This window comes from Urocitellus parryii, chromosome 12, assembly GCF_045843805.1.
Source record: "Urocitellus parryii isolate mUroPar1 chromosome 12, mUroPar1.hap1, whole genome shotgun sequence".
NCBI classification, from domain to species: domain Eukaryota; kingdom Metazoa; phylum Chordata; class Mammalia; order Rodentia; family Sciuridae; genus Urocitellus; species Urocitellus parryii.
In genome coordinates, this window is record NC_135542.1 from 61,337,855 (window position 1) to 61,405,663 (window position 67,809).

At 36.3% G+C, this 67,809-nt stretch overlaps 1 protein-coding gene across 3 annotated transcripts; it reads left to right on the plus strand.

Moving 5' to 3' along the window:
• Positions 1-5,140: 5,140 nt before the first annotated feature.
• Positions 5,141-42,695, plus strand: Hnrnpll (heterogeneous nuclear ribonucleoprotein L like). Of its 3 annotated transcripts, none has more exons than XR_013342252.1 (15): positions 5,141-5,661; positions 15,387-15,505; positions 20,374-20,611; positions 22,895-22,980; positions 24,263-24,359; positions 24,446-24,518; positions 28,626-28,697; positions 32,882-33,099; positions 35,682-35,803; positions 36,487-36,688; positions 37,472-37,529; positions 37,618-37,716; positions 37,838-37,854; positions 38,473-38,551; positions 40,947-41,010. XR_013342252.1 is itself a non-coding variant. In XM_077791724.1 (15 exons), the coding sequence occupies exons 1-14, from the start codon at positions 5,467-5,469 to the stop codon at positions 38,479-38,481; spliced, it is 1,605 nt and encodes a 534-aa protein (XP_077647850.1). In that variant the 5' UTR covers positions 5,141-5,466; the 3' UTR covers positions 38,482-38,522; positions 40,947-41,013. The 3 variants fall into 3 exon arrangements, 2 of the variants coding, with proteins under 2 accessions (XP_077647850.1, XP_077647849.1); XM_077791724.1 differs by having other exon boundaries at positions 38,473-38,522; positions 40,947-41,013; XM_077791723.1 differs by lacking the exons at positions 37,838-37,854; positions 38,473-38,551 and having other exon boundaries at positions 40,947-42,695.
• The last annotated feature ends 25,114 nt before the right edge of the window (positions 42,696-67,809 follow it).

Below are 67,809 nucleotides of genomic sequence, written 5' to 3' on the forward strand. Positions count from 1 at the left end.
CTATTTCTTCTGATAGGCATGTGAAAGGGTGTTTTTGTTCTGTAACACTGGTATCAGAGATCCCAGTGTTCTTACCAGCTTTGTGAATACAAGGAAGCAAGGATGGTACATCCATGTTGGCTGTGCAGTTGGTACAATGTGATTCTGGAGCTGGCCTTGGAAGTGGCAGCTTCTGGACCATGGTGGCTTCCAGGCTATGGCTATGGCGTTATAGTGCTGCAGCTGTTGGCTTCTCAATGAGGAAGAGTTCAGCTCTTCTGGTTCTAGTTCTGAGGCATGGTTTTGAGAGTTACTCCATCAACATTTTCAATTCTTAACTTTAAGTGCTTTAATTCTTGCTTAAACCAACTGGGGTGGTTCTTTGCAACCGAATTTCTACTGATATTGTCTATTCTGTTTTCAGAACTACTCATATATTCATTGATATTTTAGCAAATATTTATTGATTGAAGGCCTTCTATTAAGAGGTGTTGAGGTACATTTTTTCCCAGAGGCATAAAACAATAATTGTAGTTCACACAAATTATAGATTATTTAAAAATAGATACATGCAAATAGGGCAGAAAAACTGAGTTCCAATTCCAATATCATCATCACAGATAGTTTATATGATTTTACTAGTTATAGTGAAAAGTAGAAGAGAATTTATGAGACAAAAATATTAGTCCCTTTAAGCTTTATCTGCCAAATGGAGATAGTAAAACCTGCCCTGTCTACTGTCTACCCTATATGATATCTGTGAGAATCAAGCAAGATAATACATGTGACACTGTTTTGTACATAGAAAAGACTACACAATTCTGAATTATTTATAATTAGTAATAATAGTAACTGTATCCCACAAAGTTTTTGACACCAAGTGGTTATGATAGCATCTTTATTTTTAAATTTATGTGTAATTTTATGGTAGCATCTTTCAAGAAAACAATTTTTGTTTGCCTAATTCCTCAGTTCAGTGTAAATACTGTTTTTCTTAGAATGCTGTGGTTAAAGTTAAGTCAAAGAGTAACCTACTTGCCTTTGTAAAGGAATTTTGATAATATCCACAGTAGGAAATCGTTTGTTAAAATATTTCTATCATATTTATTACAATGGGTTGACTAAAATTTTAAATCATATACATTTAAAGTACACAAAAGGAGACATATCTGTTTAGTTATTTGAAAAATGGAATTATATTTTTAAAATAATGTCATTTAAATTAAGGTGAGGAGTAAATCAAATTGTCTTCTCAATGAGGAAGAGTTCAGCTCTGCTGGTTCTAGTTCTGAGACATGGTTTTGAGAGTTACTCCATCAACATTTTCAATTCTTCTTTAAGTGCTTTAATTCTTGCTTAAACCAACTGGGGTGGTTCTTTGCAACTAAGACACCTGCAGAGACATAATTTGCTAAGTTTACATCCTTTATTTCTTTTGGAGCCAGATAAAAAGAAAGTTAATTTAGATCAACAAACATCTTGTCAGTGCCTAGTGTGTACCAAGCAATGTTCTAGGTGCTGAAGATACAAAGATGAAGGAGCTACACCATTCCCTGTGCTATAGTCCAGTTTAACCCTGTCCAATGTGGCCACCACTTATATATGTGGCTCTTGATCATTAGTGTGATCCAGACACCGAACTGGAAATTTTATTTAAATTTCATTGTTTTATATAATCACAAATGACTGGTGACCACTATATTGTACAGCATAGGTCAAGGTCAAACCAATAGCTGACTTGTGGCTAGTAAAGAGAAGCTGCACAAGTAATGTGCTTTTGTCCAGTTTTTAAGTAAAAATGGCCTATTGATTTTCTGGTTTTAGGGGTGAGGATGAAGAAAGTTTTGCACTGGTTTGGGATATAAACAGGAACAAGGGAAACGATTATACAATTTTGTAAAATATGATCTGTTTCATTTAAATGTCCCCTGACATTCAGAATGCAAAGACATTGCCCAGATAGGAAAGGGTCCAAAGCTGAGATCGACATAACCTAGGTTATGTGCTACATTTAGCATCTTTTGTCTTTTATTTTATAGTAGTCTCAGGATCAAAGACTAGGAAAGAAGAGTAAGTTTTAAATCAATTTATTTTTTAAAATCAAAAGTACTATCAATTCACATGAGTCAGGGAGAGAAGTGAAAACAATTTAAATATCACTTCTAAGACTAAGACTAACAGATAAGAATTTATCTTATCTGTTAAGAAATGTTATCTGTTACTATCTGTACTGCTAAGAACAATCTATTTTATTTTTTTTTAGATATTTTCCAACTTTAAAAAATAGGCCAAATGTTGTGAAGGTTGGGGCCCCAAAACAAGATGTATATGCAGCTCTCAAAGGTTATGCAGTTGTGGTTACACTTGACTACACTGCTGAGTTAATAGTGCTCAAGGCACTTCCTGCCGGGTGCATCCTCCCGGAACTGTGGTTTTTCACCATAACTAACCAAAGGTGGGTTGAATAGAAGGGGCAACAGAGCCACAGTACTCTTTGAGAAATGGACCACTGTGCTCTTTCTTGGTGATTTCTGTTGAACAATGAAAGTGGTATCATCAGAAATAATGCACTCTGGATTTCACAAAAATTCATAGAAATAATTGGTTTGTTTCTGAATAGCTGAATTTCATGTTAAACATGTGGCCTTAATCATAGCACACCTCTGTGGCTCCGATCCTTTAGAAATGTGGCTCACAGTAAGGTGTAAAGGTTTTATTTGACTTTTACAGAAATTAAGCCAGGAAAAGTGTTGTACATTCAGTAAAATAGTAGCAATATTGGGAATATAGCTCAGTTGGTAGAGTGCTTGCCTTGTATGCACAAAGCCCTGAGTTCAATCCCCAGCAGCCCTCCCCCCATAGTAGCAATATTAGAAATTGAGTTTTGGTATGAAAACCTCCAATTTGCATCTCAAATAATATATCCATCAGAAAATGGTGACACCTTCACTTAATTTCTGGGTCTTTTCTACAGAAATTAAATTTAAAAATACTAAACCAGTATATTATAGTTTTAATATCCTATAGAAGTGAATTGAATTTCCTTATACAAATAAAAATGGTAAAAACTATAATCTAGTCACCACTTTCCAGAATTAGAACTGTCGGTAGAAATTAGTGAATGAGTTAGTATCAGGATAAATGACTATAAGTTAGGACAATATGCCCATGGTAGCAACAAGCACAATAATTAAATCATCATTCTTTTGATGAAGAGTATTGGTTCTGCAATCAGATCCTGTAGGTTCCAATCCTGGTTCTCTAGTTTACTAACTGCAGCTCTAAAGAGGTTTCTTAACCTTTCCTGGGCTGTTTTCTTTAATTGTATAAAGGACAGAGTAACAATAATGTTTCTGGTAGAAGGTTTGTGTCAGAATTTATAGACATGACCTTGTCAGTGGTTAGGCCATTTTAAGTGGTTGCTGCTATTATTTGGTGCTGGGGATTGAATCCAGGGCCTCAACCATGCTAAGCACACCTTCCACCACTAAGCTATACCCCTAGTCTTCTTTTTTGAGCAAAATAAAAATATCTTCTGAACAGATACCTTACCCCCATATCTAGGGAATTTCCTTGATAAGCACTCATCTTTCTCTACTGGTCTTTGATGCTGAGACCACGTTACCAGCCCTTATTTATTTGTTTGTTTGTTTATTTATAAGTCTCACTAAATTGCTTAGGGCCTCGCTAAATTGCGGAGGCTGGTTTCGAACTTGGGATCCTCCTGCCTCAGCCTCTGGAGTTGCTGGGATTACAATGTGTGCCACCATCCCGAACAAACAGATTTTAAATAGAACTGTATCCTTTGTTGGTATTTACTTTCCAAACCATTGCAGCACTTTTGCCCACAATATTTCCTTATCTGTGGCCAGCTCTGCAGCTCCCTCTTTAATACTTCTGTTTACTCCCACTTTATCTTAAACAGTAAATTTGTAATTGTTTTTTAGTTCTATTTTGTCAATATATACCAGTAGCCTCACACAAATTTGATTATAACTGTGTAATGCTGTGGAAAAGCTTGGAATTACATTCTTAAATGATCAGCAATGTAAATTATAAAGTACAAAACAGTGTGTGTTAAAGTACTCTCAGCAGTAAGTAGCTTTTTTTTTTTTTTTTTTTTTTTAAGTATCTGAAAGAATTAGGCTGGAGAAGGAAAGAATCCACACTAATAGGAAAAGAAGGCCACCTTTAGGAATGAGGGACAGCAGAACACAAGAGAAATTACGTTTCTTTAATTTTGCCAGTTTCTCTCCTGAAAGATATTTTAGGCCTTCATTTTGAGGCCGTCCACAGAGGAAGAGAACTGCGGACCAACAGAAAAAAATTGATAGGGTTTCCTTATCTTTCGAAAATCATAAATAGAACATCCAGAAAAGAATCAGGATGAGCACGGCACTTTGTAGGGGAAGTTGAAAACATTTAAATGGGCAAGGACTGAGACATTGTCATTAAAGGTTCAGATTGCAAATAACCCATCCAACTGACAGGCGCCTGGGAGGAGCATCTTCCACAGACACCTCGCTGATGACTGACGCTCAGTAAATGTCTACAGCTCTTCTCGAATAATCTATTAGCCGCACTGAGAGTCCACGCACTTTATCAGTTTTTGCACACGACCTAGGGTAAGGCTAAACTCTTGCTTTCAAACCCTCTTCTCTCCTCATTCCCTTAAGTTTTAGGGCTGCTGTGTAGGGTATGTGTGCAGGATTTTAGAGGTTTTCCTCATCCTCCTTTAAAAAAAAGAATAAAAGCATTTAAATTAGCGGGAGGGTGGTTAACAACCGCAGCCAGGCCCCACCGCACGCCTCGTCGCCACTCTGGATTCACTGGTCGCCTCCCCTGGAGCAAGAGTGTAACAACGCCAACGGCCGCGGGGCCTCAACGGTTTCAGGGAGGCGCGCGGCGGGCGTTGCGCTGCCAGGACCCAGGCTGGCGGAGAATTCTGGAGGATCTGGGAGCTTGGCACTGCCCGGCCGCGGACGGCTTTTGACGAACAGGTCTTCCAGCCAATTGGAAGCCAGGTCGACTATCTCTCCTGCCAATAAGGAGCTGGACCCGGTTGGGGGGCGCTTCCCGCGGGCTGCGGCTGAATTCGATCCTGCGCGGCGGCAGTGAGGGCGGGGCGGAGGCTCGGCTTGGACGGCGGGGAGCGGATTAGGGGAGGAGGGAAGACCGGAAGCCACGGTCGCGTCCCCAGCCTTAGATTCGCTCCCCGGGGCTGGGAGCGGAGACCGAGTAGAGGGGAGAGGCTGAATGTTGGCTCGGTAATAAAGGGGAGCGGCCGCTCCGGAGCCTCCTCCCGGGGCTCCCCCCTCAGCCCGCCTGCCCGAGCTCTCGGCCACCGGGCTTTAGGGCGCGCGCCCCCCGCGGACGGCCCGGCAGCTGAAGAGGCGCTGCCCGCGGCGGGGACTGGCCGGCGGTATCTGAGGCCCGCACCCCAGCGCCACCCCCACCGCTTTCCCGCTGGTTCCTCCGGCCGCCGCCATGTCCTCCTCCTCCTCCTCCCCCAGGGAGACGTACGAGGAGGACCGGGAGTACGAGAGCCAGGCCAAGCGCCTCAAGACCGAGGAGGGGGAGATCGACTACTCGGCCGAGGAAGGAGAGAACCGCCGCGAAGCGACGCCCCGGGGCGGGGGCGATGGCGGCGGCGGCGGCGGTGGCCGGAGCTTCTCGCAGCCGGTAACAAAGCGCGGCGCCGCGTACTGCTTGCCCGGCGGCTCCCGAGGAATCAGGGCTGGGCGGCTGGGCTCCGGCCGGGCCTCGCTCGCGCGGCGTTTTCCTTTTCTGCTGCGCGGACGCGGCGGACCGGCGCCGGGCCCTCTTGGGACTCGTGTTATTGCCTTTACCGGTTTCCCGCATCCCGAGCTCGGGCCGGCCGGGAGTCACCTGCCCGGCTCTGAACTCCTGGAGGGTCGCCGGGTGGGGGACGTCGCTTCCGCTGCGGGGGGCTTTGGAGCGTGACTTGCTCTTTGTTGGTTGAAACTCTGGCGTGGGCCGCCTCTGGGACCTCTGCTCCCTGGGGCGCCTCTGGCCGCTGCAGCATCTCCGCGCCGGGCACCTTCACTGTAGGGCTCTCATCACATCGGTCCTGAGGAGAGAGCTACTAAGTGACAAATTACGCCTTCATGCTTAAAGCTTACTTCCCCTGAAGGTTTCATTAAAACATTTTTTACCTTTGCAGGCCTGGCGTGCATACTTAGCTACCCAGTTTTGTGATGATGGCTCAGTATAGCTCGATTACAAAAATGTGTTGGCAGGTGTTAGTCCAACCTTGCTTTAAAGTAAAGCCAATCTGTTAAGTAATTTTAAGTTTTTCATTAGTATTTACTTCAAATTTGCCCCGCAAAAGGAGGAACTGAACTCCAGTCTATTAAGCACTTTTCCTAGAGTCTTGTCTTTGATGGGGGAAATGTTGGCTAGAAGCAGAAGGAAGTGGGCAAACCATTTTATTATCTACAGCAAGTATTCAGCTTTAGCTGGATGGAGACTTTATTAAGGAAACAAAACCGAAGCAAACATTTCTGCCCTTTTTTGGTGCACTTATAGTGTGTTAATGACTTAGATGTTCTTCGAACATTTAGTATGTTTCAATTGTGACTAATTCCAAACTTTAAATGGAACTTACAAAGTTGTCCATTAAACTGATTTTAGTACACTAAAGTGATTTTATCCTTACCCTTTGTAAGACGAAAGTTGGAAGTCTTTTAAAGCTTTTTTCCTTGGAGCTTGTGTACAAAAAATTCTGGTCAGCAGTCTCCAGTGTTCTCAAACACGTAAATGTGACAGATATTATTGCACACTTTTTAAAATTGAACTTTTTCTTCCTCTGAGAACGTTTCCTTAGCTTTTTTCTTTCTTTTTTCTTCTTTTTTTTTTTTTTTTTTGATTTTGCACCTAGCTATTTGAAATATTCAGAGTATAACTTTGTAGTGTGAAAAAAGGAAATTCTTCTCAGGAAGTTTTCGTTCAAAATCAACTCGTGTGTAAGTTGGAAATAGGAATGTTGTAACGGATATTTAGGTATATTTAATCACTATATCTCTTTTCCAAAAGTCCTGGTTGGGTTCTTGTGCAGCGCCATAAAATGTCTTTAAGTGTCTTGGAATACACTTAAGTCAGTTTATAAAAATTTGTTTTTGAAAACATAAACCGTTAAGGGAATAATATTAAATTGAGTGGAGCAGTGGAAATAGCACTGAGCTAGGACTTGAGGAGGGTCAGGACTCTTAGCCTACAATTTATGTGACCTTGAAGAAGTTAATTACTGCTCTGGGTTTTCTTAGTCTGAAACTAAAAGTTGAACTACATGCCTTCCTCACCTGAAGCCTTAGTTAAATAATGAACTTAATGTAGGTTTTAAATTACCCAGGCAGAAACTAACATATGTAGACTGAGTTATAAATTCTAGCTTTTGTTAATCGCACTGCTGTTAAATTTCTTAGGAAAGGTTGAGTTGCTTTCGTTTTACTTTAGAACTAATTCTGTACTGTGGAATATAATGAGGCTTATTTCTCCTGTTTTTAAACATTGTTTTCCCCTGTGAGGTTTTTTTTTTTTTTTTTTTTTTTTTTTTTAACACCATTCTAGCTATGGAAACTTATAAAGTAGGCATTCCTTGGATAGAAGTTCACTAGCTAGTGCTTCATCTTGCAAAAATATGGTAATTCATCTAATTGAAGAGAGTTTGGCCCAACCTTGGTGGTCCTTCAGCCTATGGAAGAAATACCTTGGTCCAACTGTTAAAGTAAATGCAGATTAGATATGTTGATGGACAATCTTTTCAACTCTAGTTGGAAGTTTGTAAAATACAAAGACTTTTGAAGGATTTACATTGTTTGGCTGTTCATAATTCAGTTTCTGTGAGTGTTTAAATAGTATGTTAACAAAATTTAAAGAGGAAAGTAAATATTTAAGAAAGACTTGAAGATGAATTGATCTTTGTAAATTGATATTGGAAGGTGTATAAGAGTATTTTATTTTTTTTATTTATTTTTTTTTTTAAAGAGAGAGTGAGAGAGAGAGAGAATTTTTAATATTTATACTTTAGTTCAACATCTTTGTTGGTATGTGGTGCTGGGGATCGAACCCCGGGCAGCACGCATGCCAGGTGAGCGCGCTACCGCTTGAGCCACATCCCCAGCCCAAGAGTAAGTATTTTAAGTACAAGAAATAAAACACCTTTCAAATTTGAATCTTTGGTACTTACTTTTTATACAGCAAAAACTCCCAAGGTTTTAAATTCACAAGCTTGATTATGGAGGTTCATGCCATTTATTGCAGTTATTTTAATCTTGTGGAGTAAATAGTGTTCTTAAATTTAGCAGACATGAATTTCAAGATCATATTATTGAACACTCTTTTGGTATCCTCTTAATTTTATAAAATTAAAGCATTAATAATATTTGCTTAATGCTTGACCTCCAAATGTTAGGGCTTCCCATGGAAAAGCCAATTGAATAAATTGGGATGGTGTTAATTTATTTTGGAGACTGTTTTTCAGTCATTCAGTTCTGCTGATTAACCGGCAGAGATTGAGTGATTTGTTTGTTGATGAGGTAAAAATTTAAGTTTCTCAACTTTTAATAAACAGGCTTGCAAGTAAAATGCCAAGATAAAATGATAACTCCTAGGATTTCTAAATAAAAGATTATACATTACATAAAGAATCCAGTTTGAATTCATGATATACTACAACACTTGCATAATGTATATTACAGAAATGATAGGACTATTATGATGGCTGGCTCATTGGACGAATATGGAATGGAAGACAGGATAAGATCATTTAGTTGGATTAACTGCCATAGAAGTTTTGAAAATAGCAAACATGGCAAGTTATGTTCTCTTTTGGGGGACTGGGATACTTAAGAACGTGTACCCCCTGAAGGTAATTGCTATAACTTGAAGGTGTGTAGCAATAGTGTCCATTATTTCCTCTAGTTGCTATAGTAGAGTGAGGGTTTTTAGGGCTAGTTTTGGGAAAGAGTTGAAATGTAGGTTTTACTATCTTTTGGCTTTAACAAATGACTATCTCTTCATGTTAGTATGTCTAGTGAAAAGAGCAGAGGGTGGGAGTGTGGCTCAGAATTAGCGTGTGAGATTAGCATATTCAAAGCCTTAGGTTCAATCCCCAACATTGGGAAAAAAAAAAAGTGCTAATAGAGCCAGTTAGCATAACCAAGGTGGGTTATCTTCCCTCTGTTGCCAACAAGCTTTTTAACTTAACCTGAGACTAGGTGGTGTGTATGATTTTTGATCCATTAAAAACTAGTAATTGAATCAAGAGTTCAAAGCCAGCCTTAGCAACGGGTGAGGCGCTAAGCAACTCAGTGAGACCCTGTCTCTAAATAAAATACAAAATAGGGCTGGGGATGTGGCTCAGTGGTCCAGTGCCTTGGTAGTCCTTGAGCTCCTGCCCTGAGCCCCAGGTACCATTCTCAGTGATGAGACATAATATCCCATTATCCAGAAATATCCCATTATCCAGAAATCTGTGATGCTGCTGCCTCTATTTCCTTTTTAACCTCTATGAAATTGAAATGCAACTTTCAGGCCTTGTAGATACAACCACAGTGACAACTCAGATGAGCTTAAACAAAACAAAAAACGAGAGAATAGGGAATTTCTTGGCCCACGTAACTGGAAAAGCCAAATAATGGCATTAGTTTCAGGCATGGTTGGATGTCATAAGGACTTGATTCTCTTTTTGTGATTCAGTTCTGTTTTTATTCTGTGGTGGTAAAGCTAGACTTAGATTCTTAAAGCTAGCAAACAGTACCCTTTCTCTCTCTAAATGTCCATATTTATCCTCTTTGGGATCAGTGGTCCAGTGCCTCTGGGGATGCCACTTTTGACTGCCCCCGTTCCCTTAATGCTGGGCTTCCTCTGAAGTTGGAGAGGCATGATTGTGTGATTAACATTGAGTTGAGGTTTTTGTTGTATACATTGTATTGCTGGATATCAAACTCAGAACTTGGGGCCGGACTGATGCTAGGTGATCTCTACTATTAGGCTAAATCCTCAACCACCCCTCCTCCTTTTTTTTTTTTTTTTTTTAACCAGGAGGAAAAAGGAGTTGAGGGTATGCAAAACCAAATGATTTCTACTATCTAAGCAAATAATAATAAAGGTTTTTAAAAAACACATATATTAATCATGTTTTTTAAAATTTTGTTGTGTGAATAAATGTACCTAAAAGCTTGGATAGTTTTTTATATTTTGGGTCTGTTACATTGTTTTTTAGAGAGAGAAGACAACCAAATAAAGAGATAAAATTATTTAGGAAGAAAAAAAATGTAGATTAGCTTAAATTGTAGTATGAATTAATATTTACGGCATTCTTTGCAAATTTTGTCCTGATCTATATAAGTGCCTGAAGTGAGGGAGGTAATAATCTCACATGTGGAAATACTCATTTCTTGGTTCTATATTGATAAAATCTAATGTGTCTAGAGAAAGATAACTAGAATGGAGAAGGCACTTAAAATCACCTCATAAGTGTAACAGGAGAATCTGGAGGATATTTAGTTTAAGGGTAAACTGGGGTGTGATTTAAGAAATTGCAAATAATTAGAAGATTAGAAGATGGAAAGGTAGGTGAAGATAGCGGGTGCCAACTATCATTTATTGAGTGTTCAATAGCCATATCGAGCACTGTTTGACATTTTTTATGTTTGAATTATTTATTGTTGTTTTGCATGATAAGAATTTGTGGGGTTTTGTTGTTTTTTAGCAGAGCAATTGAGGTACAGAAAGGTAATATAACTATCCTAAGATCATTGAGTCAGTAATTGTCCAAAGATTTGAATATTGGTCTTTGACTCAAAAAAGCCATTTTGGATGGGAAATAGCAAAAGACAGATTGGATTGTAGATTATGAAGAATTTTCTTAAAGTATGATAGATTGTCTTGAGGCTAGATTAAAATTTAGCATTGTGTTTGTGGGTGTTTGATGTCAGGGAATGAAGTACTGAATTTTAGGTTGGTCTTTTAAATTCCTATACAGGAGGAAGAAAAAAAATGTTCAGTAGTTCTTGAGCATGTGTTATGCACAGAGATATAGGGAAAACAAAAAAGCTTTAAAGACATTATGCCTAGCCTTTGTGAGTTTAGAATTTAGTTCTTGCTTACAAAGACGTGTTAATGGATTCTTGTCTTTTCTTTCAGATAGAAGCTTAGTTTGTACTCTATTGAGCTTCTTTTGTCTGCAGTAGAGACTGGTCTTCAGTCTGCAGCAGTTAAAATTAGATCTTATGATTGGTATTATTGGTTTATCTTTGAGATGGCCTTTGAGGGGCTGGATGTTTTTGTCTCTATCCTGTAGTGGAAACCAAATAATGCCTCCATTATAGTTGACTCATTTATTTAAAGAAGGGATATACAATTGGGAAAAAAAATGTACATTGCAAGCATGCTTTCATTTTTGGGGTGTACACCTGGAATATTGTTTCTAGTCTGGTAAATAATAGATCATAATAGACCAGGAGAGACCCAAATACCTAAACATTTGAAGTAAGAAGGACTCTGTATGAGAAAGGATTTAAAAATGACTCCATAAGCTGGAGAAAAAATGATTGAAATACTATTATGTATATAGTATATATGTAATACCTAGTTATCTACCAGTTTAGGAATCAGATGGCATAGTATGATTCTTAAAAGAGGTTATTTTCGGTCTGGGGATAGCATGTGAGAGAGGCCCTAGGTTACGAAGCATCATGAAAAATAAATAACAAGTAAATTTTAGGGTAGGTGAAATAGGCTTTCCTAGTGATTTTTTAGATTTCTTGTTACCAGTGTATAAATAATACAAGAAGAGAAAATAGTGATTTAAAAAGAATGCTAGTATTTTGGGTGAGGGTGGGGTGAGGGACACAAGAAAGGATCTGGAGGGGAGAGTAGAAATATAGTTTGAAAAGACATCTTTAATACATCTTTTACATTTGAAGCAATCCTAGAGTTTTAAATTTTTTTAATACAGAAAGAACTAGAAAACTTTTTGTTAAGTAAAGGAGGATACAATTTCAAGTTAGGGAAATATCAAAGTAGATAAACTCATGAATAGAAGATTTGTTGAATGGGAATAAGTAAAATACAGGGTGTGAGGATATGTCTTCTGCCTTGAGGTTGAGAAAAATCACATCTTTCCGCAAGTACCATGTTGATTACATTTAATATTTTCCGGGTTTTTTTTCTGTTGTAAATTATTTTTTAAAAAAAAATATCATGTAATAATTGTACATATTTATGAGGCACAATGTGATTTGGTACATGTATGCAGTGTACCATATCAGAGTAATTAGCATTGCCATGTCGTCCAGCTTTTAGGAAATGACTTTGGTAATGTTAAAATGAATTCTTTTGAGGGATTTTTAAATTGGTTCTGTAACCCTTTTTTTTTTTTTTTTTTTTGGTGAGAAAGACTACTTTGAAAAGTAGTCACTTTTGGGGCTGGGGATGTGGCTCAAGCGGTAGCGCGCTCGCCTGGCATGCGTGCGGCCCGGGTTCGATCCTCAGCACCACATACCAACAAAGATGTTGTGTCCGCCGAGAACTAAAAAAAATAAATATTAAAAATTCTCTCTCTCTCTCTCTCTCTCTCTCTCTCTCTCTCTCTCTCTCTCTCCCTCCCTCCCTCCCTCCCTCCCTCCCTCTCCCTCTCCCTCTCTCTCTCTCTCCCCCTCCCTCCCTCCCTCTCTCCCCTCTCTCCTCTCTCACTCTCTCTTTAAAAAAAAAAAAAAGTAGTCACTTTTTTTTAGCACTATTCAGGATAGAGATTACTCCATAATGTGAAGGGAAGAGGAGGAGATGTGATCAATTAGTAATGTTTTATTAAAGTAGGTGGTGGGCTCATGGGTTTTTTTAATATTCTTAATGCCTTCTTTGTAGGTCTTAAGTATTACATAATTTGGTAACTTTTTTATTATATAAAATCTTCTATTACATATATCCCTATACTTTTTATTCAGTTTTGTTTTTGTTTTGGGGTACTGGGGTTGAACTCAGGGGCACTTGACCATGAGCCACATCCCCAGTCCTGGTTTTTGTAATTTATTTAGAGACTGGGTCACACTGAGTTGCTTAGCACCTCACTTTTTGTTTGTTTATTTTTTTAATGTGCTGAGAATCAAACCCAGTGCTTCATGCATGCTAAACAAGTGTTTTACCACTGAACCACAACCCTCGCCCAGCACCTCACTTTTGCTGAGGCTGGCTTTGAACTCGGGGATCCTCCTGCTTCAGTCACTGGGATTACAGGAATGTACTACTGCGCCCAGCTATTCCACAGTTTTTTAAAAGAATACTTTGTTGTAGATGGACAAAATACCTTTATTTATTTATTTTTATATGGTGCTGAGGATTGAACCCAGTACCTCACATGTGCTAGGCAAGCATTCTACCACTGAGCTACAACCCCAGCTTTATTCAGCAGTTTTTAAGAACATTTTGCCATTTAGGGTTTTTACCTATCTGTATCTGCATAGCTGTGTTTATACTTCCTACCCCAAACTATTTGAAATTGGTTCCAGACATTATGCTACTTCATCCCTAAGAATAAGGATATTCTTTCACGTAACTATTTTCATACATATTATATTAGATAAATCTAATGTCCTACCTGTATTCAGAATTCTTCATTGTTCATCTTCTATAGCAGTTTTTACTTAGTATAAAATGAAGTCTTATTATTGCATTTGGTGGTTGGTCTCCCTAGTCTCAATCTAGAATCTTCTTTTCACTATATTTGATACTAGCTTTTTGAAGAGTCCAGGCCAATAGTTTTTTATTGTCCTTTTATCTTTGCCAGCTATTTTCTAAGAATTGCATGAAATGACTATCTTAGCTATAATTTGCAGTTACTATCTATTTTGAGAGTTAAACTTGTTATTTAAAGATATGCTCTAAATTAAGAAAATATTATTAGTGCTCTCTTCCTGGATATATTTAAGAATTTAATGATGATAAAGTATATCTGATGTTGAGTTTCACCTAATAGAGTCTTGTTTATTAATATTACTTGAGGGTGTTAGTATACCTAGGATACAGTCAGAATGAGTAATTTCTTATTTAGTGACATTTAATGACTATTTGTTTAACCACCGAACATAGAAATTTAAGTGAAATTTCAAGGATTGAATTGGTGTTTGCAAAAGACTGAATTTACTTGTTGAATTTGACAATAGCATAAGAGTAGTCCTGTGATATTTTATGTATTTAAATCAGTTTCTTTATCCTCTGACATTCTTTTTATTGGCAGCACTTGCCATTTTTATATATTTCCTAACAGTCTTTGTAGAAAGTAGAATTGGAGCTGGGTGTGGTGGTATACAAGGCAGAAGAATTGCAAGTTCAAAGCCAGCCTTAGCAACTTAGTGAAGCCCTAAGTACTTTAGTGAGACCCTATCTCAAACTAAAAAAATTAAAAATGCTATGGATGTGGCTCAGTGGTTAAGTGTCTCTGGTACAAAACAAGTAAAATTGTCAAGTATTTTAAAGTAGCTTTAAAAGGAGTTAATTTTCTTAAAACAGTGCTTTTAGATTGGTCTATTCATAGGAGAAACGAAAGTTAATAGATTATTTTGTATGAATCCAGAAGTTGTATATGAAGTGGTGATGAAAAAAAGTGCCTGGTGTCATTTGTAATATAGATCTTTGTCTTAATAGAACTCGGATTCAGTGAATGAGAGCTATTTGTATTTTCAAAGTAATGCTTGTAGATACTGCATTTTATTATAAACTTTAAAATTGTATATATTTTGGGAATTCCTACTAGACACACTCAAATATACAAAATACTCCATTAAACGCCCAGGAGGGCTGCAGTTTTGATTATTCCCTGTTCATCAGCACATATGGTACCTTATATATTTAAATTGTCATGTGTGCTAAGTGAATAGCTTCAAGTTAATATGTAGTGGAACTAGGTAACCGATTAAACAAGAGCAAAAGATTATACAAATTTACTATGTTACAGGAAAAATGAAGTATGTAATAATATATTAAGGACAAAATTTTAATTATAACTTTTCATTTGGACTGTGAAATTTTGATTTTACAGAAGTAAAAATTAGAAAATTAGAAAATTATGACTATTAATTTCTATTCATAGCTTGCCCTGTGTGTATGCTGAAATTTTTTCTGCGATTTCCTTGAAATAAGTTATTAAATATTTTTTATTCTTTTTATTGAGATAAAATGCTCTTTTTTAGGAATTAAAATTTTAAGCCAAATATTCAGGTAATGATTTTATTCTCAAGTTTTTTTGCTAACTTGTGAATTTTAGTTTGGTTTTGGAATTTTATTTTTAATGTTACTTTTTAATACAGAGTTGAGTTTACTATAAAAGATGCAATTTAGACTGAAAAGTTATTAACTATTAACTAGATACTGTTTTTTCTGTTTAGGAGACAGGTGGAAGTCATCATAAAGTTTCTGTTTCACCTGTTGTCCATGTTCGAGGGCTCTGTGAATCTGTGGTGGAAGCAGACCTGGTGGAGGCTCTGGAAAAATTTGGGACAATATGGTAAGGACAATAAGGACTTCATTTAAGTTGGAAACAGTATGGTAGAATAAGTTTTGCTTGCTTATGTTTTGCACTGTATGTATTATTTGCCTATGACTGTATGTCTTTGGAGCCTTTTAAGCTTGTTATCAATTCTCCCCACCCCCCTCAGTGCTGGGGGATGAATCCAGGGCGTTCTGCATGCTAGGAAAAAGCTTGACAACTTAGCTACATCCTTCAATCTTAGACTTGTTATTTTAAATCTTCCTAGTGTGATGCTAAGTATATTATTGTGGATCTATGATCACTTCTCAATCTCTCAACAAGGTTGCATGTAAAATTTTAAGTGAAAACATAATTAGAAAAGTGAATCTGCTGCCAAAAGTAGACATTCAAATTCTAAATTATTTTTGGAATATGTCTGGTTGTTATTCTCTTCTTAGTATAAAATAATCTAGAATTGATTTATTTTTAAATTTTTCTTGTGCTGGGGATCAAGCCTAGTCCTTAAGAACTCCAGGTAAGCACTTGACCACTGAGCTACATCTCAGCCTTATTATTTTTTTTCTTGATGAATGTGTTTGGGGGTTTTGTTATTGGCATTGAAGGCACAGACCAAGTTGAAATATGTAAATAGAGAAATTTCATTGTATTTGCTGAGACAGCTTGATTGCTTCAATTTTATTAACAATTTTATTTTTTTCTGGTTCTGGGGATTGAATGCAGTACCTTGTTAATGCTAGGCAGGCATTCTTCCATTGAAGTACATGCCCAGTTCTTTTAACATTCCATTCTATTTTGAGGGACAGTATGGTCTACACTGCCTAGGCTGGCCTTGAACTTATGATTCTCCTTCCTCAGCCTCCCAAGTAGAAGAAATTATAGGCGTGCTCTGCTGCACCTAGCTATAAAATCTATTTTGTGAAATATTTTATGAAAACTTTGAATATTGGAAGGGTAATACATAAATAGATTAAGTGGGTGATCAATGATATATAGCATTATGTGACACCTTCCATCGAGGCATCATTTTTTTTTTTTAAAGAGAGAGAGATTTTTTTTTTTATATTTATTTTTTAGTTTTTGGCGGACACAACATCTTTCTTTGTATGTGGTGCTGAGGATCGAACCCGGGGCTGCATGCATGCCAGGCGAGCGTGCTACCGCTTGAGCCACATCCCCAGCCCATCATCAAGGCATCATTTTATTGATTTTTTTGGTGACTGACTTGGCACACCTTTTTTTCTCTTAAATATATATATATTTATATTTATTTAAGTTAGGGCTTTCTTAGGTAGGCCTAGTAGTGCATGCCTGTAATCACAATACCTTTATTTATTTTTATTTGGTGCTAAGGATCGCACCTAGTGCCTTACACTTGCTAGGCGAGTATTCTACCGCTGAGCCACAACCCCAGCCCTTGGCATACCTTTTATGTGCTATTTATTTACTTCAAAAACTGCTGTACAGATTGTTTATTATTAGAAATATAAATTGAGAACCCATATGGAACTGGTAATGCCTGTATGTTGAAGTATCACTAAAATGGCTATCAGTTTTTGTTATTTGGAGTTGATATTGGAAATTAACTCTGAAGAGTTACATATTGAAGCCAATTCCTCAGACCTTCAATTTTATATATTGGCACTACACTAATCCTTTTCTAAGCATCTTCTAATCATTGTATAAGTGGGATATTATCCTGTGGAGTTATAAAGATGCAGATCTCTCTGGTTTGTTTTCCCTCTCTCCTTATATATTTGGAGCTTTTTTTAAGTTAGGGCTTTCTTAGGTAGGCCTAGTAGTGCATGCCTGTAATCTCAATACTCAGGAGGCCGAGGCAGGAAGATCACAAGTTCAACCTCAGTGACTTAGGGAGACCATGGCTCAAAATAAAAAGGGAGGGCTGGGGATGTACCTCAGTAAGGGCCCCTAGGTTCAGTTCCCAGTAACAAAAAAAAAAAAAGAAAGAAAGAGAAAACTAACCAGAAACACAGGGAGCTTTCTTAAAGCCAGGAAAAATTCAGGCAGATATCAGAAAGCAGGTTGATGACTTGTTGGTAACTGTAGGGAAATAATTATTTACATATTTTGATGTCAGTTGGAACCATGATGTGAGTTTAGGGGATTAAGGAATTAGAATTGTTTAATTAGTTGAGTAACTTGAATCATTTCTTGGGTGGCTGGCCCGTTTTAGATTCTAGACTATTTGATACTGAATCCTTAGTACTGTCTAATGTATATGCATGTCACTCATTTAATTTGTATAGTACATCATTCTGCCCTCAGGATTGGTATTATGTGGATAGAAAAGTTATGAAATAGTTAGAACAAATTAGTGTATAATTATGAGCTTAATTGACATAAATAAGTGTAAGAGGAGTTTCAGTTGAATGAAATAATCTTGAATAAAAGGTAACTGACTGTTAAAGCTGAAAAGAACTGTGAACAGCTCCAATCAGGAGTAGGAGTTTTGCTTTAAAAATACTATATTTATAAAGCCTTTTGTGTGTGTGGAGGGGGCTGTACTGGGGATTTTTTTTTTTTTTTGGAGTCTCTTTAAATGCTGAGGCTGGCCTCAAACTTGAGATCCTCCTGTCTCAGCTTCTGGATCAGCTGGGATTATAGGCATACTTCTCTATTCGTTAATGTGTTTATTTAGTTGTAATGTGAAATTATAGATTGTAGAAACTGCTCATGTCTGGTAAATTATCAAGTTCAATATAAAGTTTATACCTAAAAACTAGATGCATAGGAAATAAGAAATGGCAACATCAGAATAACAATATATTAAGACTTTTTATGTCAGGATAATAAAATTGCTGTGTTTTTACCTTTTTGTCTTTTTTCTATTATAGCAGGTTTGTTATAGCCAAAAGGATATTTAAAAATTTTTGTCTTTTTTTTCCTCCCTTCTCCTCTGTCAAAAAGGAAATGATGTTGTATAGTGATGACCTATGCTAGTTAAGACAAAATTTTGGGGACCTAGTTTGTTGCTTTCTGTATTTTTGTTTAAAAGTTAGTAATAGTTTTCAAGGTATGGAGTTGAAAGCATTGACCTTTTATGCCCTTAACCTTTTTGTTTCTCTTCCATCTCTCTTTGGTCATTCATTCTTTCTCATATTGCTTTTCTAAGATTTGTTAAAATTTTGTACCAGCAAATTTAAGCACATACTAAAATGTCTGTAATATTTAAATTTTCCCCTTCTCTATCTTCATATAATGCCACTTTTTTGGGGTAACCTTTTTCACTTTTTGTGCTTAGTTTACTTCTTTTAGTTATAGAGAGCAGTTTTATTATGATCAAGTCTATATTAAGCCAATAATTTTTTGTGCCTTTATAATTTTTCTGTTAAGGGGCATTATTAACATATTTTCTTGGTAATATAACTTATATATTAAACTGATCTTTTTTTTTTTTTTTTTTTGGAAAAGAACATACATTCTCCTTGAGACAATTTCTTTAGCATAGATCTAATTCCAGGGTTTTCTGTTTTTCTTGTGCAAGACTTTAGAATTTCACTGAGGAGTCTTTCTAAAAGTAATATTTTCTCTCTTGGGATTTATATTTTGCATTTATGGTTGATAAATCTTCCAAGTCCTTGGCGTTACTATTTCAGTATATACTTCTTTAATTTTGAATAATGTGGGTGGGTATAACTAACAAGCCTCCTAGACCAACAAATATTGATTAAATACCTGTTGTGTGCTGGGCTCTGTTTTTAGCCTCTGAATATGTAAAGATGAATGAGGCAAGGTCTGTGTAAAATACGGTAATTGGGCTGGGGATGTGGATCAGTGGTTAAGCTCCCTGGGTCAATCCCTGGTACCAAAAAAAAGGTAATTATCTTTTAAGGGCCTACTGTGTAACAGGTACTCAGTTAAGCAGTTTTTGTGTAGTAACTCTGCTCTTAACTGTTCTCCAAATTTTGTAAATGAGGAAACTGATTTATGAGAATAATTTCCTGGAATGTAGATGGTCTGTTTCTTACTAATATCATATTATTTGTCAGTTTTTAAAATGAAGTCATAGGTCCTGGATATGTGATTTAAAAGCTGTGAGGTCAATGACTGATGTGATTTCTCTGGCCTCTGCTGTTTTAAAAAGCATGGTTGATTTTTAGTTATTTTTTTAAACATTTTTAAGGTTCTTGTTCCTGTGAATAGAGAACATGTTTGCACTGTTGTGCTGTGATTTCTCATTTTTCTTTCTTCACTTTATTATTCATTTCATGTATTAAAATATATTCCCCTCCAAAGAATATATTATGAAAGTAAATGCCTCATGCGCCTGCCCTTAGGCAGCCATGATTATTATATTCTAGTGAATATCTTTTCATGGATTTTTGATGTTTAAAAGTATTCTGGAGATTATTTATATGAACCTTTGTCAGTCTAAGGTTGCTTTTTTTTTTTTTTTTGGCTCTCTGTTTTTAATAAGAAAAGTGTAGTCAATTCTTTGTTACCATTGTGCGTGCTTATTTGGAAAATCCAAGAGTGGTAGTAGTAAATTCTGCTATTTAAGTAGGGGTTCTGCCTGTCAACCTGATATTTTCTATCTTGATATTTGCTAGGGAGTAGTAGCCTGAAGAATAAACTGTATGGTGTCATTAGTAACTAGTAACAGGGAATTGTGCTTGAGGAAGGCAAGAGATGGATAAGCTTTCTATCCTGGAGAGACAAGCTTCAAATGTATTCCATCTCCCTGGCATACTACAATTTGGATGATTAAGGGTCGACTTATATTGGATGTAGACAGTAAAGAATACTAATTGGTATGATTTGGACATTTTTTGTTAAAGTCTGCTCTTAACTGAGTAAGTAATATTAATTGAACTTGTTATATTTGGATTTTTTTCCCTTCTTTTCCTTCTCACTTTCCTTTTCAGCTATGTGATGATGATGCCATTTAAACGGCAGGCTCTTGTGGAATTTGAAAACATAGATAGTGCCAAAGAATGTGTGACATTTGCCGCAGATGAACCTGTGTACATTGCTGGCCAACAGGCTTTTTTCAACTATTCTACAAGTAAAAGGATCACTCGGCCAGGAAATACTGATGATCCATCAGGAGGCAACAAAGTTCTCTTGCTGTCAATTCAGAATCCTCTTTATCCAATTACAGTGGTATGTATGACAAATTGCCTCTACAGTGATTAACCTGTATTTTTCTTATCAGCCAGCTAGATATTTTAAAATAGTTTTTTAAATTATTAATATTAATTTTTTTAACTATCAAGTTTAATGAACAGAGAAAAATAGCACTGAAGTCAAAAAGATCAGAAGCACAGTTGTCATAATTAAATAGGCACATTAAAATTTTTTATTACTTATCATGTATCAGTTTTGTATCAGGGATTATAAATAGACTTGCTGGAAATGGTCCAGGAAATCTCTTTTACTCATATGCTAGAATATATATAAGAGCATCTACCAGGTAATGACAATAATTTAGTAAGATGCACATAATTGTAAGTTATTTTGAGATAGCTTGTTAAAAACCTATCTTTGACTTACTTCGATTTACTCAAAACTTCCTGTAATCCTTTTATTATTATTACATTTTTTTAATATGGTGCTGAGGATTGAACCCAGTGCCTCACATGTGCAAGGCAAGTGCTCTACCACTGAGCCACAGCCCTAGCTCCCCTGTAATCCTTTTAAAAGGTATAATTATTAGTAGAATTTTTAAAAAGGATTCATGTCCTGAACCAGTTAAATGCATTACACTCATTATTACCCATATACAGCACAATTTTTCATAACTCTGTACATATATGTTCATGCTGAATTATGCCATCATATGTACTTTTTTTTGCATTACAATTCTTAATACACATACCACAATTTTTCATATCTCTGCTTGTATATGTTGTACATGTTGACACCAAATTCAAATCTTCATACATGCATTTTGTATAATGATGATCATCACATTCCCCTATCCTTGCTATTCCACTTCCCCCTCCCTTTTCCTCCCACCCCTCTTCCCTATCTAGAAATAATCTTCCTCCCATGCTCTCTCTCCCTATCCCACTTTGAGTCTTCCCCTTATATCAGAGAAAACATTTGGCATTTGCTTTGGGGATTGGCTAATTTTACTTAGCATAATCTTCTCTGACACCATCCATTTACCTGCAAATGCCTGATTTTGTTCTTTTTTAGTGCTGAGTAATATTCCATTGTGTATAAATGCCACATTTTTTTTATCCATTCACCCACTGAAGGACATCTAGGTTGGCCCCACAGTTTAGCTATTTTGAGTTGTGCCACTATAAACATTGATGTGGCTGTGTCCCTGTAGTATGCTGTTTTTAGGTCCTTTGAGTGTAGTCCAAGAAGAGGAATAGCTGGGTCAAATGGTGGCTAAACCAGTTGAATTCTTAATAATCATGTTTGTTTCATAGTAAACTAGTGACAGTGACCCTTGATTTTTATAATAACTAGAATATCACAGTGAGGGAACCTTTAGTTGGTATGATTTCTAGCATGGGCATATGATGTGGGGACATGAACTTAAAGCTAAGCATAAGATAACTCTTTACATTTAATTAGACATTGTGTATTTGTGTATTTAAAAAATATTAATATAATAATAGTATACATATATTTATAGCATTTGGTGTTTAAGGAAAAAGAATAAAACTAATTTGGTATTAGGTACTTTGATTTTTTTTTTTTAAATCCCTAGTGCCTAACAGTACAGCCGTGTAATTACAACTGCTCAGAAATTTCTTGAAAATTGAATATTCCTCAGTGTGTATTGAGATTTCTCTTAGATGACTTGGGCATCTTGTTTGGTAACATACAACACTATAAGAATGATTTTCCTTTTGTCTTTAGAGCTATTGTCCCTTAAAACAAATATCAGAGTTCTAATCCTCCCTTAATAAGTATTTATTATTATAATTCAACTGATGATAATATCAAATACTTCAGAGTTGCATTTGGAAAAATAACAATTATTTACAGTTTTGGTTTATTAGTTATGTTTTGGCCAGAGGTTATTTTAGTCAACTGTTAAAATGAATTCTCATTATTTATTTTTTATGAGATAAAATAGGCATACTGCTTCTCAAATATTTCATTGGAACTCCTCTAATGTTGGTATATTGTGTAGGTGAGGAAATGACTTGAAATTTATTAAAAAATTTTAAACTAATTTTGAAAAATTAGTTTAGGAGTTGAGGATATAGCTTAGTAGTAGAGCACTTGCCCTAGCATGTGTGAGGAGGCCCTGGGCTCTATCTCCAACACCATGCATTTTTTAAAAAAAAAAAACAATGATTAATAAGAATGACATCTTGAAAATTGTTGGTTTTTAGATAAAACAAAATGGAGTATGGTTTAGATTTTTTTTTTTTTCTGAAAGTAAAATGTGAAGAAATCTTTTTTTTTTTTTTTCCATAGGATGTTTTGTATACGGTATGCAACCCTGTTGGGAAAGTACAACGAATTGTTATATTCAAGAGAAATGGAATACAAGCAATGGTTGAATATCCTTTATTTGTTAATTTGATATTAATATATATGATTGCTGTGTAATTCATATAGATCTTACTGTTTTCTACTTAAGTGTTTCTAGACAAAAGGTGTTTACTTTTTCTTCCTACAAAGGTCTACTTGGCTTAGATTTTAAATATGAAACTGCATGCCCATAGAGAATTTTACCATTTTGATAAGAATAACTTGGTGCCATAAAACATTACATACTTCATCTCACATTGTGCAGTATCACTGTTTATATATGTACACTTCAACCTTTTTTTAAAAAAATATATTTTTATTTTTTGCAGTTGGTATACTTCAACCTTTTGAAGTTTATCCCTAATGAACTTCACTGACTCTCCCCTTAAAATAGTTTGGAAGTAGCAAAACTTTAGAGTCACTAGAGTCTTTTTTACCTTTCTTTTGAACCTTTTAAGTAGTCCTGGTTTTGTGGAAAATCTACTTTGTTGAATTTTTTATACTTTGAATGAAAAAAGCAAGTTGCAAAATGGTATATATAATACAAGCTCATTAAAAAAAAAACCTCCACATCTGTGTATGGGCATGCATAGAAAAGGTAGGGCTATACAGTGAACTCTTTTAAATGTTTTTGCTTTTGGTCTTTTTCATATACTTTATTGATTTGATTTTTTTTTAAATTGTGAACTTCAATAATTTTTTAAAACCCATAAAACTAGTCAAGTGATTATAAAACTTTGCCTTCTCAAAAATATATAAAATTGCGCTGGGTGCGATGGTGCATGCCTGTAATCCCAGTGGCTCGGGAGGCTGAGGCAGGAGGATCAAGAGTTCAAGCCAGCCTCAGCAAAAGTGAGGCGCTACGCAACTCAGTGAGACCCTGTTTCTAAGTAAAATACAAAATAGACTGGGGATGTGGCTCAGTGGTCAAGTGCTGAGTTAAATCTCCAGTACCAAAAAATATATGTGTGTGTATGTGTGTGTGTGTGTGTGTGTGTATGTATACATACACATATATATATTTTTTTGTTATTCATTTTTGTATTACTTTGGTTCTTTGTAATGTTTTTCTGCTCATTCCCCAATTTACAAAGTCTACTTAGCAGGATTACTGTGGATAGTTTGTTTTGTTTTGTTTGGTACTCTTGATATTAAAAATAAATTCTATCAAAATTTGACTAGAAATTTTATTTGGCAAAATATTTCTAGAATTAAAGAGTTATTTCTGATTATTTTTATTACCTTTTCTTTGATAGTGAAGAATGATTAAATATCAGATACTTTGAACCAAATTTCCTTAATAGAGCTTATGTTCGAATCAGTCCTTTGTGCACAGAAAGCTAAGGCAGCACTCAATGGAGCAGATATATATGCTGGATGTTGCACACTAAAAATTGAATATGCAAGGGTAAATATTTTTCCAATACTTTACCAAAGAAATATTTATGCTTTGGGAAATACAGTTTGAACTTACTTTATTTTCAATCTTGACAGCCAACTCGTCTAAATGTTATTAGGAATGACAATGACAGTTGGGACTACACTAAACCATATTTGGGAAGACGAGGTAGGTATTCTATGCATTTTAGAATATACTTACATCTGCTGACAAATTTTACATGCAGTTAGATTCCTGTTCCTGAGATGAGCTAGTTAATTTAAATGAAAATTTGGTTGGTGAATGCTTTTGTTGCAAAAGACCATGTAATGCTGGAAAATAACCTTGAACATTAGTGCCCCCTACTGGTATGTACTGAGCTATTTATATTTAGTTCAACAAGAAGCCCACACATACAGGCACGCCCGCAGTTCAAGGACTTGCATTTCTCCAAGCAGCTCTCTCTCTTTGGAGGAGAGGAAACTGATTCAGAATATTCCTTACAAACTGCAAACTTGCACACTGCTTCTCTATGGAAAGGACTTTTCCCCCAAGCTGGACGAGGCATTAAGAAGGATAGAGGACTCCAACAGGCTGACTCTACACTTCATCATGCACAACATCGGCATCAGCAAAAAGCCCTCTGAAAAAACTCAGACTTGCAATTCACCTTGACTGCATACTGCATGCACCATCACCCCAAGTTTTTAAAGAAGGACACTTAACAGTACTTCAGACTTGCATGGGATGAACACCATGATAGACTGTGCCCATTTATTCAAGTTGTATGTATATATTGGTCTGATTTCCCTTAAGGTTTCAGTTGTAGAATTTTAGACTTTTCACCAACGGAAACTAGACTTTTATCTACAATGTTGTAAATCTTGATGCCCATTACTGTAACTGTTTGCAGCTTAGATTCAAGTTGTTAATTGGCAAATAAGCAGGGCCAGTTTATCAACAGATCTTGGGAATTGATGATGCTCAACCAATCCACACAGATACTGAAGATACGTGGATTAGAAAGGTGCACACTTGGCTGGGGGTAGAGCTCAATGGTAGAGCACATGCTTAGCATGTGCGAAGCCTTGTGTTTGATCCAGCACCCAAAAAAATACCAAAAAGAAAGAGAGGTGCATACTTGCTGCACTTAAGTATACTTCCCCCCCCCCCCTCAATTGTGGTCATTGAACAGAATTCTAACATAATGAAGAGGTGCATTATATGTAAAAGATGTTTTTCTGTGTGGTTTGATTTTTGTAAAGTGACTGTTCATAAGTTGTCAGTTTTGTAACAATTTAAGGTTATCACTTATGTTAATTTGTGTAACTAGAAATTTTGACATTTCAAATTGGGTGAAAGTAACATGTCTGTTCAAGGTAGAATATATTTAAACTTGATAAATCTGAAAAAATGAGAGCATTTCATTTGAGATGCATATTCATCTATAGCCTATAAATGCTAAATTTCATGAGCATAAATTTCATAAAATTGTTCAACTAACTGTGTGGCAATTCTGGAATATACAAATTAAAATGTGGATCTTGTAAAAACAAGGGGGCTGCAGTATTGGCTACATCTCAACTACAATATCAGTCTTTGAACCATGTGTTGGAAAAACTCAAGATGAGTATGTATAAAAGTCAACTAGAAGAAAAAAATCATGGCATCCAAAATATCTTGGGCAGTGGGTACGCTTTAGTGCACGTACTGTTTAGCAAAAAAAAAAAAAAAAGACAATGTGATGATCCTTTGCATGTTCAAATATTTAGGTCTTTGAGATTATTGGCTTCTTTAACTCACAATTTCTGGAAAATCATCTTGCCTTCTGCATGGGGTTGTAAATAGGTTTGTTTTTTAATGAAGCTTTGGCTAGACCCCCAGATTTTCACTACTTAATGGAAATCTGCTTGGCCTTGGCTTGGTTCAGTTCAATCCAATATTGGAAAACAAAGCCTTAGTACTCAAACAACAAGGCAAGTGGTTGATGAGAAATCTCTCACTTCTGTCATTTTATAGTCAGTTACTGAACACTGAGTTTTGATTTTTGTTTACTTATTTGAAGTGTAGTGCGTTTTTGGTTGCATTTTTCTTATTGTCTCAAAACATTTTTAGATTTTAACATTTATATGTATTCTTTAAAAGGTCTGGAGTTTACATAAAACCAGCATAGTTTTTCACACATTTTTAGTCAGATAATCTGTTTAGAAATGTGTAAGGCAGATAATACTAATAGTGAAATACAATTAATTAAAGGATGAAAACAATTTTCTTGATGCTTTCAAGGGAAAAGGTCTTGTCTTCTAATTTCTTACAGACAGGTAATTTTCTGGCAAGCCTATGGCAGTTTTCATATTTTTTTTTTTTCTGTAGTGATTTAGCTTGCACTCAAGTGGATAGATCATTGAACCTGTTCATCTGTTCTGTCCAAATAAAGACCTTTATTATATATCTTTTTCTATAAAAAAAGAGAACTCTTTAAATTTTTTTTCATTTAAAAATATCCTATTCAGCCCTAATTATTATAGACTGATATATTCAGTGTTGGATTCTTCTGCTTCTATTTTATGTGACTTCGTATTAGGTAGAAGATACTTCAAGTAATGAATTATTAAAAAGAATGTATGACTGAAAGATACCTTGGAAATCATTTTATGAAGATTGTTTCTGTGACAACACATCAAATTAGTGATTAAGTTGGAATCTTCTGGTTCCCAACCTAGTTTTCTTTCCTTTATAGCACTGTTAACTGTATCAATAAAATTGAGCCATGAAGACATTATGGTAGTTTTGGTTTTAATATTCCTAGAGTATTTAAGGAATTGTATTTAGTGTTTGATGGCTATGCTTAAGTAAAGGAACAGTAACAGAAGGAATTGGCAGACCGAATTGATTCAAGATGATTCAGACTTAAATGATGAGAGTTGGTGGATGCCATTTGATTTTTAAAAAAAAAGAACTGAATATTTAGACTAGAGAAGCAATGACTTTGGGAAAATGAGGGAAGGGTCACAATAGCTTTTCAAGTATTTAGAAGAATTTTCAAAGACTATGAGGTTACAAACGTTAGAATGTGGGTAAAGTGTCAATTTCTATTCAATATAAAAATTAATTTTCTCACAATATAGGGTATTTGAAAAAATAAGGGAAGGTAGTAAGTTGTCTTGTTTACTGATATTGGGTAAACGGAGGCTAAATGGTCCCAAATAATAGGGATGTTTTTATATTGAACTGGATGATCTCCTTAGCCCCTTTCAGTGTTGTGATAACTTAGGATAGGTAATTAAAACTATACTTCACTAGACTGAAGTGAATATTAAAGTATTTCTCATCTCCCATAAACCTGATTTGTTTAGATGACTAAGGATATATGAAAAGCCTTCCTCTGAATTTTCAAAGATTAGAATGATCAGCAGACTTTTCTAAAAAGTATTGTACAATGATTTTTTTTTTAATTCTCTATTTAACATAGGAAGTGCTGTTTTAGAAATCTCAACAAGTAATTTTTTATTAATGCATCAAGATTTGGGGAAATTGGCATGCCTTTCCTGAAAATGTAGCTAGAATAAAAATTATCCTTTAGAGTATTGTAGTATTCTCATCCAATAATGTAGCCCCCTTGGTTAGTTTTATCTTGGCATACTTAAAAGTTTGGGGGTTGCTCATAGTTCTGCCTGATGTTAAGGTCTATAGACAATGACCTATCTATGAGATAATATGAGTCAGTGACGTGAAAATTTTCAGCTCTCAAGTCAGTAGGTGTTTGTAAATATGTGTATATACATATAAAATACTCTGTGTTTACTGATTGTGAAACCATGTAATACAGGTTGTTGTTGGCTTATGCTGAAACTTCTTGAAAGAAGCCCACTTTGAAAATGTGTTGCTGTTGAAGCTAATAGTATGATTCAGGTACTGTCTTTCAAAAGTACTGCACTTAAAGCTTGTTTTAAAGACATGTATTGGTAAAACCTTCTGTACAGTGTCAACCTCTAGCATTGTGTACATTCATTTTCTGCAAAGTATCTATTCTTCCCTTAAATTTGAAGTGTGATTGTATTTGGCATTTGCCAAAAAGATATTTTCAAGTTAAGTGGAATTTGTTAGATAGAATTATTTTCTTAAACTTTTGGTGTTTGTATTTAAATTGGATATGAATGGATGTTTAAAGTTAACCAGGAGTCACATTTCTTTTATGAAGTATAATGGATGTTTTGAGTGGGTGTTTCCCATGTGAGAACTCTGTGAAGTACTTGGATCAAAATTGTTAAAACCATGTTTCTACTTTTGTGTCAGATAGAGGAAAGGGTCGCCAGAGACAAGCCATTTTGGGAGAACACCCTTCTTCGTTTAGACATGATGGCTATGGTAAGTTTGTCAAGGCAGAAGGAGGGTAGTACAGATGAACTATTAGAATTTTTGCATTTCTGATGAAGAATGGCACATTTCTTGTCTCTGAATTTTTCCTGCTCATCTGATTTGATTTATATGGGATCAGTTCCTTAAAATGTACTCCCAGGAAGTTGTCCCAAATCCCTTGTTTTCTTAGGATATTAATATACCAAATAGTCATTGAGATAAATTGAGAGCTATTGGTTGGGGATTGAAAACTGTTTGCCATTATATTTTGTTTGGTTTGATTTTGATTTGTAATGGGCTTTGACCTGAAAGAGGACCAAAAAGGAGTATTGATCAGTAGGTTTATTTTCTTCAGTAGTTATGAGCAAAGAGGAATTTTGAGTAATAGAGGCGAAAGAATGGGGTATTTGTCAAAGACAAAAGCTTGCTTCTGTTTAGATTCTTAGTTCTACTGTTGGTATTTGGGTTTGCTTAAGTTTAAATTCCCCTTTTAAAACTTCTCAGCTCTTGTTTGCTGTGTTGATAATTAAGATTATGAAACCTAGAATAATAATCTTTTTTTTTTTTTTGAAAAAATTAGGCTTCAAACTTTTGTTCTTCCATGTAGATGTTGCAGATTGCTATTGATAAGACTTAACTTAATATAAATTGTTTTCAAGTATTTTTTTAGTTTTTAGTGGTAGTTATTTTGCCCCTGCCTATTCTGTGCATTACAGCTGAAATACAAGACAAAGTGGGAGGAAATATAAATTACTGAATAGTACTCTTGGGATTTTTCATTGAGAAATTCCTGATGTCTGTTGTACTGAATGTTTTCAAATTGCTTATGTATTTGATTTAATGACAATTCTTAGGTATGAAGGTGTGAGCTTTATTATTCCTTATCATTTGTGATATATTTATGTTCAAGGTTCCCTAGTAGTCTATATGGCACAGAAGGTTGAAATGATCTGCTATATGTCAAAATAGTATGTCACAGAATGGAAGTCTTAGTACAAGTTTTAGTGAGTGTGTTCCTTAATCATTTTTATTAGTTGTTGTCTAACAGAATTAATATTAAATATGGTTGTGTGAGTGGTTCTGGTCCTGCAGTAAAGAAACACTTGGCTGAGAGCCTGTTGTGCTTTGCGTAATGGAAGGTTACAAAAATTGCTAATTACTAGTTTGTAGAATAGTTGTAGAGTTAAATATGTCAATGGCAGTCAGCTGAAAGCTAAAAATTGGCTGAATGTTTTGCCAAAGGGAACTAGAAAAACTGAAGGAATAAATGAAGGAAAAGGAACTTTACTGTTGAGTGTTAAAACTGATTATTTTCATAGTATAGGTTTTCAAGTTTGTTTCTTTACAAAATGTTTTACTGAAAAATTATATAAACAATATATTACATGCCCTACAAGAGCCTTTTATTTTAAAAAACAGCCTACTGTGAAATTCTTTGATAATTTCATGTCCTGATTTATTGTATGCGGGAGTAAATTTTAAAATGTAGGCTTATATAAAGAGAAGGGCAAAATTCTTTGGAATGACAAGTTGTTAAATAGAGATCATTGAGGTTCTGGAGAGTTCTGAGGGGAAATGGTTGTGTCAGGGCATCCATTCTGAGCTGTGTCTATTAAGGCATTGAACTCTGAAGTTAATTTGTTCTAAATCTCCTAGGAGTATAAAAGAGGAAACAGAGTCTGAATAAAAAGTGGTAGAGAAGAAGTAAGATGAGGAAGTAGGAAGAAATGGATGAGTGGTACTGATAAAAAATTTTTACAAATTTTGTGGATCTTAACTGCATCCCTTTAGCCAAGAGAAGAGCAGAAGAGCTTTGTTTGCATTTTGGGGTCACATCATGAGTGGCTTTTCCTGTAATAGTCTAAAAGAAAGAGGAAGTAGAAAAAATTGAGTCAAGACCCATAGGTTTCATTAGATTAAGCATATTCATTGGTTTATTATAGCAATATAAAATCTATGTTGTCACAGTTCTTTAAATCTTTTCAATTTGGGAAGTCTAGCCCTATGAGATGAATAGATTAGAAGTTTATACTTAAACATTAGAAAAAGTGAATATCAATATACTTACTATGAGCCCAAGAAAAGTTTGTATATTAATTGCTAGCATCTTTTGATGTGGTTCCTGGACTGAAGATTTTTTTTAAAGTTTTGAAAAATGAGAAATGCCTTCAAAATGTTAGTAATGCTGTTATATAGCATTTCCTCACATAAGTGGATTTTTTAAATACCTGATCTGTTAGTTCTTTAAGACAACACCTTTTGAATCAACTATTTAGTATAGCAAGCTTTTTAAAGACTTCTAAGTTTGTTTAAACGATATAAGTAACAATTTAAACAGTGTAGATAACAAACATAGTTTTAATTCTGATGGCTCAAGGTCATAATTACAAGCATGATTTATTCTCTTGCACTCACTTTGGTTGTTACCTAGAACAGTAGATCTCAAAGTATTTAGATTTTAGCCAACTTAAGCAGAGTAAAGTTTTCGACTGCAGGTCTTCTCTACTTCATGAAAAAGAAAATTTAGTGATTATAGTGAGGAGTAAAACAAATGGCAGTGACGGGGAGGCAATATAATAGGAATATATACTTTTGCAAAAGGAAGAAGAATGATTGATATTTGAACCATGGTATAACCATCTTGAGTTAGAAGCCAAAATATGTATAATAGCTAGTAGTTTATACACCACAAGCTATATTAAATTGTTTTGATAAGCTATCACTTGTAAGAGCAGTTTTAAAAAGTGAACAATTTAAGGTAACACTGATGATGATGCATTGATAAGTATTCTCCAAAGTTGCAGAAATTCACATTGTATTTGTATATGTATGCTCAGTAGTGTTGCTGTGTTGCTATAAATAGCAGTTGTTTTTAGGATAACTGAAAATTGAACTTCACCATAATCTCTAATAGCATTTTATGGATATCAAATTTTGTAGATCTTAGTACTCAATTAGTAGACAATAAACAGTTCTAAGAATGAAAGTCAGTGGCATTACATTCTTTTCTTGAGAAACAAGGGAAGGACTTGAGTTTTTGTATTAGTTGTTTTTTTGTTTTTTGTTTTTTTTTAAATATAGCAGGAAGATCTTTTAGTACATCCAGACTGTGCTTCTATAATTACTTCTCAGGAGTACCTAAGATATGTAGGGCTTATGTTTCTAAGCTACATGTCTCTATCTTATTTGGTACTTATATGAGTTATTCTGCCTCTTGTTACTGTAAGTGTGCTCTATGCCAATTTTTAGTATCACTGTTTCGCCACACACATTCTATTTTACACTCTAGTTTTTTGTTGTTGTTGTTGTTACTTCAAGTAACAAGAAAATTTTTTAAAAAAATTGTAGATGGGAAAGTAAGATATAATTGTTTTAAACCAAAGTTAGCAAGTTCAGTCTTATTGAGGGATTCGTAGTTTGGGATGTAGGTTTGTATGTTTCTGTTTCTGTGACATCAGTTTTAGATATTCAGACATTAATTCCTGCTGGGTTCTTGATGGTGTTTTTTTTTTAAAATGGAGGTTGCAGAATGATAAGACACAGATATTAGATGCCAAACAGATTTTAGTTTCCTAAAATAAAATTAGAATAAAATACTAACCTGAAAGTACATTATTGTGCATTGTATTCAAGGAGACAACTTTTTAGGGAACGATGCTCTTTTTGTTATATCTGTATAGAGATTACTTCCTAGGTTTTACTGTATACTTTTTTTATAGTACCTTGGCAATTTTTAAAATTTGAGGCATAATTTACATACAGTGGCCCGGAGTTTTACATTGGCTCCTCCCAACCCCAGAGCCTAATCCCATATAATTTTTTGTTAGGCTATAAATTTATATTTTTAAAAATGGTAGCCTGTGTATATAGGTACAGATCAGTGTATATTGGATCTGATACAAATGAAGATTTTATTAATTTCCTACAGTTTATTTATTCCTACTCATACACTTTATGTTTTTGGATGTATGTAAAACTAGGTAATATTTAGAGTTTATTTGGGGGAGATCGGGAGTATAGCTCAGTGGTAAGGCACTTGCCTAGCATGTCTGAGGCCCTGGGTTCAATCTATAGCACTAAAATGGGGGGAAAAAACATCCTTTTGTTTTATCTGATGTTCATCTATTGAAGTATTTACAAATGGAACTATGTGTATGTGTTTTATTTGTTTTTTGTTTTGGTCATTTTTTTAGGATCCCATGGTCCACTGTTGCCTTTACCAAGTCGTTACAGAATGGGCTCTCGAGATACACCTGAGCTTGTTGCATATCCATTACCACAGGCTTCTTCTTCTTATATGCATGGAGGAAATCCCTCTGGTTCAGTTGTAATGGTTAGTGGATTACATCAACTAAAAATGAATTGTTCAAGAGTCTTCAACCTATTCTGCTTATATGGAAATATTGAAAAGGTGAGTTTCATTTTATGTTAGTTTCTTTGCTAGAGTATTTAGTAGTCATTCTGAAGAGGCATTCAATATATGTCTTTTCCTTATATCAGAAGCATCCAAGTCTTTTTCAGGAGTGACTCACACAAGCTAAAAATCCATTTTGTATGAATTTCAGAAATTATTTTTTGTTGCTAAAAGTATAAGTTGTTGGTACTAAAAAAAATTTTTTTTAAATAATTAAAGTTCAAAGCAGTAATTTAATCAGCTACTAGAGCATTCTGGCCATAAACCCTTTATGGATAGTTTTCAACTAATAGTGCTTGACTTAGGACTTTTCAACTTTACGATGGTGTGAAAGTGATATGCATTCAATAGAAATAGTACATCAATTTTTGATTTCTGATCTTTTCCCATGGTAGTGATATGTAGTATAATATTGTTTTTATAATGCTGTGAAGTGGTAGCAAGCTACAGCTCCAAGTCAATTACATGATGAGGGTAGACAACTGATTTTCTCTAGTCTGCTGTGTTGATAAGACTTCTAAGTTTGCTTAAACGATATAAGTAACAATTTAAACAGTGTAGATAACAAACAGTGGGTGTGTTATTAGTCAAGTTATATCTGTATATTTGATCACTTCAAAGAAATTTTAGCACTTACCATGTTGAACTATAGAGTTTAAAAGGGCAGTTAACTTTCACAGAGCTAGGTATATATAAACATGTCTAAAGAGCTTGTGCAGAAGTCTTGCATTTTGGGAGAATTCTAAGGTTTATGTACTTCCTAAACAATAGTATGAGTATCTTCCAGGGAACATTGTGCTCCATCAGTATTGGAAACTGACCTACTTACTCTGATAGAATGTTTTAATACTGTAGTAATGCTGTTTTCCATCTGTTCTTTTTTAAAATGTTCTTTTCACAATGAAAAGAGAATACAAGCGTGTGAGTCACAAGTGTGTGGGAGGAGAGCATGACTTGAAAAGTTGGTACTCTTAGTGTTTTATTTTTAGTTCACTAATTCTCAAGTCTCCTTGATCTGGAAGGAACTCTTCTGAATTCTGAAACAACAGTTTCCTTCATTATTTAATTATATTAAAAAATAGAAGAGAAAGAAAATTCCACATTTGGTCTGAGGGACAGCACATGAGATATTTCTGCTTATATAACTGCTTATATAACGGGGTAGATTTAATAACATTGGGGAGAATAGATTAGATTTTTTTTTTCACAGACATTTATCTTAGACCAGGTTGTTTTAAAGTTTAGGAACTACATGTTTCCCTGGGCTTAATGTGTATTTTATATTTTATTACAGTACTATTTTTTCTGTTTGTGCTTTTCAGCTATGTAGACAACCATACTCAGGCAGTTTTATCTACATCTTTAATTGATCTTTGTCTTTATGTTGGGAAGTAATTTTGTGATTGAGAAACCTAGATTGCTTTTTTGAATAAAACTTAAGTTTTTCTGCATGTTATTGGACAGTTCTAATATCTTTTACTCCACATCTCCTCAAACATTTTTAAAATTAAAATGATACATTATTACACATTATACTCAAGGTATCATAATCCTTTAAAGACCTAGATATAGTTAATTTTTCCTGACTTTTGGGGAGATTTACCACTATAAGAAGTATATACACTTAGTCACTATTAGATTTTTTTGTATATAATTGGATTAAATCAAGGGAGAATTTTGTCCACAAGAAGAATGATTTCAAATAAGCTGAAAAATATTGCTACTAAATTTTTTCTAAGTACAGATGTAGTGTAAAGACACTATGTCACATTAACATTAATAAACTAATGGAAATAAATCTGATAATTGGATATGTCTTATAAATAGGTTCTCAGTATTCCCTTGAGGTAGACATGTAAGAAAGAAGTATTTTCAAGGTATCATGTATGTTAGTGGATCTTAATTATTTAGGGACTTCTTAGGGACTAGGCATTATGCTGAAATATTTATCACATTCTTTACCCAGTTTTTACAACATTAAATACTAAAATTGGAATACCGAGAGATACGTATGATCTCTGCCCAAGATGTTATGAAAACTCAATCAAGTATACTGTTTGTTTTTTAAACTGCTCTTATGTTGCAATTCCTATTGACCATTTTATATTTTATAGCATCTTGTTTATTACTTAACAGAACTCTGTATAGTTCGTAGTTATTATTTGCTTTAAAATTTGTGATCTACCTACTAGACTGTTAGGTTCAAGAAGATTGTGTTCACCATTAAATTGCCAGTACCTAGCAATGTACTTATAAGAACACGATGATATTTGTTGAATGAATAAATATTGATGAGTGTAGAATGAGTTCTAGATATTACCATTATGTTAATTTTACAGGACAGTTTGTGGTTCAGACAAATTAAGTGAATTGTTCCCAAATCACAGAATTAATAAATCAGTCTGTGCTCTTCACTGTGCTATACAGTAGAATTACAGTTTTCAACTTTATTGGATTTTGATAAAAGTTAAGGGTGTCTCATGGCTGAATGGTTAACCAGTTAAATCATACTATCTTTTTAAAATTCTTTTATGTAAAAGGGAATTAAATGGACACTTTTTGGATTTTTGTATTTTCAGGTAAAATTTATGAAGACTATTCCTGGCACAGCACTGGTAGAAATGGGTGATGAGTATGCTGTAGAAAGAGCTGTCACACACCTTAATAATGTCAAATTATTTGGGAAAAGACTTAATGTTTGGTAATTATTTATCTTAAGTGATAATATTTTTAAAAATTCTTGTCTTTTATTAGAGACATTTATTTCAACTTTAGAATATTTTAGAGAGCACGTATGAAACTATCAGCAGTGGTAACATTATCCTTTTAGACAAGTTTAGGGTTATATAATTCATATTCTGTTTACAATACCTAATTTTTAGTTTTGTGATCATGAAAGAACATGTTAAAATAGGCAAGTTTTTTTGTTAGTTACCTAATATGAAAGTATATCAAAGATTTTCTTTCCAAATTGGTGCCTAAACTATAAGAGAGATTTTAATACAATTTTGTATCCACTAATTCGGCCAATCACAGATTGAAAATATCTGGGGAAAAAATTGTGTCTACACTGAATGTATACAGATTGTTTTAAAAAATATTATTCTCTAAATATAATCTAACAACTATTTATGCTGTATTAGTAATCTAGAGATGATTTAAAATACATGGATGTTCATAGGTTATATGCAAACACCATCTTTTATAGGGGACTTGAGCATGCTCAGGTTTTGTTATCCTTGAGGGGTTCTGGAACCAATTCTCTGGCTACCAAGCAAAGACTGTACTATATTTAAATAGCTGTACATACAAGCATTTTGATACTACCTGTTGCTTTTTATCTAACAAGATATATTATGTATCTTTTTCCTTTCCAATCTTCAGTGTATCTAAACAACATTCAGTTGTTCCAAGTCAGATATTTGAGCTGGAGGATGGTACAAGTAGCTACAAAGATTTTGCAATGAGCAAAAATAATCGCTTTACAAGTGCTGGCCAAGCTTCTAAGAATATTATCCAACCACCCTCATGTGTGCTGCATTATTATAATGTTCCATTGTGTGTCACAGAAGAGACCTTCACAAAGGTAGGCACTGAAATGCAAATGTGTAGAATGTTGCCATTTCCTGGCATTAAATTTATATCATATTTTAGCCTCACTTTAAAGTCTCTTTTCTTTTTTGGGGAGGCATTTGGCATATAGTTTATTCTTTGGCCTTTATACTCTTCTGGGATCCATTAGGAATTTGTGATTAAGTCTTTTATCAATTTGTGATTCAGTCTTTTTGCAAGTTAGAATTAAAAGAGGATACTCTTACTCCTGCATTCAGAAAGTTATTTTATCAGGACCTTAAATCTCACCCATAACATTTTATACATTCTTAACTTCTTCCCTATTGTAGAAATACTTTGGAAACATTTTCTGTAACTCTCTTCCCTACCTTAGGTACTAGATAAATCCTAGTCAACTCGGATAATATATATTTCAATTAACAAATCTGTGGTTTTAGTGTATAGCATGAATAAAATATAAAATAAGGCTGGGGATGTGGCTCAGTAGTTGAGTGCCCCTGAATTCAATCCCCAGTACCCCCCCAAAAAAAGTTATTTACATAGTTTATAGAATTTTATTATTTTTTTAAAGGGGGGGAGGGGCTCCCTACCCAAACTTGGATTCCACTGCTGCTTTATTGGTTAAATACAGGAGTAGCTCCTATCCTCTTAAAAAAAGTCTGAGGAATTAATGAATAAAGACTTCAGAGACAAAAAAAAAAAGAAAAGAATAATTACAGAGCAATTAGGTGACTCACAAAAGGGGGGGATATTATTCTGGTCATATTTTTAATGAAATTTTACCTTTCTTTGGCAGTTGTGTAATGACCATGAAGTTCTTACATTCATCAAATATAAAGTGTTTGATGCAAAACGTAAGTGAACATTCCTTCTTTTAAAGTTTTCTGGATAAATTGATGACGAGAAAATGACAACTGGATTTGTGTTCCTTTTTTATTTAAGCTTCTGCCAAAACACTTTCTGGGCTGTTGGAATGGGAATGTAAAACTGATGCAGTGGAAGCCCTTACTGCACTTAATCACTACCAGATAAGAGTCCCAAGTAAGTACGTTCCTTTATATGTGTGTGTGTCCTAATTATTTATTGGGAATTACCTTCAGAAACATTGACAGTAGTTTTTTTTTGTTTATTTTTTTTGTGTGGTGCTGGGGATTGAACCCAGGGCCTTATGTATGCAAGGTAAGCACTCTACCAACTGAAGTATATCTCCAGTTTTTTGTTTGTTTGTTTTTTTAATCTTTATTTTTATGGGGTGCTGGGGACCAAACCCAGGGCCTCCCGCATGCGAGGCAAGTGCTCTACCATTGAGCTACAACCCCAGCGCTCCACTAGTTTTAAAGTAACACTTAGTAGATGTTTTTAATGGGTTGTTTGATCTGCTGCGCCCTTTGGCTCCCCAGTGCTAAGGAGTAGACCCAGGACCTTGTAGATGGTATTACCCCATCCCATGTTGTTGTTTGCTTGTTTTTTCCCCCCCTTAAAAACAGAGAAACTACAAATAAGGTAAAAGGGGGCGGGGGCATAGAATCCCACAACTAAACCCTGTTTTATTTATTTCTTGCTGTACAACAAATGACCATAAAATTTAGCAGCTTAAAACAGCAGACATATTATCTTAATTTTCTGAGGGTTAATAATCTGGCTTTATTTCACCTGGATACTTGTCTCATGGTTAAATATGAGAATAGCTCCTATCCTCTTGACCTCCATTGTTGTCAATGGAGGTCAATGTCTTCAGTCATTTCAAGGCTTGACAAGGGCTGAAAAATTCACTTCTATGCTCACTCATGTTTGCAGGTCCATTGAAGCCATAATTGGCCTATTTTTGGTAGCTCGTTTCCCTCAGAGTGAGTGATTAAAGAGAGATAAGAGAAACGTATGGGTTTTTTTTGTTTTGTTTTTCTGGATGTTTTTTGTTTTTGTTTTTAATAATTGCATGCTGAAAGTGACCTGCCATCATTTGATTTTGCATTCTTTGGGGTCACACAGACCATGGTGCAATTTAGGAGGAGACTATATAAGGGTATGAATACCGTGAGGTAGGGATCGTTGGGACCATCAGGGAGACTGCCTTCCATATCCATGTTGATCCTTTTGAAGGAAAGTAATGTAATGTTAGAAAAGTCAGTACATAAAGGTGCAAAATAAAAGTTAAAGCTTTTTAAACCTCCATCCTTTTTTGGTCTCCTCCTTCTACCTCTTCAGCATATAACATCTTACTTTTAAAAAATTTACATAGTTCTTCTATACATAACTTTTCTATGCTTTGCTGTTTTCATCTAATATGTCTTAGAGCTACTTCTTTATTGGCACATGCAATGCTGCTTTTTAAATTTTTAAAAACATTTTCAGCATAGCTATTAATAGACATGTACCACATTTTATTTTGCCCATCTCTCCACTGACAAAAACTCTGGTGAAACAAGCAGAGTTATTTCTGTTGGTAATAAGAATGTTTACAGTGACTTTTTTTTTTTTTTATTTGCACTGGGGATTGAACTTGGGGGCACTTGACCACTGAGCCACACCCCCAGCTCTATTTTACATTTTTATTTAGAGACAGGGTCTCACTGAGTTGCTTAGAACCTCGCTTTTGCTGAGGCTGGCTTTGAACTCGTGATTCTCCTGCCTCAGTTTCCCAAGCCCTGGGATTACAGGTGTGCACCACTACTCCTGGCTATAGTGACACTTTTAAATGTGTATTTATAGAACACTTTTTTAATGTGGACATTAAAATTTATATTTTGATAATCCTTATAAGAGCATAAACATATGAATGATAATGAAACATAAACCATGAATGATAATTTGGAATATTATTATTACTTTTTGGCAGTGCTGGGGATAGAGCCTAGGACCTTGCACATGTTAGGCAAATACTCTACTACTAAGCTACATCCCCAGACCCTAAAGTTTATATTTTTGATAAAATGTTGCTAGGTTGCTCTTTAGAAAGGCTGTACCTGTGTACATTAACACCTGTGGCCTGTGAAAATACCCATTGGATTTTATCAGTATGATAGATGAAAAAAATGGTATTCCATTGTTTTAATTTGTTTCATGTGAAACTGTCGTTCTCTTTGTTTATTGTCAACATAATGGTGCCATGTAAAGAACATTTAAAGGGCTGGGGATGTAGCTCAGTTGGCAGAGTGCTTGCCTCACATGCACAAGGTCATGGGTTGAATCCAGTATCACACACACACACACACAAAAAAAAAAGATTTAAATTTAACTTTGAAACTGTGTGCTGTATAATTTACTTTGATCCTGGGTCTAAAAAGGGTATTAAAATTTCACTTCTTAAAAATAAAATAACAGGGAAAATTAAATTACTAGGTATAGTAATGAATGGTAGTTAAGGAAAAACATTACATGCTTCTGGGCATGGTGGCACACATCTGTAATTCCATCATGAGGCTTGAAGTGGGAGCATCACTTGAACTTACGAGTTAAGAGACCAGCCTAGGCTATATATATGTATAGTGAGACCCTACCACAAAACAACAGACACATGAAAAACAATACACACTGAAGGGTTTATGGGTAGAATAATGTATGTTAAGATGTTTTTAAGGGGCTGGGGTTATGGCTTAGCAGTAGAGCACTTGCCTAGCATGTATGAAGCACTGGGTTTGATCCACAGCACTGCATATAAATAAATTATATAAAGGTCTGTAAAAAACTGAAATATAAATATATATTTATATTTTATAAACATAAATAATAAATATATATTTGTGGTATTTAAAAATAGCCTGCCCCCAAAAGTGCAAGTGAGGGGTAGGTAGATGAAATAATACTGCCAAATGTTGTCAGTTATTGAAGCTACGTGGTAAATTTATGGAACTGATATATATTTTCATGTATATTTGAAAATTTCCTTAATAAGTTAAAAATAAGAGAAATATCTCCTCTCATTTTTTATTTAAATAGTAAGTCAGGCTTAATTTTTGATAGAAAGTTTTAACAATGTTTTAAAGTTACATGAGATATTCAAGATATTGTATGGATTGTTGACTCCTTGGAAACAGTAACAATTATTAATCTTTTTATCCTCTGAAGTGTCTTGGGAATATTTAGCTTTTAATTTACTAAAAAAGAATTCAGTGCCTTCTTAATGCTTGGAACAGTAAGAATGTAGCAATGAACAAAGTACAGTCCCTCATGGAGCTTTAGTAAATGTGAGCAAGTACAAGTCTTCCTTCTTTATTTTCTCTGCTAATTCAAGATGTGATATTGAATTAACTTTGGTTTTTAAATTTTTACAGATGGATCCAATCCATATACTTTGAAGCTTTGTTTTTCTACATCATCCCATTTATAAGAAGAGAAGAGCATGTTAGAATTTATGTTCATCTTTATTACAGTTTTAAAACTACACTTCATTAAAAAAAAAACTGGTTGATCTAATGTTGCCTTGCTTACTTTAAAATCTTGTTCTGTAATAAAATATTTTGCCTTGAGTAAATTTGTTGTAAACTGAAATACTGTTTTTCATTTCAGGATAGAATATCATAATGTAGACTGTCTACAGCATCATTGTAGATTATGCAAATATATGATTTCTAACCTTATTACTAGAATTTTTCTTCCACAGTAAAAATATATTTGCATTCTTAATGCTAATTATCTGCAAGTATTTTTCCATTGTGTATGAGACTAATGCAGGTGAAAGTATTGCATTTTAATATAGAATTCCTATGATATGTTTAGATGTTTAAGTATGTTGCAGTTACTCATATTAAACATGACTTGTATTTATTATTTTAATCAAGTTTGAGAATACCATTGCACATGTTGACCTTTAAGTACTACAGATTTAGCTGATTTTATATTTCTAAAAGGCTAACAGATAATAGACATGGATACACTTGTACAGTCTGCACTCAAACTTATTTAAATTGGTGTATTTTTTTTTCAGTCATTGTTCATTTGTATTGACATGCTTCTGTTTCTAGTTCCAGTTTGGAGATTTTATAAAGTTATAACAATGAGTTAATGTGTTATCTTCATTTGTTGCATGTGATTTGATCTTGAAGATGCATCTAATGTTTGGTTTGAGATTTTAATAGAAGTTAATTAGTTAACAATTCCTCTTCTATATAATAGTCTGGGATCCTCGGGTGGGCTTTAGAGAGACTATAGCCCCCTAAAATTGTGTGTAGAATTTTGGGTATTTGCATTTTTATTTTTTACTCTTTGATCCATCATAATATATGTATTTTTATATATGGTGCAAGATTTAAGGATCTAATTTTATTTTTAATTGAAACAGATAGCTATTTGTCTCAACACCATTTATTAAACATTCTCCCACTGAATCTGTTTCTTTCTCTTTTTTCAAATCTCTTATGTAGGCAAGTAAGATTTAAGGACTAAACTTGGTATTAAAAGACCATATCACACTTGTTATTGAGTTCATGGTTTTTTAATAATAGAAAACTGATGTAGTCGTTTTGTTTTCATCTTTAAAGAAGGGAGAACATGTTTCACTTATTTATAACAACTATGAAGTCCAGAGTTGGAAATAGCAGTTTTTGTCATCATCTTGAGACAAGTTTGAAAACAAAAGTTCCATTTAGGTCTTCATATGAAATTTTTGTTTCTAACTTTAACATAAAAAATCTTAAGTCTTTTTAAAATGAGGCAAGAGTTTTTAAAAATTTAAAAGCCAGTCCTGGAGTTGTAGCTCAGTGGTAGGGTGCTTTCCTCTCATGCATTAGGCATTGGATTCAATCCTCAGCACCACATAAAAATAAATAAAATAATGTGTCCATCTACAACTGAAATTTTTTTTTTAATCTAAGAGCTGATAAATAGAAAGTTTAGGAAACTAAGTACACATTATCATTTGTTTCTCACTTGGATTTTGGTGACAATTGATCCATCGGTGTCCCTTTAATTAACCCTTTAAAGATCTAGAAAAAATTTAAATTCAGTCTAGAAATATTTTTGGCCTTTATCATGGAACCAGTAAGTTAGACCAAAGGTACTTGTGTGTTTACTGTACATGTATGATACCAGGTAATGTGTGTTTCTTGTTCATTGCCAGTTTAATACCTGAGTTTACAGTAAACCAAGTGTTTTTTCTAATGTTTTGTTTTTGTTTTTTTTTTTTTTTGGCTTTTGTTGTAAAATTGAAATATCTTAATTTTAAAAGGTTAAACTTGTAGAGATCTGTGTAATAGTTGACTTCTCTTCCCTGCTTCTGAAATATAATACAGGTTATAAGTTTTAAAGAGATTTTTTGTGCCTAGGAGTCTAGGAAATAAACCTGTGGATATTGGCAGGGCTTATTGAATTTAGATTTGCTTTAAGCGGCATTGACTTTTAGATATGATCTTCCCAGCAAAATGACAAGTGAATTCCTTACAAATAAATAGTTGGTAGGTTGGACCTTGCTCTGATATGTGTGCTGGTGTGTAAGCCCTGTACTGCTGCTGACCCTAATGTCTTTCAATAGTTTACTTGGGCATCTCTGCTGTGAATGGAATTTGCTTTGTGAACACACCCTTTGTCTTTGGCCTTGATAACAGCATTCCTTCTTGTGCTATCTTTCTGCTTTTAGAAGAAAGTGAAAGAGCAGATTTTAGAGCTGTTTTAAAAAAGTGCTAGCTTGGAATTTATTTTTTTAATATTAAAATCCCCATCTCCATATCCAAATATTATTACATATCTGATAATAAATCTGCCATACTGAGTTAGAATATGAGCTGCACTTTAAAAGCCTCTGCTGATGAGGATGGTACCCCACAAAATAAAATATTTGCAACTCCAGCTGACATGAATCTTTCCAGCATCCTAGTATGATTTGGTTATCTGTTCCTGTTCTGTTTTCCAGAACAGAACTAAGAAGCCGGGTGGGGGATGACAATTAGTTTTTGTCATATGGCTGTTTGGCTCAGGAAACTTTTAGTCCATTGAGGGTCCACATGACAAGTAGTTTTTTTATTATTATAATTATTCATAGTACTCCAGATCTATTCATAGAGTGAAGCCTTATAAATCAAGTTATTAGGTGAAAAAAAATTACATTCTTGGGCTTTTGTTTCTACTCTCATTTCCTGTGTCAGCCAAAATGTAAGTGAATTGTACAAACATGATTCCTGTTTAAGCCAAAGAAGTTATTTGGGATTTTAAGTCTAGTAGATATTGAATCCATAGTATCCTTGTTTCTTCCTGGAACTTTAAACCAAATAGATTCAAATATTGATTAGAACAATGGATTTTGCCAGGAATGGTGGCGCACACCTGTAATCCCAGCAATCAGGGAGGATAAAGCTGGAGGATCAAAAATTTGAGGCCAACCTCAGCAATTTCACAAGAACCTGTCTACAGAAAGTGGGGGGGAGGGTGTTTATGGGGATGTAGTTCATTAGTAAGGCACCCCTATGTTAAATCAGTACAAAAACCAAACCAGTATGTTTTGTAAGTGACCTTCTTAAAAAGGTGTAAATTACATTAAGTTTTGAATAAATATAATGTACATCACTAGCAAAATAGGCTTCAACATAAAGGTATGAAGAACACTTGAAATTCTGTTTTAATTTACAAATGAAGTTAATTGTGGTGGATATTGTTAGTTCTTCAACTATTGCAGCTATTCTATTCTTCCATTTTGTAGAAGAAATCAAGATTTGAGGGAGCCTGATTGATTCTTGCTTCTGGCCAAGTACCTCTTAATAGATGTGCTGCCTCTGGAGGTGGAGGAAGCTTTTTGATAGTTTGTAAGGATTTTCTTTTTTTCTTTTATAGTGTTAGGAAGACACTCAACATTGATGGGCAAAGACCAGGAAGAAAATTTTTCCCTTGTCTTTCATGACTTTCGAGTATCCCATGAGATATTCATATAGGTAAAGAACCTAATGATCTAATCCTAGAACCTATTTTGTATATACAAACAAAATATTTCTGGATTTTTTGTTGCTTGAAAGATTGAACCCAAGACTTCATGCATGCTAGACGTGCTGTACCACAGCTGTACTCACAGTCCTTTTGTATGATTTTAACATGTAGTACATCGAATTTTCTAGCAATACAACTACTGTTTAAATCAAGGAAAAAGGATTGTTTAGTTTGGAACATGTTTCAAGGTTCACCATTTTGGAAAACTTTCATTGAAGTGGTATTGGAGTTGCTATTACAATAAACAGGGTCAATTTTCACTTGAAAATGAAAATTCTCGCATCTCTTTGTCTTCTATTGTAGCCATGCAAGTTTATTTCTCCCTGATATTATCAACTAAGGTATTTGTTTTTTCTTCAAATTTATGTTTGTAGTTAAATTCTGTAGGAATATTATTTGAGCATAAAAATATCAGATTGGGCTGGGAACCATTGCCTTAAACAGGATAATCTGTGTGTTGAACTGGTAACCTAGGTTGATCAAATAGTGATGCCTAGGACATTTGTTAAGTGGTTGGGGTGGGTCTAGGGGTGTGTGCATGATGAATGCAGGTTGCCCTGGGTTCCTTCCTCCACACCACACAAACAAAATGATAAGCCCAGGATGAGAAGATGCTCTCCCTAAGGTAGAGATCTGTAAGGTGAGGCCTGAGATTGCTATAGCCATTTTGCTATCTTGAGGAACTGCTCTTACAGTGAAGAACATACACGGGGTAGAACTGAAGAGACCCTGAATTAGGATTTAGCATGTAGAAACCACCTTAAGCATAAACTAGTTTGATCATCAGTATATTTTAATTCTAGTTGCCTAAATCTCACCTTGTTTTTGTACTTGTTTAGTACATACTGAGTGTACTAAATGCTGTTGAATTGTATGCTTTAAAATGGTAATTTTATGTGAATTTTTCTACAATAATAATTTTTAAAGTAACAACCTAAACCAAGAATCCATTAATTTAAATGGACCCATGCAGTGCTTCAGAGCTTTAATGTAGTTGATGAGTAATATTGAGGAAGGTGTATAGGGTAAATCTGTATTAGTTCACTTCCGTACCTACAGATGTGATTCCAAGTCTGGTTTATGGTTGTATTGCTGTGGTGACTGACTACTACTACTTTCTGTCACCCCAGACTCTGAAACAAAAGAATTGTAGCCAGGGAAGAGGGCCAACCAGGGTTTTATGCACAATGAACAGTTAGGAAAGAAATTAGAGGGTGAGGGAATGATTTGTGAGTAGAAACTAGAGTTTCTCTGTATTCCTAAACCACAACAAATCTCTGCTCAGTTTAGGTTCCGCTGGGACTCCTCTGACTACTTCAGAGCTACTGTCAGGCATTGGGCCTCAGCCTGTAGGAGACCATATTCATGAACAAGATATTTCTTGAAAAATACAGGAACTGTTTTATCCAGACTACCCAGTTCATGTATACTTTGAGCCATATTCCAGTATACATGCATGCATTAAAAATCTTAAGAATTCAATAAGAGACTGGTTTATATGGATAACAGTGCATTTTAAAAAGTGTGTAATGCATTACAAATTCTTCAGAAACCTTTAGGAGTATTTTTAAAATCTAAAATGAGATGGCTAGTGCATTTTTGTTTTTATGTGCCTGTATAATATATACAATAAAGCCTGAGGTGGTTTCTGCCTACTAGAAGATATTTGAGAGAATTGATAACCAATATCTATGACCTCAAACTTAGCAGAACTTTTCTTGCTAGACTATTATAAGAATAACATTTACAGAACTTTTATCAAAACATCCAAGCTTGTTTTACAAAGGCCTAATGTGATCATTGATTTGGGCCAAAATTTCTACCAATTTACCAAAAAAACTAAAGTAATTCCATACCTGTTGTACCTCCTGTGTAATAACTATTTTTGGTCCTCTACAGTTTCTGCTCCAAACACTAGTCTCAGAATCAATAAAATGGGTTATTTTTATGTTTCTGAGGAAGAATTACTGCTTTGGGGAATTACTACCATTATATGTGAATGAATACCATGTGGTTTATAAATTGTAGAGCAAGACACTGAAAATGCATAGGGAAAACATCTTGGAGTTCCATCTTCAAACTTGTCACCAGTTTTGACACATTGGATGGAGCTGTAACCCAGAGGTGTGTGATGGGTCACAATGCTTCCCCGTTGAAGATGTGACTATGTAGGGGAAAGGGCAGAGACTGTGAGGGACAATACTTGGATTGTGTCATCTCTGTCATCAATTCCATTTGGTCAGCTCAGTTCCTAGGTCTAGTTCCCCATCTGTATGATGTAGAGTTTAGCTTAGATGGAATGATTGGTTCTAGAATTCAATTCTGTTTGATGATGATATTATTTATCTGGTTCAGCAGTTATTATATGGAAAGGGGCTATTGAAATTATTTAGATAAAATAGGTAAAAACTCCAGAGTAAACTTTTTATTCTTAATGAATTAGATAGGTTTCTTAAATTGATCAATTTAGTAATTATTTAGTCAGTTTCTTTTTGTAGTAACACTAAATAAAGGATCAGGCTGCCTGCCAGTATCTTGCATCATGAAAAGTGCTCATGTGAGGATCCCCAAAGCTAGTATAAATCTAGAGGGGAACTTTGACCAGCATATGGGAAGCATGCTGAGGTTTGTTAAGCAGCAGTGGTTTTCCCCATAGAATTCCTAAATGACACCAACCTTCTTATTCAGGTTGTGGGTAAGGTGGATGGGGACAGGATTATAGGTTGGGTTGCTACAAAGGGGGAAACATCCATAGTGCTGGGGTGTTGAGTTTGGATTTCCTAAACACTGTGCTCTTTAAGGACTAGCCATTCAGAGCTTGAAGAAATGTCAAACGTATTCCATATTCTAACTCAAGACTTGGGAAAATGAACCACAATAGTTAGAACTTTGATTCTCTCTTTGACCCCCAGTCATGTGACTTTGAGATAAAGCTCAATTGAGCATTAGTGGTCACAAGAAAATTTCATTGACATTGGCCATTAGGTGATGATAAGTGACATAGGCATTTAAAAAATGACTCCATTAAATAGTAGATAGCTTACTATCTATAATGAAATAATACTATAGCAACCCAAATTCCTATTTTGGTCATGTGCATATCTTGCCAGCTTCCGAAGATTCTCACCTCTGTGCTGGTTAGACAGGTAACTAGATATATCACAGAATGGTCTTTTTCAGTTGACACACTCTTGTCCCAATGTCCTAGTATAATGATATTAATTGATATACTAATATAAACTCTATAATTTCTAGCCTATTTTAATGCACCTGTGCCATTTCATTCAAATACAGAATTGAAAACTTGGGACTTAATGGGTTAGAGCACAGTTACATGTATCCCAAGATAATGTGCAGAAAGGACAGAATTATATTCAGTTTGTTTGGAATGAGTAAAAATTAATTCCCAGTAACTTGGATAGTAGAACATTGTGTAATTAGGACTTGTAAGACCTGTCTTGCTCTGCTATGAATGAACTGTGCTAGCCCAGTATGCCAGCACTATGATTGCCTTCCCCTTTGCAAGCAACCCAATCTACATCCTACCCCCATCTACCATAACTTAAAAGTTAAGGTAAGTTTGAAGCCTTAGATTCCTTTTGATGAAATAAGAACTATAATAATACTTAATGTATCTCATAGTGAAACTATATAGAAAAGTACTTTTGGTGATGCTCAATACAAATTTCCAGAAGGGTTAAGGGAGCTTCCATTCCAGAGACCCTCCATATTACCTTGGGGTTGACATTTTGAAAGAAAATGTCAGGTGCCAGAACCCATTCATTGCCATTGAAAACCCATGGTCAAATGAGATTTTTTTCAGCAATACACATGGATTTTATAGATTAAAAACTAATATAGCTTAGGGACTAAAAAACAAATTGAAGATTCAAATTATTAACAACCTACCTGGACCATTTTTTGTTTCTTTTAAGCCTTTAAGCCTCATTCATATAATCACTAAAAGTCCTCTTAAATTCTTTTTCTTTTTCTCTTAAATTTTAAAGGTAGGCAAAGTTAATACTCATTTTAACTAGTAGGTTTAAGGGAAATTTATTATAGAACTTTTATTATAATTGTATACATAGTTTGTAGCATGTCAGGAGCTGTGACTGACTTATGGTTCTTGAACTGTCCTGTAACAAGTGATGCCTCTCCTGGGAACTCTTGGTGCAAAGGCACAGGTGGAAACCGCCCAGTTGCTATGGTGACACCCAACAGGAGGTTCTGTGCTGGGCACAGAGCTATTTAGTTCTTGACCTTGAGGTTTGGACACCAACTGCTGGGGATGACTGTAGAAAGTTATGGGCACAAGCTGATCATCATAATCGCATTGCTCACTTATGACCTTGGTTCCGCTTGGCTTTGAAGAAACTTTCTCATGATAACATTTTTAATGATAAAACTTATAATAAATGTCCTGAACTGGCTCGTGTTCATTACACTCCACCAAAGTGCAAAAGCCCAAGCTTTTTCTCTCCTTGTGTATCTGTCTTTTCTAATGCCCCATCACCCTTCTTCCAGTTTCCTGAGTTAACTGCCATGAAGGTCATGGCAGTAGTAAATGGAGATCCCTTATAAAACCAGGATATATTATATAGATATTTTTTAATGAATATAGAGTTTTTCAGTCACAATGTTGGATTTTAATATTATGTAGGCCACATCTATGGCTTATTTGACATGATAACCCCTTGGTCATAACCCTTTCGAAGACTACATATGGTAAAACAATTTAATTCCTAATGAATCAATTTATTATTTTTTTCTCCTAGGAACTCACTGCCTACCTGGATATTTTTGGCCAGCACTACTTTGTGGAAGTAGAATTTGATCAATGTGTTTTCTATTCTATGAAGAAGTCCTTTGATAGAAGTTTAAAAAGTTATAATCCCTGTTAATCTTAGTTCTGTCTGTCTGTCTGGGTTTGTTAGATTTTTTTTCCCCTCAACTATAATATTTCTGGGCTGGAGAGTCCCAATTTCCTTTCCTCTCCTCCCCTCCATCTCTTCCTCCTCCTTCCCACTACTCACTTCATTCTCACCTCTACCCCCTTCTCCTCCTCTTTCTCTTACTCCTCCTCTTCTTCTTCCTTGTTTATTATAATTAAATTGATCCTCTTTCATCAAAACCCCAGAATGTCTTCCACCATTTAATCACCTACCCTCTGGTGCTTTTTAGGGTCTGAGATGTGGTGAGCAGAACTGTTTGTCAGTGCAGACCCCACTCCAGTTTTAGAATATGCATAGGAAGCTGTTTTCCATATTGGTTTTCATATCTTTAGAAGAAAGAGTACTGAGGAGGAAGGAGCATATGACTTAGACTCAGAAATCCTAGATTTGTGTCCTTACTCTGTTCTTGTTAGAAATATGAACCTGAGCAAGTCCTTTAAAATGGTCTGAACATCAGTTGTTTGTTCATTCATAAAATAGGGATGTTAATATCTCCCTTATTAATCTAGTTTATCCATTTGAACCCAAAATGAGTGGCCTAGAGTAGGGGATCATCACAGTGACCCTATTTTTTTTTCTCATGTGTGAAATAGGTATTAGCCTAAAAGCTCAACAGGAGCAGGAAATTTCATATTTTTTTTCTTTTTATTCTCAGCACCTCACCCATATAAGTCAGGATCTCTTCCATGAAGTTGGTTTCACAGATGGGAGCTGTTTCCAGTGATATTGAAATCACAGCTTAACTTTGCCTAACTTTATGACTGAGATGAAAGAGCAAGCATGTTTATCAGGAGGAAGATACCACAAATCTAAAGGAAGTTATAATACTGAAGATCACAGAATCAAGATTAAACACTATCTTAACAGACTGCAGCCCTGGATTGCAAATAGCAATATGAAATCTGAGATAAGAAAAGTTTTGGGGGGGGCGGTGCTGGGGCTATGGCTCAGCAGTAGAGCGCTTGCCTCACACATGCAAGGTCCTGGGTTTGATCTTCAGCACCATAAATAAATAAATAAATAAAAGTTATTGTGTAAAACTACAAAAAAGTAAATATTAAAAAAAGGTTTCCTCATTTAAGTTTAATTACATGTTAGGTATCCTGCTAAATGTGCTTGTTATATAATTATGATAGTTGGATGATGCTATAGTTTGCATTGTGTGTGTTGGGGTCAGGGTGCTGGGGATTGAAACCAGGGCCTTACACATGCTAGTCAAGCACTGTACCACTGAGTTAAATCCCCAGCCCTAGTTTGGATCTTGAATGTCCTTCAAAGGATTGAAGGACATTGAAGGCTTAGTCCCTAGTCTGTGGTGCTATTAGGAGGTCTGGGAGGTCATGGAATCTTTAGGAGGTAGGGCCCCATGGAAAGAAGCTTAGTCATTGAGGGTGTGCCTTTGAAGGGATATTGGGACCTTGGGTCCTTCCTGTATTTTTCTCTTTGCTTCCTGGCTGCTGTGAGGGGAGTGGCTTCCTTTCACCACAGGCCCAAAGGTAGTAGAGGCAACTGACCGTGGACTGAAACCTCTAAAATCATGAGTCAAAATAAACCTTTCCTCCTTGTGAGTTGATTATCTCAGGTATTTTTTTTTTTTTTTTTTTTTTAGAGAGAGAGTGAAAGAGGAGAGGGAGAGAGAGAAAGAATCTTTAATATTTATTTTTTAGTTTTCAGCGGACACAACATCTTTGTTGGTATGTGGTGCTGAGGATCGAACCCGGGCCGCACACATGCCAGGCGAGCGCGCTACCGCTTGAGCCACATACCCAGCCCCTATCTCAGGTATTTTGTCATAGCAATGGGAAGCTAACACAGATGAGGTCGAGGTCATTATTATAAATATTAGGAAATTAAACCTGTTTAATAAGTGATAGAACCAGAATTCTGAACCCTGAGGTTTGGTTTCAAAACACTTATTCTACTACTAACCCCTAGAATAATGTGTCCTCCAATCAAATATATTCACATTCTAATACTTGGAACCTATAATTATTTTATTTTCCATAGCAAAAAGGATTTTGTAGATGTGTGTAAGGTTTCAGACCATTAGATGGAAAGAATGTCCTGGGTTATCCAGGTGGACCCAATCTAATCATATAAGTCCTTAAAAGTGAGAACCTTTATAAGCTTTGATGAGAGAAGAGAGCAAACAAAAGAAGGAGAGATTCAAAGTGTGAGGAGAATTTGTCCTGTAGTTCTTGGCTTTGAAGATGGAGGAAGGGGGCCATAAACCAGGAAATAGAGCGACTTCTAGAAACTGGTATCAGCCCTCAGCTAACAGACAACAAGGAAATGGGAATCTCAGTTCCAAACTGCAAGGAACTGAATTCTGCAAATAATCAGAATGAGCAAAGAAATAGACTCTTCCTTAGAGCTTTCAGGAAGGACCAAACACCTTGATTTTAGCCAAGATACAAATTCAGACTTCTGATAACTATAGGGGAATGATTTGTGTTAAGCCATTGTGTTTCTGGTAATTTGTTGTGGCAAGAATAGAAAAATAATACCGTTGCTTCATTTTCTAGCAGAAGCCTCACTGGACAACTGAAGGCTTTTATTGACCACAGTTTAAATATGAAAGCACATTGTCATGGCACTAAAACAAAAGTAAAATATAAAGATAGGGAAACCCTAGATTTTGGATCATATCTTATTGCTCTGTAGATTGGTCTAATATTTTCTGGAATGTTGGGCCAATTCTGAATGACTTATTGTGAGAACCACTCACAATCTAAAGTGCATCAAGAATTATATCCATGTAATGACAACTTTAAGACTGACAAATTTTGATACTCCAGAAATTTTGATGCATTTTATATATCTTGCTGTGCCTATGCTAGTATCTGCTGAGAGTGTTTTCATATATTGCATCAGGGTACATGATATACTTTTTGTTTGCCTTTTGTATTAGTCATCTTTCCATTACTATAAGAAATACATGAGATAATCAACTTGTATAGAGAAAAGGTTTGTTTTGGCCTGCTGTTTTGGAGGTTCAGTCTACAGCCTATTGCTTTTGGATCTGTGGCAAGGTGGCATATGCTTACTGGTGGAGAGAGTATGTGGCAGAGCAAAGTTGCTCATCTCATGGGCCCAAAGTGAAAGAGAGGAAGAAGGGGCTAGGATCCCTTCCAGAGCATGCCCCACAATGACCTGAAGACTTCTCACTACACCCTACCACTTAAAGTTTTCTCCACCTCCCAACTGTACCACTCTGGGGACCAGGCTTTTAACACACAGGACTTAGGTGGTCATTACAGACACAAATTACTGGTTTTTGTTAGCCTGTTTTTTTATTTCAAAAGTAATCATACAAAATTTTAAAACCCCCAAAATCCAAACAGATGATGAAAGTCCACTATAATCCCAACTCCCATATGCGCCTATCTAGATATATGTGTATATGAGTATTTTTAAAACAGATCATAAGAATTATAGATTATAACTCTTGACTGGAAAGGCAAAACTTATTCCAAGGTTCTATGAATATTTCCCTATATTTAATAGTTTCTTTTTTTTAAATATCAGATTTTTTGATCAACTTTGGGAATTTATTTTTATGTACTGTGTAACATTGAAATCTAAGTTAAAATTTTTATGTACTCACACTAATTGTCTTAACCAGTGTCCTGAATAACCCTGCTCTGCTTGGGTCTGGGTTTGTATTCTCTAACCCATTTTATTGATTATCTCTACAGTTATTTTGATATCTGACAGAGTAAGCTACTCTCATTCATCTTATTTTTCACATTTGTCTTGTCTATTCTTGAGTACTTATTATTTTAAATAATTTAAGGATCAACTTGTATATAACAAGAAGTCCTATTAGAACTTTCATTACAATTGTATTAGGTTTAATATTAGATAAATTTATCTTTTATAGTTTTAATTATTCTATGTGGGAGAGTCAAGTCTTTTAAGTCTTTCAGCACAGTTTTGTAGTTTTCTTTTTGTAGAGTTTATGTTTCTTGTGAAATTTATTATTCTTGGAATACATATATAAGATGTATATTTGGAACTTTGGTTTTTATTATATTTTCTTAACTAGTTATTGCTAGTATTATATAAGACTATTGAATTCAGAATTTTTTTATTCCTTTATTCTACTGAATTTTCTTATTAGTCTTTGTGTGTGTGTGTGTGTGTGTGTATGTGTATATTTCTTATTAGTCCTGGTATATACTAGATATTGAACCTAGGGACATTTTACCACTGAGCTATATTCCCAGTCCTTTTTATTTTTTGAAACAGAGATTTCCAAGTCACTGGAATTATAAGCCTATGCCACCATGCCTAGCCAAAGTCCTGGTAATTTTTCAGAAACTCTTAAAGTTTCTTAGGTAGGCAATTCTATCATCTGCAAATAGTTCTATGCTATCTCTTCCTTTCCAATATTTAAACCTGCCCTTTTTTTTAGTCTTTTTCCTTTGACTATTGACATTTAAATCAGTTGTTTTGACATCAGAGACATTTTTGACACAGTCTAAAGAGAAATCACTAAATAATTTTTGTGTTTCCAAAATGAAATATGTATCAATTAGCTGTTGTGTGCCAGGTAGACTCTAAGCATTATTTATGAAGGCACTAGAAATTGAACCTAAGGGTACTGAGTTACAAACCCAGATCTTTTTGCTTTTTATTTTTAGACACGGTCTCTCTAAGTTGCTGAGAGCCTTGCTAAATTGCTGGTCTTGGGCTGGGGATGTGGCTCAAGCAGTAGTGCGCTCGCCTGGGTTTGATCCTCAGCACCACAAACAAACAAAGATGTTGTGTCCGCCGAGAACTAAAAAATAAATATTAAAAATTCTCTCTCTCTCTCTCTCTCTCTCTCTCTCTCTCTCTCTCTCTCTCTCTCTCTCCTCTCTCACTCTCTCTTTAAAAAATAAATAAATAAATAAATTGCTGGTCTTGAACTTGTGATCCTCCTGCATCAGTCTTCCTTAAGCATGTGCCATCATGCTCAGCTAAGCATTTTACATATATTGATTTATTTAATCCTTCCAGCAGCCTTATGAGATAGGTATAGTTATTAAATTCTTTTTAATGATGAAGAACCTGAGGAACAGAGGCTTCAAGCTACTTTCTGAAGGTTGAATAAGGGGATGGTACTGGGATTTGAACCCAGTCAATTGGGTTCCCAAGGTCATATTGTTTACTACTATTCTAAAATTCATCTAAATGAGTAAAATGAAAATGGCTTCCTTGATTTTTCTGATTATAAAAGACATGCTTATTATAAAAGACACAGTCAAAAAGGAAAATTACCTCCTTTTTACTACTGTTTTTCATTACAGTACAGCATCATTATGAGAAGGAGTGGTAGTTTATCTAATTAATCCCATGCTGATGGGTTTTTGTATATAGTTTCTCAACATCCATTATATGCTCCTGATACTCCCTGAACTGGAAATTGTCAGTTACAACATATTCACATTTTAAATTATGACAGAAGTGCCAGGTAAAGTTTATTTCTTATCTAATGTGAGTCTTAGAAGATAAGATTTGCTTAGCAGCATAATTATTGCTACCCAATCAGGAAAGATAACTTCCTTCTAAAGATTCCTGCTGTTTTCTTAGCAGATAGACTCTTCTGTGCTCTGAAGCTGCTGGGTGCTGTTATCATCCTTCCTGAGTTTGCTCTTTCCATTCTGAGATAGAAAGCAAAACATCCAGAGGGACAGAGGGAACAGCTCCATTGTTATTTATACTTATATTTGGGGCTTGATTTTATTTATTTTGCTTTGGTTGCTTTTTTTTTCTTTTTTTGCATTTCCAGTCTTTTAACATAATTACCTAATTTTTTGAATAGACAAAATGCATCAAGGTTAGGTTTGTGGCTCAGTGGTAGAGCACTGACATAGCATGTGGGAGGCACTGGGTTTGATCCTCAGTACCACATAAAAATAAATAAATAAAATAGAGGTATTGTGTCCATCTACACAGTTACAAATTATATATATATATATATATATATATATATATATATATATATATGTCTGTGTGTGTGTCTGTGTGTGTGTATGTGTGTATGAATATATACACACACATATGTATAATATTTTTAAAAATATGTATCATTTAATACATGATAAAATATCCAAATAGAGACTGTCCTGAATTTCTGGGACTTCTAATTGCTGTAGACCTCATGGAGGGGTCTTAGCAGCTCTGTCCATCTACATGAAAGGGATCAGAAAGGGTGCGCCAAGTGTATTCTACTATAGTCTATATAAGGCCCAGGGGCAATTTGACTCTAAAACTAAAGAAAATTCAGCTTCAGACCTCCTCACTTTTCAGGGCCTGGCCCTTTTTAAGACACAGAGAGGGGGACAATGCAACATGTTTGTATATTTCTGTATAAATGGAAAAAAAGATATTATTTCCCATTAAAAATGGTCTCAAAAAAATTTATAGGTTTTAGGCCCTACAAATCTGGGACAACTTCTGACAAAAGGTATCCTCTCTGGCTGAGCCTGATGGATATATAACCTTCATATAACCAGCAGCCTCAACTTGAAGCCAGGGTACACTGGAATGCCAAGAATGGAGTGGGAGTACAAGGAAAGAGGAGAATTCATGTCTCAGTCAGCTGCTGGATGCACAGTAAATGGCATTCTGGGGCAAGAGCACACCTTGGGTGGAAAGCAGGTTGTTGACTTGGGGTCTGGCAGAGAGTTTCTTCTTTAGACTGGTGAGTAGCAAGTGACACTAATCAGTTATCCATCAATGACTGAAAAGAAATTAAACTCTTCTCAAATAAAAATATCATTTCCAAGCTGGGCATGGTGGCACATGCCTGGAATCCCAGTGACTTGGGAGGCTGAGGCAGGAGGATCGCAAGTTCAAAGCCAGCCTCAGCAAAAGCAAGGTGCTAAGCAACTCAGTTAGACCCTGTGTCTCAAAATAAAATACAAAATAGGGCTGGTGATATTGCTCAGTGGTTGAGTGCCCCTGAGTTCAATCCCTGGTACCAAAAACAAAACAAAAAAAAAAAACAAAACAAAAAAACCATTACCATTGCTAATGTGCTGTGCCCCAGTCATTCCCAGTCCCTGGAGGAACTGTGCCAGGTAGTAGCTCTCGTCCTACCTCCTGCTCCCCAGTTCAGTAGCCATGTGTCTTTGGCCAAGTTATTAATCCCTCCAGACCTCACTTTGTCATCTTTAAACTGACAGTGTGGATTAGGCAGCCTTGCTCTGAAACTAATTTGAAAATTATTTTAAGTTGCAGAGATAGAATTTAAATGATTGTTGTAGTAATACAATTGTGGTAATACAATAAGGGTATTGTTGTGGGATAACATGATGCATGGATTGGGAGGGAGATTGAGTACAAGGAGAAAATTGGACTATATGGGATTAGGAAATTTTTAAAAATTATCTCCTTCTGTTCAATAAATGTGTCAAATATGAGCCTCTCATCCTATGAACTGTCTTCCTTTTAGCAAATCAGAAAACATGATGAGCATTTTTCCAAAATTAAAAGAATTTTTATGTCATATCAAATGCATGACATGAATAGGCAGTGATGTGTTAGGTTTTAGGGGGAAATTAGTATTTAAGACATGGTCTTTGTTATTAGGAGATTATACCAAAAACAAGAGTGGCCCAGATTAAACAATTAGCAAAACAAAGCCCATAAGATAAAACCATAACTCATGATTAATGATGGATTGATTTCATAAAATACTTCTATTCTATGGAATATTTTTTCAGCCATAAAATAGAACACATTTATATGTATTAACTTGGAAAGGTATTCAAGATATATTGTCAAATGAAAATAAGCCATAATATCAAGAGTATGGTTATGTTTTTGTCATATACTCTTGTTAAATATATTTTCACAGAACATCAACACCAGACAGAATCACTCCATGACATCATGAATTAAGACAGAAACAAGGCCACTCTACGATCATGTAGGACCATGATCAAAACAAAGAAGTTATCCTAACCACAAAATTGACCCCCCGAATTCCCTATCCTGGGTAATAGAAGTGACTACTACTTTTCCATATAATTGGAAAAGCAGTGAGCTTCTTTCCTTCCTCCTGCCTTCTAGATAAGAATTAAGGTACCCATCAGAATCATACCTGCTTCTTGACAATATCCAATCCAGAGCAAAGTCCTATTTCCTTAAACCTTCCCCAGAGTCAGCTAACACAAGCTAATAAGTGTGGAGAACCCTTTTCAACACACTTTTACTGAGTGCCTGCATCTCTGTCATTGCAAAAGGTCATTAATAAACCAAATTTTTGTCAGACTACAGGTGTGTTCCTGGTGGGTTCTGGCTGAAGGGTACTGACAAGAGGCAGGAACTGAGGTGGATGGGTGGAGTGGGGTTGAAGGCAAGAGACTTCACCTGCTGTTTACTTCCCACTTGTTGTGAAAAAGTCATTTACATATTTGTACCTTTTGAACTTGATGGTAAATATGGATTTCTTCATTGCCCAAGGGAGCAAGGTATACAAGGACCTTAAAGGAATGATCTGACTGTGGTAGAGCATTTCTTTGGAAAGTGTTTGAGGGCCAGAGAATGTTGAGGAGGTGATGATAAATAAGGAAATGCTTGAATTCCAGGATGATTTACCAATCTGTATTCCATCCTATTCACACTTGGTGTGAGGAAAAATGTGGACTTCAGGATCTATCTTCACTCTTCTGCTTAGGAGTATGACTTGTTTCTTAATCTCTCTGAACTACAGAATCTGCATTTGAGCAATGGAGATAATATCACTTAGCTCACAGGCTTGACTACAGTGTAAAATCACCCAGCACCCTGGGTACATAGGACAGTTGATACTTTCTTTTCCAGTAAGCAATAGACAACTATAGTAGATTCCTGAGAGAGAAATGGCCCAAGGAGAATGGGCATTTTAGGAAGATAGCCCTATGGCAGTGCAAGAGAACATAAGAAATTAGGCAGACCTGGGAGGTGCTGGGATTCCACAGCTCCTGTGGTTCTTGCTGACTGACACAGAAATTGTTCTACTACACCTTCATAAGCATCACAATTGTTCTGGCTGGACACAGGCAGAGAGTAAATGCTACAGGTTTGCTACTGCAGCGTGTCCTATGCAATGAATCTTAACGAAACAAGGAATAAAAAAGAAATGCTAAAGTTCTGGACATTTCTAGATATGCAGTTTGGGCTGGTTTGGACAGAAGAGAAACAGACCTTCCTTAGACTGCAGCAGTCAGCAAAGGGATACCCATTTCTAACCCATGAATCCAGGCGTCCTAACATCTCCACTTGTGGATTGTTGCCAGTGCTTTGCAGTCACAAGAGGAGGTTGGCTTCAAATGGGAAGGATGATGCTGAGTTCTCTTCTCCATGTTACTTGTAGGCTACTAGGCAGCACAGGGCATTCCTCGTCAGTTGGTGGGCAAATGACTCCAAGGAGGAGACGATGGTGACATTGCTGTCAAGAGCTGTTTTACAACCACTCTTTTTCACCAGTTCTACCTAAGATAGTTCCTAAATTCTATATTTAATAGTACCCATTGTGTCTTCAGAGTCTCACTTAGAAAGCCTTTGTACCTGGAGCATTTATATGGAAAAAAAAAAAAACAGGCAAATGAAACCCCAGGTAGTTTGTAAATAAGGCAAAAAAACAAACATGTTGGTTAACTGCAGATGTTGTAGAAGAGAGCAAGACTGTGGCAATAATATCAGAATCTTAACCCAGTCAGGCATGGTGGGGTCACCCTTAATCCTATCTAATTAGGAGGCTGAGGCAGGTTGTTAGGACAGCATGTTTGAGGCCAGCCTGGGAAATTTAGCGAGACCCTGACTCAAAGTAAAAATTTTAAAAAATGGGCTGGGGCTATAGTTGAGTGGCAGAGCACTTCCCTTGCAAGTGCAAGTCCCTGGGTTTGATCAGGGGGTCACTAGTGTCACAAGCATAATTGTGCTTGATAACTCTTAAGCTGCTAAGAGAGAATGGAAGAAATGCGGAATCAAGTAATAGACCTAGACTGTCTCTCTGCTTGATATCACATTGTCAGGTTTTTTCCCTATTTTGAGAATAAGAGGAAGACAGATGCCTAGTTATAAATATAACAAGAAAACAGCACCAAGGTTCATCTACCAGTGAGAGAATACAATCTATTAAAAACTACAAATTAGATACTTTGTGTACCACCAGAGATATGAAAAATGTGCCCTATATGTGTAATATAAATTGTAATGCATTCTGCTGTCATATATAACAAATTTAAAAAAAACTAGAGTTGGGGCTGGGGATGTGGCTCAAGCGGTAGCGCGCTCGCCTGGTATGTGTGCGACCCGGGTTCGATCCTCAGCACCACATACCAACAAAGATGTTGTGTCTGCCGAGAACTGAAAAATAAATATTAAAAAAATTCTCTCTCTCTCTCTCTCTCTCTCTCTCTCTCTCTCTCTCTCCTCTCACTCTCTCTTTATTAAAAAAACTAGAGTAAAAATTAGAGTAAAATGTATATGCATTTGTGTATTTCTAGACTGCTTTGCATTTTAGTTCTCATGTACTTTGTAAAATGAGTATGCTATCAACTTCACAGTTGTGAGGATTAAATACTGTACATCTTTTTTGTGTGAAAGTGTGCTATTTACAGCAATATCAATATTATCTGACACTGCTGTTATCTTACTGGGAAAGAAGCTCAAAAATATCCCCAGCTTAGTCCTGCCTCCAGTCACATTGGCCTTGTCCACCAGTCAGTGTGTAAGGACACAGTGGCAGTGTTGGATTTCAAAAACATATAGTTGAATGAGAATCTTATTATTTGTTTTCCATCTTTTTCTTGTCCCAAAGGGCTCTTTAATGTAAGGAATATGAGGCAGGTTGTGTGTGTGCAATAATTTAAAATGTTAATGTGGTTCCAAAATTACTTAAGGAAAAACATTTGGTTGAATTTTCAGTGTGAAAGTGACATTGGCACCGTGTAAGGAGCTTTTTAGGAAGACAATGGATTATCCCTGAAGTGTTGGATGTATATCCTAAAACTTTCAAGAGTCGGGAGAAGTGGTTTCATTCTTAAAACGGATCATTCCTGCTCTGAGCACAGAGATCTGACAATTAGCAGAAATCTCCTTCCCTGCATGCAATAATTCAGTCTAGCATGTCAACATGGATACAGAACCCCTGTATAATCTCACTGTGGGTGAACTAGGGATGAATTACAAAATTCGCTTCCTTGATCCCACAAGAAATGGAAATACTTTTCCAGCAAAGAAACTACAGTTCTAACTTTTCATAACTGATTCAATGTTCAGTTTCAATTTCTGTGTCAAAAGCTGGTGTGGACAAGGTTTTCAGTGTCATGGGAAATTTATGGGCTAATGAATAAAATAGATTGTACATAGAGGCAATTTGAGATAAACATTGAGCTTAAAAAATACTGCAAAATGGTCAAATATTCACAAATGAAATCATTCAGGATCTGGGATTTGCTTTAAATTAATCCAGTGGGCTGGTGGAGGTGGGTTTGAGGTATAGTCAAGATAGAATTGGCTAGCTGTTGATAATGATTGAATCTGGGTGATGGGCCTAGGGGAGTTCATCATGCTGTTCACTCAACTTTCATAAACAATTAAAAATTTCCATACAAAATGTTAATCCCAAAATCCCCAACAGTGTGACCAAATTTCTTTTGTGAATGAATTGTTTTTTTAAATTAGCAATTCAGCCAAAAACATTACCATCCCACAGCCATTCTATTTTTTGAGTGCCAGGGAAAGTTATGATTATATATAAAATTATGTACAAGCCTAGCACATCAATGTTAGCTATACTTTATATTTATATGATTATATGTACATGTAACTATTATTTATACACATAATTTATATATACATATCAATACACACACAAGTAGTATATCAACTCATTTAGTTTCTGTCAATCATCCCATGACGTATGTTCTAAATAGATTATCAGCATTTGCAGATGAGGCTGTGGTATTAATTGGAAGTTAAACAATGTGCACAAGGTCATCAAGCAGGATTCCAACTCAGCCCTTTAGACTCCAGAACTCATGCTCCTCCTTAAACAACCCCCTCTGTTACTACCTGTGTCCATGCTGTTCTGTGTTATTGTGGCCAACAACTTTCCCTGGCAATACTACTGAAGGCGCCTGTGCACGTTGGCCCCGGGCCAGGGCATTTTGGGCACCGAGCTGGTGTGCCCCAGCCTCCTGCAGTTCTGGGTCCTGGGTCCTCTGAACCTCAGAACCCTGATCGCCTACAAGCCGCGCGCTGGCGGCCTCTGCCGCCACCTAGTGGTCGGGGCCGGATCGCGCACAGGAGCTCCGAGACCTCCGCGGCTGGGGCGCCGCCCTGGCTGTGAGGATCGCGGGCGGGCGGCGTTGCTGCCGCGCGGTACCCAGGTGACTCTTGCGCATTCCTGCGGCGCTGAGCCCACTGGCCTGGTTTTCCCCGGGGACGAAGCAGGGCTGTCCCGAGGCCTCGCAGTCACAAGCCCGAGGCAGACGCTTCCTTCATCTTCTCCGCGTGTCGCAGGCCTCCGGGGGCGCATTGCCCGGAGCTCGATGGAGACTCCCTGCGCCCGCGCCTGGCGGGTCTCCAGCTCCCGCCCCTGCCTCCTCGGTAGCCGAGCCAGAACTCCATCTGCGATGTGGCGGGGACTCGGTTGACAAGAGGCGTTTTGCCTACGGACTTCAAAAATGGGCGCGTCTACATCTCCAAGTACTTAAAATCAGTGTATTTATGCACAGAAGCCGATGTGTATATATATATATTTTTTTGGTAGCCTTCCTTTTTGCTGGAAACCATATTAAAGCTGTAATTACTTTATTTAATGTCACGCCTCCCCTTGCAATGAGCCACCCTGGGCCTGTGAAGAACGCAAGTGTGATGCGCCTCAGCGCTAAGAAGTCGTCAGTGAGCAGGGCCAGCCAGAGGGGTTGAGGCTGGGCGGGGTCTGAGGCCTTCTCCGCAAAGCCTGGCACCCGAGGCTGGCAGACAAGCCTTGCTCTGCTGCTGGAGGAGGACTGCACAAATGTAGACGTGGAAGAGAATCTCTGGGCTCTGCCAGGGGGCACAGTGTTCCTGGTGCAGAAGGGGCAGCCCCCATCTGAGCAGGGGGCTAGGTACCAACTTTCCTTCTCCCATGGTGCCAAGAAGGTGGGTAAGGCCTGCGGAACTCTCCACTTGTGCAAGGTGAGCCTGCAGGATTTCATTGGCTACCTGAGGTCGAGGCAGCTCTCTATGGCAATGCTCCCTTCCTTTCCTGTGGGTTACATTGCCATCCCACTAAGCACATCCTGAAAGAAGCTCTTCTCTGAGCCCTCTTCAGCATGCAGGCGACAAGCCACGTGCTGTTCCAGCACCCCCAGGCATATGTGGCAGGTCCTGGATGTCACAGAGAGAAGGCACCCCTCCAAGGGAAAGACCAGTCTTATGATACTGCAATAAGGACCCAAGTCCAAGGAGGATTCCAGGACCAAGGACTGCACTGGCCAACTGGTTTACTTTGTAAAAATTGTGTTATTGTGTTTAAGGGCACATCTCTCCACGAGGAAGCCAGGTTCTATCTGAGGGTTAAAGTCATTTGTTTTGTTACTCCACCAAGGAGGAAGAACATTTCTCAAATTCACATCTTTGATCTGAGCAAGAAAACTTGGACAGTCAGAGAATGAGTGGTCTCATATGACTGGAAGTTGAGGATGCCAAGATTGCCAATGAGGGAATTGCTGGGGGTTGGGATGGAAGATATTTTGCTCCAGGTAGAAATGAGGAAGCCAAGGAGGGTACTAAAAACTCATGCTACATCTTTTGGGCAAGGGAGTAGCTCTCTCAGGTAGTCAGTGAATTGGGTTAGGATCTGTGAACTCTGGGGGCAAATTAGTTATTTTGGAGCCAAGCTTCATGCTGGGAAAGCCACTGAAGCTTAGCAGAGCCTAGAGCAACCCAATGAGTGAAAGGAGTAATGTGTACACCCAGACTATCCCATGGTCTGTTTGTGTCCCCTCCCCCAATTCTATGTTGAAATTCTAACCTTAAGGTGGTAGCATTACAAGGGGGGGGGCTTTAGATAAGATCTGGCAAGTCCATGGTGGTATGGTATCAGATGGAGAGGGGTCCTTTGAGAAGTGATTGGTCGTGAGGATAGAGCCCCCATGAATAGGATCAATGCCCTTGTAAAAAGACTCCAGAGAGCTAGCTTGTCTCCTTCCAGCAGGTGAGGCTACATGAGAAGATGTCTGCCTATGAGGAAAATTCCCAGTACTTGATCTTGGACTTCTCATCCTCTAGAAATGTGAGAAAATTATAAATTTATGCTGTTTATAAGCCATGTTCTCTATGATTTTTTTATGGCAATCTAAATGGACTATGAGTACAACATTAACAGCATAGTTATCATAGTGTATTGAGGTTTAGATGTGGTGTCTCCCAAACGCTCACATGAGAGACAATGCAAGGAAAACCAATTGGATTATAGCCTTAATCTAATCATGAATTGATCCCTGGTAGGATTAACTGAGTGGAAGCTGGAGGAAGGTGGGGTGTGGCTGAAGGAAGTGGTTCATTAGGGCCAGGGATATAGGAAATATATATACATATATACACACACTTATTTATTTAAATTTCTTTTTAAATAAATAAGTATATTTATTTAAATTTGTTCTTATTAGTTATTTATTTAAATTTGTTCTAATTAGTTATACATGACAGTAGAATACATTTGACACATTGTATACAAATGAAGCACAATTTCTCATTCCTGTGGCTGTATATGGTGCAGAGTCACTCCGGTAGTGTTATTATACATATATGTAGGGTAATAATGTCTGTCTCATTCTACCGCCCTTCCTAACCCCACAGCCCCCACCCCACCCCTCATTCCCCTCTGCACAATCCAAATTTCCTTCGTTCTTCCCTCCCCCCTCTCTCCCACTATGGGTCAGCATCTGCTTATCAGAGAAAACATTTGGTTTTTGGTTTTTAGGGATCTGCTTATTTCACTTAGCACGATATTCTCGAGTTCCATCCATTTACCTGCAAATCCCATAATTTCATTCTTCTTTAAGGCTGAATAATATTCTATTGTGTAAATATACCACATTTTCTTTATTCATTCATCTCTTGAAGGGCATCTAGTTTGGTTCCATAGTTTAGTTATTGTGAATTGAACTGTTATAAACATTGATGTAGCTGCATCATTGTAGTATGCTGATTTTAAGACCTTTGGGTATAAACAGAGGAGTAAGATAGCTGGGTCAAAGGTGGTTCCATTCCAAGTTTTCTGAGGTATCCCCATACTGCTTTGCATAGTAGTTGCACCAGTTTGCATTCCCACCAGCACTGTATGAGTGTACCTTTTCCCCCACATCCTCACCAACACTTAATATTGCTTGTATTCTTGATAATTGCCATTCTGACTGGAGAAGTTTTGATTTTCATTTCTCTAAGTGCTAGAGATGATGAACATCTTTTCATATGTTTGTTGAGTGATTGTATTTCTTCTTCTGTGAAGTGTCTGTTCAGTTACTTAGCCCATATATTGATTGGGTTATTTGTGGGGTTTTTTTGGGGGGTGCTTTTTTTTGCAGGGGGGTGAGCCCTAGGGATTGAACTCAGGGGTGCTTGCCCACTGAGCCACATCCCCAGCCTTAATTTGTGTTTTATTTAGAGACAGAGTCTCACTGATATTTGTTTAGTGCCTCACTTTTACTGAGGGTGGCTTTGCACTCTCTATCTTCCTGCCTCAGCCTCCCCAGCCACTGGGATTACAGCGTGTGCCATCACACTTGGCTGGTGTTAAATTTTTTGAGTTCTTTATATATCTTGGAGATTAGTGCTCTATCTGAGGTATGGGTGGAAAAGATTTTTTTCCTCATTCTGTAGTCTCTCTCTTTCTAATTCCTTATCACCATGTGAGCTGCTTCCCTCCACCACACTCTTCCTCCATGATGTTCAGCCTCACCTTGAGTCTCAAGGAATGGAGCTGGTCTTTATGGACTAAGACCTCTGAAACTGTGAGCCCTCAAATGTTTCCCCTCTACAGTTGCTCTGGTTGGGTCTTTTAGTCACAGAGCAGAATAGTTGACTAAAAACATTGGGTATTGGTGTGGTGTGGATTTGCTAACTGAAGTGAGAGAACCTAAAGGCTAGGGATTAAGTCAGGGCTCTTTGAATCATCAGACCTTCCTTTTTTGACATCTCCTGATCCTAAACCTTGCAGGATCTAGGTATCATTTAATTTAGGAAATATTTTTTTTTCTTGTAATCCGTAGTTTCACCAGGAGCCAATAGAAACACTGGCTCAAAAGGAAAATGCAATGTTTTGCTTGGTTTAGTAGAAGCACAGCACTCAGGCCAAGAGCTATAATAATCTCATTGTACTATGCTTACTCTTTGTTGGATGTTGCTATTAGTTTGTTGGAAGGAGATGGAGGTGGCTAAATGTTGCCAGCCCTCCTTGCTGGAAGAGCTTCAAGTTTTCTTTTCTCCTTAAATGTAAGTCCAGACCAAAGGCAGGCAAAAAGCCATGCTGGCCTCCTTTGACCCGCCCCCCCACCCCCTCCGTGAGAAGGCCTGGGTAAATAGACTATAGCATTCTCTCTAGGCCAACCACAAAGTATCTCTTTTGCTAGGCCTCACCTTGGTCCTGCTAAAAAGTTCAGGTTCCTTCTCCACTCAGGGGGCAGCTTCTGTTATATTTTGACAAGACCAGAGGTGTATGCTTGCAAGGCATAGATAAGAAGGAGAGTGGAAGAGGCCAGAGAATGTCCAATTCTGTACCCTTGGCTAGGCATTTGCTGCCTTCTCAGCTAGGGTGGATTAAGGGAGCCTGTAGGTTCCCTTAGTGGCTACATTGTGCCATATGGTTAAATAGAATATGGTTAAAGGGCATCCTGGATCACAGGCCTGGAAACAAAGAAGCAATGGAAGGAACCATTTGGTTTAGAATAATGAAGATTTTCAAGGATCAGTCTCCCTTTAAATATTTACAATGTTTGTGGAAGAGACACTATTTACCCTATATGGGAGTAAGAGTGAAATTGAGATGGACAAATAAGTTACTAGGAAGCAGGTGTTTGCCTCAATATTAAAAGTAGTTCCCCGGTGAGTGGGCTCCCTCATGTCCACCAGTGCCCAAAGCCCTTGGTCCTGGGAAACGGGGTGTGGCTGGAAAAGGGCTGTCCTCTCACCCATGACGAAATGCACCTCTGTAGGGAACCTGGCCCTAACCCTGCTCCTGGGTCGAGGTTTTGTTCAGAGCAGAGCTGCTCTCTTGCTGTGATCTATTGAAAGTCAGCCCTCAACACAAGGATTTGTAAAGAAATAAAATATGTTCATTTTAAAACAAGCTCACTGGAGATATTTAAGAAGGTGTTGCTGAACATGTGGCAGTGCACTGGGAAGGCTTATTCTAGGTAGAAGTCTGCCCATTTCTACAATCCCTTGCCCCAGGCTATCTGGGATAGTTCTGTTCTCAATATTTTGTCAGTGACTGAGTCTGTGAACAATTATATGTCCCAGAAACTCCAGGAGGCTTATGTTCATTCCACATCTCTTAGAAGGCCTCTTGTTTTGTACAAATAGCATTAAAATGTTTGTCTAATAGTGTCCTGATTTGTGGCTCATGCAGCCAACTCCAAAGACTGCACATTTTTCAGACGAGATTAAGTAATTATTTAGATTATCCATTGAAGTGGTAGCAGAATGAGCAGTCCAACCAAGATCTGACCTCTCTGGACATTATCTGAGACTTTTGAGAATCCTGGCTCAAATGGGGCTGACTTTCTGTGATGAGTTAGATCTGTTTAGCTCAGTCTGCCTCCGTTAGTCCTTCCCCTTAACACATCTCCTTAGTGCTCACTTTTCTCTGCTAGTTTGGTTTGACCATGGTGCAGTATGAAATGAGACTGAATTTGCTATGGAAGTGAGCTGTTATTATTCTGGAGACGAGCTATCACCTTTACAAGGACAAACTCTGGTGTGATTGAATGTCCTATGCTAGTCCTATGTGTGAAGAGTTGGCTGTTGCCTTAGAGGCTGTAAGTCCTTGAGGGCAAGGAGCAGAGACTCATTACTCAGGATCTCCAGGCAGCTAATAAGACCTTCACCCTGTGGGCATTTGATAATTATTTGGTGCTTTCTTTTCTTCTCCCATGTAATTCTCAATATTCCATCATCCAAGGAGCCTGTTCCACCTTGTTGAGCTCAAGCCTAGCTCCCGGAAAAGGCTTTAGGAGAGGAACAATACCGTTTCCCACATGTCTCTGTTTTAAGCATAATGAGTTGATCTGAGAACCTAGATACC

Coding starts and splice junctions, on each gene's coding strand:
- Hnrnpll (XM_077791723.1), top strand. CDS start 5,467: ATGTCCTCCTCCTCCTCCTCCCCCAGGGAGACGTACGAGGAGGACCGG. Junction 20,612..22,894: donor CTCTTTATCCAATTACAGTG/GTATGTATGACA, acceptor TTTTTTCCATAG/GATGTTTTGTATACGGTATG. Junction 28,698..32,881: donor GTTTAGACATGATGGCTATG/GTAAGTTTGTCA, acceptor TCATTTTTTTAG/GATCCCATGGTCCACTGTTG.